This window comes from Rhinopithecus roxellana, chromosome 5 (genome assembly GCF_007565055.1).
Source record: "Rhinopithecus roxellana isolate Shanxi Qingling chromosome 5, ASM756505v1, whole genome shotgun sequence".
Classification (NCBI taxonomy): domain Eukaryota; kingdom Metazoa; phylum Chordata; class Mammalia; order Primates; family Cercopithecidae; genus Rhinopithecus; species Rhinopithecus roxellana.
Window position 1 is genome coordinate 61312654 of NC_044553.1, and position 71909 is coordinate 61384562.

Sequence of the window (71909 nt, forward strand, 5' to 3'; positions counted from 1 at the left end):
TCTTAACATCACAGGGGGTGTACACTCCCTTGGGATATTGTTCATAGCATCAAGACGGGGAAAGGATGATATTCCTAGTTTCACAGGGAGTGTACACCCACCTGTGATATTTTTGCTGTTATCCAGGTGGGAAGAGCATGATATTACCCCCAGTATCTCAGGGGGTGTACACTTTTCTGTTATATTGTTCATAGTAACCAGGTTGAAAGAAAATATTAACCTCATTATTGCAGGGGGTGTACACCCTCCTGTGATATCACTCACAATATCCAGGGAGGGAGAGGATAATATTACTTTCTATATCGTAGCAGCTTTAGAACTTCCTGTGATGTTATTTGTAATATCCAGGCAGGGAGAGGATGATATTACTTCCCATATCGCAAGGGGTTAACACCCTTCTGTGATATTGTTCATAATATTCAGGTGGGGAGAGGGTGATATTACTGTCAATATTGCAGAGGTTGTACACCCTTCTGTGACATAGTTCGTAACATTTGGGGGGTTGAGGATGACATTACTCCCTATATCGCAGGGGTGTACACCTTCCTGTGATATTGTTTGTAATATCCAGAGAGGGAGAGGATGATATCACTCCCAATATCACAGGAGGTGTACACCACTCTGTAATATTGTTTGTAATATCCAGGTGGGGAGAAAATGATATTACAGGAAGTATAGAACCTCCTGTGACATTATTCATAACATCCAAAAGAAAAGCGGATTATATTTCTTCCAATATCGCAAGGGGTATTGTTCTGTGATATTATTCTGTGATATTGTTCGCAATATCCAGGGAATGAGAAGATAATATTACTCCCCATATCACCGGGCGTGTACACCCCCATGTGATATTTTTTATAATATCCAGTGGGAAAGAGGATGATATTACTCCCCATATCGCAGGAGGTGTACACTCCCTTGTAATATTGTTCATAATATTTGGGTGGGGGGCAGATAATATTATACCCCGTATCGCAAAGGGTGTACACCCCCCTGTGATTTGTTCATAATATCCAGGGAAGGAAAGGATGATATTACTCCCAATATCGGAAAACGTGTACACCCACCTGTGATACTCTCCAAAACATTCACTGGGGGAAAGGATAATATTACTCCTCATATCGCAGAGGGTGTACACTTTTCCTGTCATAATGTTGGTAATATCCATGGGGGGAGAGGATAATATTACTCCCCATATCACAGATGTATACACTCCCCTGCGATGTTGTTTGCAATATTTAGGGATTGAGAGAATGACATTATTCCCCATATCACAAGGGGTGCATGCCCCCTGTGATATTGTTCATAGTATCCAGGGAGGGACAAAATGATATTACTTCTTATATCGCAGGAGTTGTACATTCACCTGTGATATATTCGCAAACATTGTACACCTTCCTGTAATATTGCTCATAATATCTGTGGGGGAGAGGATGATATTACTCCCTGTATCACAGGGAGTGCATACCCCCATGTGACATTGTAATATCCAAGAGGGAAGTGGATGATATTACTTCCCTGTGATATTGTTTGTAATATCCAAAAAGGGACAGGGTGATGTTACTCCCAATATCGCAGAGGGTGTACACCTTTCTGTGATATTGTTCATAATATTCAGGGAAGGAGAGGATAAGATAATATTACTCCCAATATTGCAGGGAGTGTACATCACCAGCCAAATGACTCGTAATATCCAAAAAGAAGAACGTGTACTCCCAATATCGCGGGGCATGTACACCCCCATATGATACATTGTTTCTAATATCCAGGAGAAAGAGGATAATATTACTCTCAATATGGCAGGGAGTGTAAACCATCCTGTGATATAGTTCATAATATCTAGGGGGCGAGAGGATGACACTACTCCTTATATTGCAGTGGGTGTACACCCCCCTGTGATATTGTTCGTAATATTTCAGGGACGGTGAAATAGTATTTTTCCTTATATCTCAGAGGGTGTAGACCTTGTAGTATTATTATAGATATTGTTCGTAATATCCAGGAGGGGAGAGGATGATATTACTCCGCATGTCGCAGAAGGTGTACACCCATCTGTGATATTATAGTAATATCCAGGGAGGGAGAAGACAGTATTACTCCCCATATCGCAAAGGGTGTACACCCTCCTGTGATATTGTTCGTAATATCTGGGTTTGGGATAGGATGATATTACTTCATATATCACAGAAAGTGTACACCCCCCTGTGATACTGTTCATAATATCCAGGGCGGGGAAAGTAATTTTCCATATCGCAGGGAGTGTGCTCCCCCTTGTGATGTTGCTCATAATATCCAGGGGTGAAGAAAAAGATATTACTCCCCATATCGCAGGAGGTGTACACCCCCCTGTAATATTGTTTATAATATCCAGTGGGGGAGAGGATGATATTACTCCCCATTGCGCAGGAGGTATACACACACTTGTCATATTGTTCCTAATTTTCTGGGGGCAAGAGGATAATATTAATTCTCACATTGCAGGGTGTGTACATCCCCTGTGATATTGTTCGCAATATTTAGGGGAAGAGAGGATGACATTACTCCCTATATTGCAGGGGGTGGACACTTCCCAGTGATATTGTTCATAATATACAGGGAGGGAGAGGATGATATTAATTCCCATATCATTTGGGGTGTACACTTTCCTGTGATATTGTTTGTAATATCTAGTGGGGGAGACAATGATATTACTCCCTATATGGCACGGGGTGTACACCCCTTTGTGATATTGTTCATAATATCCAGGGAAAGAGAGGATGATATTTCTCCCCGTATCGCAGGGGGTGTGCACACCCTTGTGATATTGTTTGTAATATCCAGAAGGGGAAAGAATGATATTACTCTCCATGTCGTTCGGAGTGTACAATCCCTTGTGATATTGTTCCTAATATCCATCGGGGGAGAGGATGATATCACCTCCCTGTGATGTTGTTCTTAATATCCAGAAGAGGAGAGGATGATATTACTCCCCCTATCGCAGGGGGCGTACACTTTCCTGTGATATTGTTCGTAATATCCGAAAGGGGAGAGGATGATATTACTCCGAATATTTCAGGAGGTGGACACCCTCCTGTGATATTGTTCGCAATATACAGGGGAAGAAAGGATGATATCAATTCCAATATCATAAACACCCTATGTGTACACCCCCCTGTAATATTGTTCGTGACATCCAGGAAGGGAGAGAGTGGTATTAGTTTCAATATCGCAGGGGGTGTTCACAGTCTTGTAATATTGTTGGCAATGTCGAGGGTGGAAGAGTATGATTCAGCTTCCAATGTCGCAGGGAATGTACACCCTCCTGTGATATTGTTCGTAATATCCTGGGGTGGGGACCGTATAATATTATTCCCAATATTGCAGAATGTGTACACTCTCCTGTGATATTGTTCATAATACAAAGGTGGGGAACGATGATATTACTCCCAATATCACCGGGGGGGGGGGGTACACACCCCCTGTGATATAGTTTTTAACATCCAGAAGGGAAAGGATAATAATACTACCAATATCACAGACGGTGTACATATCCGCACCCCTGTGATATTCTTCCTAATATCCAGGGGAAGAAAGGATGATATAACTTTCAATATCGCAGGGGGTGTACATCAATGTGATTTTTTTCATAATATCCAGGAAAAGAGCAGGTGATATTACTCCCAATATCGAATGGGATGTACACCCACCCCGTGGTATTCTTTCTCATACCCAGGGGGGACACGATGATATTACTCCCAATATTGCAAGAGGTATACATTCCCCTGTGATATTCTTCCTAATATCCAGGAGGTGAAAGGATGGTATTAGTTTCAATATCACAGGGGATATATACCTCTCCTGTGATACTGTTTTTAATATACAGGCTGGTAGAGGATATTACTTCCAGTATGGCAGAAGGTGTACACCACCCCCGTAATATAGTTCCTAATATTCAGAGATTGAGAAGATGGCATTACTCCCAATATCGCAGAAGGTGTAAATCCCCCTTGTAATATTGTTCACAATATCCAGGGGAGTAAGAGGATGATATTACTCTCAATATAGCAGGAGTGTACAAAGCCCCTGTGATATTGTCCCTAATATTAAAGGGGGAAAGGACATGATATTACTCCAAATATCACAGGGAGTGTACACCTTTCCTGTGATATTGTTCCTAATATCCGAGTGGGGCAGGATAATATTACTCCCAATATCGCAGGAGGTGTACGTAACACCTCTGATATTGTTCCTAATATTCATTCGGTAGAGGATGACATTACTCCCAATAGCACAGAAGGTGTACACCTACTTTGTGATATTGTTCCTAATATTTAGGGCTGAGAAGATGATACTACTGCCAATATTGCAAAGGGTGTACGCTCTTCTGTGATATTGTTCTTAATATCCAAAGGGGGGAAGATGATATTACTCCCAATATCGCAGGAAGCATACACTCTTCTTGTGGTGGTGTTTTGAATATGTAAGGTGAAAGATAATGTTACTACTGTCAATATTGCAGAGGGTGTACATCTGCCCTGTGATATAGTTCTTAATATCCCGGGGGGAGAGGATGATATTACTCCCAATATTGAAGGGGGAGTACACTTCCCTGGGATATTGTTCCTAATATTTAAGAAGGGAGAGAATAATATTACTCTTAATACTGCAGGGAGTGTACACCTTCCTTGTGATATTGTTGTTAATATCCAGGGAAGGAGAGGACAATCCTAATATTGCAGGTGGTGTACACTCCCCCGTGATACTGTTTTTAATATGGAGAGTGGGTAAAGATGATATTACTTCCAATATCGCAAGGGGTGTACACCCCCTCTGTGATATTTTTTCTAATATCTATGGAGGGAAATAATGATATTACTCTTAATGTCGAAGGGCATGTATAACCTCCTGGTGATATTGTTACTAATATCCAGAGAGGGTTATATTAGGTTATATTAGGGAGACAATATTACTCCCAATATCGCAGGGGGTGTACACACCCCCTGTGATATTGTTTCTAATATCCAGAGAGAGAGGATGATATTACTCGCAATATTGCAGGGGGTGTACATTCTGTTGTGATATTTTTCCTCATATCCGGGAGGTCGGATTGGATAATATTACACTCAATATAGCAGAAAGTGTACAACTCCCTGCCATATTTTTCCTTATATCCATGGGGGAGACTATAATATTACTCCCTATATCCCAGGGGGTGTACACTTCCCTTGTGATGTCCTTAATATTATTCAAGGGGTGGGGAGATGATGATATTACATCCCCTCCCCGTGATATTGTTTCCAATACCCAGGGGGAATTAGGATAACATTACTTTCGATATCATAAGAAGTGTTCACCCCCCTTGTGATATTATTTTTCATATTCAGGTGGGGAGAGGATGATATTACTACCAATATCTCAGGGTAAGGGAACAACCCCTTGTGATAGTGTTTCTAATATCCACAAGGGGAGAGGATGATATTACTCCAAATATCGCAGGGGGTGTACACCCCCCCTGTGATATTTTCCTAATATCCAGCGGAGGAGAGGATACTATTACATTCAAGAGCGCAAGGGGTGTACATGCACCCTGTGATATTGTGCTTAATATCCAGTGGGGTAGCGGATAATATTACTTTCAATATCGCAGAAATTGTACAGACCCCCTTGTGGTACTGTTTTTAATATCCAGAGGTTAGAGGATAATATTACTTCCAATATATTAAGGAAGGAGAGAATGATATTACACTTAATATCGCAGGGGGTGTACACCACCTATTTGATATTGTTCTCAATATTCAGATGGGAAGAGAATAATATTACTCCCAATGTCACAGGGGGTGCACAATCCCCCGTGACATTGTTTTTAATATCCAGGGAAGAGAGGACGATAGATGATATTAATTTCAATATCACAGTGGGTGTACATCCACGCTGTGACATTCTTTTTAATATCCAGAAGGTGAGTTGTTGATATTACGTTCAACGTCGCAGGAGGTGTACACATCTCTTTGATATTGTTTTTAATATCCAGGTTGGGAGAGGATGCTATTACTTCCAGTATTGCAGGGGGTTCACTTCCTTCCTCTGATATCGTTTCTAATAACCAGGTAGAAATAGGATGATAGTATTCCCAATATTGCAGGGGTTGGACACCCCCCTGTAATGTTGTTTCTAATATCTAGGGGACACAGGATGATATTACTCCCAATATTTCAGGAGGCATACATCACCCATGTGATATTGCTCCTAATATGAGAGGGGGATGATATTACTTCCAGTATCGCAGGGGGTGTACACCCCTTCTGTAATACTGTTCTTACCGCCCAGGAGGGGAGAAAATGATATTACTCTCAATATCGCAGGGTGTGTACATCCCTGTGATATTATTCATAATATCCAGTTTGGGGGAAGGTAATATTAAGCCCCATATTGCAAGGGCTGTACACTTTCCCTGGGATATTGTTCTTAGTATTTAGGAGGGGAGAGAATGATATTATGCCCCATATTGCAGGAGTTGTAAACCCCTTCTAAGATATCGTTTTTAATATCCAGGGGGTGAGAGGGTAATATTACTTTCAATAGTGGAGGGGGTGTACATTCCCCTGTGATATTACTCCTAATATTCAGGTGTGTACTCTCGTTGTAATGTTGTTTTTAATATTCAGAGTGGTAGACTGAAATATTACTCCCAACAGCACAGGGGGGTGTACACTCCCCCATGTGATGTTGTTCCCAATGTCCAGTGGGGCAGAGGATGACATTACTTTCAATATTGCAAGGGGTATACAACTCCTGTGATATTGTTCCAAAAATCCAGGGAAGAAGATGATGGTATTACTCCCAATATCACAGGGAGTGTACACCCCCCCTTTGATATTCTTTCTAATATCCACAGAAAAGAGGATGATTTTACTTCCTGTATCGCAGGGATTGTCCACCCTCCTTGTGATAGTGTTAATAATATTTAGAGGGAGGGATGATGATTTTGCTGTCAATATCAGAAGGGGTGTATACCAACTATGTAATAGTGTTCCTAATATCGAGTGGAAGAGAGGATGATATTAATCCCAATATTGAAGAAGGTGTACACCCCTTCTGTGATATTGTTTTTAATATTCAGGGTGGGAGAGGATGCTATTACTCTCAATATAGCGAGGGGTGTACACTCCTGCTGTGATATTGTTTTTAATATCCAGAAATGGAGAGGTTGATATTATTCCCAATATTGTGGAAGGTGTACACACACCCTGTGGTATTGTTCCTAATATCCAGGGGGAGAGACAATTACATTACTCCCAATTTCGTAAGGGGTGTACGCCCCCTTTGTGATATTGTTCCTAATACTTAGTGGAAAGAGAATTACTCCCAATATGGCAGGGGGTGTACACACTTTTTGTGATATTGTCCCTAATATCCAGGGGAAGAGAGGTTGATATTACTCCCCAAATTGCAGGTGTGTACACACCCCATGTGATATTGTTCCTAATATCCTGGAGGGGAGAGGATGATATTACTCCCAATATTGCAATGAATGCACCCTTTGTGTGATATTGTTCCTAATATTTAGGGGGAAGAGATTGAGGTTACTGCCAGTATTGCAGAAGGTGTAACCCCCTCCCTGTGATATTGTTCCTAATATCCAAAAAGAAAGAAGATGATATTACTCTCAGTATCGCAGGAGGTGTACTCTTCCATTGTGATATTGTTCCTAATATCTAAGGGAAGAGACGAAGATACTTCTGTCAATATTGCAGGGCATGTATACCTCCATCCCCGGTGATATTGTTCCTAATATCCAGGTGGGGAGAGAATGATATTACTCCTAATATTACAGGGGGTGTACACCTTCCCTGTGATACTACTTTTACCGTCCAGGGAAGGAAAGGATAATATTACTCTAAATATCATAGGGGGTGTACATCCCCTCTGTTATATGGCCCCCAATATCCAGGATAGGAGAGGGTGATATTACACCCAATACTGCAGAAGGTGTGCGCACCTCTGTGATATTGTTCCTAAATAAATAGAGTGATAGCCCGGCGCGGTGGCTGAAGCCTGTAATCCCAGCACTTTGGGAGGCCGAGATGGGCAGATCACGAGGTCAGGAGATTGAGACCATCCTGGCTAACCCAGTGAAACTCTGTCTCTACTAAAAAAACACAAAAAAACTAGCCGGGCGAGGTGGCGGGCGCCTGCAGTCCCAGCTACTCGGGAGGCTGAGGCAGGAGAATGGCATAAACCCGGGAGGCGGAGCTTACAGTGAGCTGAGATCCGGCCACTGCACTCAAGCCTGGGCGGCAGAGCGAGACTCTGTCTCAAAAAATAAATAAATAAATAAACAAATAAATAAATAAATAAATAGAGTGAAAGACGATGATTATATTCCCAATATCACAGGGTGTGTAAACCCTTCCTTGAGATACTGTTTTTAATACCCAGAGGGAGGAGAGGATGATATTACTCCCAATAGCACAGGGCGTGTACATACCCCATGATATTGTTCCTAATATCTAGCAGGGGAAAGGGTGATATTACTTCCAATACGGCAGAGGGTGTACACTCCCCGTGTGATATTGATTTTAATACCCAAAATGAAAAAGATGATATTATTCCCAGTATTGCAGAGGGAGTATACTTCCCCCCGTAATATTCTTCCCGATATCCAGAAGGGGAGAGGATTGTGTTACCTTCAATATCGCAGAGGGTATACACGTCCCTGTGCTATTATAAAGTATATTTCCTTTATACTTTACATGTACAAAAGTAGACAGATTGGCAGGGTGCAGTGCCTCATGCCTGTAATCCCAGTACTTTGAGAGGATTGCCTGAGGTCGGGAGTTCGATACCAGCCTGGCCAACATGGTGAAACCCTATCTCTACTAAAAATACAAAAATTGGCTGGGCATGCTGGCACATGCCTGTAATCCCAGCTACTCAGGAGGCTGAGGCAAGAGTATTGCTTGAACCTGGGAGGCGGAGGTTGCAGTGAGCCGTGATTGTGTCGCTGCACTGCAGCCTGGGAGACAGACCAAGACTCTGTCTCAAAAAAGAAAAAAAAAAGTAGACATATTTTGTAATAAACCTCCATATATCAATGTAGTAATGACCTAGCTTTGACAATGACCAAGTCATACCTGTTTCACCTAGACCACCACCAACTCCCTTCCCTTCATTATTCTGAAGCAAATCCCAGTCATCATATCCTTTTCTCTGTAAATATTTTAGTATGTATTAAAACAAGAGTAATTTTTAAAGTATAAATTTACTTCTAAAAACTGAAAATGCTTCATTAATTATTAAGAGCTGTTATTTGTATTTTTATTGTTTTAACTATTAACATGATTGGACATCTTTTAATTTATTTATTGGGCCTTTAAATTTGCTTTTTTCTGAAGTGTCTATGCATATCTTTATCTCATTTGTTTATCAGATTGTTTGTCTTTGTAAATTATGGATAATAACCCTTTATTTGTAATATGTATTCTCTACTCCACCCTCTTCCTATATACCATTCAAACCTGTTCATGTAGTTATATTTCCTTGACCCCTGATGAAATCTAGGACAAGTCTAGTGATTTTTCTGGTCACTCCTATATAATTTTAAAAGTCCTCTATTAACTATCAGTCCATAGAATATTGTTATCAAGCTGTCCAATTCTATGTAATTATTAAAATTCTGAACTTCATTTAAAGTTAAAACTTACTCTTTCCTCCACCTAGAGCTTGTTTCAAGCAAGACATCTTCAGAGAGAAATGGTGTGTGTTGTTGGCCTTATCTGTCTTGACTGCAAGCACATCTGCCCCTTCCCTGTGGCTTCTCCCTCCCTCAGGGCTATGTGGATGGGGGAGAGGTGGCAGGTAGGAGATGGAGAACCAAGAGGAAATGGAAGGTTGCACGGACGAAGGTGGTACTGGTGGTAGTGGTGAGAAATAGTAGGGTTCTGTATACACTTTGAAGGTATAACCCACATAGTTTGCTAATGGATTGGTTGTAGGATATTGGAGAAAGAGGGGAGTCAAAGATTACATAGTTTTGGGTTTTTATTGATCTGAGATCTGTATTTTTATTGTGGTAAAAAATACATGACATAAAATGCATTATTTTAAGCATTTTTAACTATTCAGTTAAATGGCACTAAGTAAATTCACATTGTTGGGCAATCATCACCAGTATCTATCTCCAGAACTTTTTTATCATCCCAAACTGAAACTCTGGACATGGGCAAATCACTTGAACACCAGCCTGGCCCTCATGGTGAAACCACATCTCTACTAAAAATACAAAAATTAGCCTGGCATGGTGGTGTGTGCCTATAATTTCAGCTACTCAGGAGGCTGAGGCACAAGAATCACTTGACCCTGGGAAGCAGAGGTTGCAGTGAGCTGAGACCACGCCATGCATTCCAGCCTGGGAGATAGGGTCAGACTTTATCTTAAAAAAAAAAAAAAAAAAAAAATCGAGACCAAACTGAAACTCTATACCCATTAAACAATAAATCCTCCATTCCTCCTTGACCTGGGTCCTGGTAACCACCATTCTACTTTCTGTCTCTGAATTTGACTATTCTACGTACCTCAGATAAGTATAGTTATACAATATTTCTGTGATTGGTTTATTTCACATTGTGTAATGTTTTCTAGGCTCATCTATGATTTAATATTTGTTTATTACAGATAGTATGCATCAGAATTTCATTCCTTTCAAGGCTAAGTAATATTCCACTGTACGTATATGCCACATTTTATTTTTCCATTCATCTGTTGTTGGACATTTTTTTTTTTTTTTTTTTTTTTTTTTGAGACGGAGTCTCGCTCTGTCGCCCAGGCTGGAGTGCAGTGGCCGGATCTCAGCTCACTGCAAGCTCCGCCTCCCGGGTTTACGCCATTCTCCTGCCTCAGCCTCCCGAGTAGCTGGGACTACAGGCGCCCGCCACCTCGCCCGGCTAGTTTTTTTTTGTATTTTTTAGTAGAGACGGGGTTTCACCATGTTAGCCAGGATGGTCTCGATCTCCTGACCTCGTGATCCGCCCGTCTCGGCCTCCCAAAGTGCTGGGATTACAGGCTTGAGCCACCGCGCCCGGCCTGGACATTTTTTAAAACCACTTTTTGGTTATTGTGAATAATGATGCTGTGAACACGGGTGTACAAAGATCTATTCAAGCCCCTGCTTTCAATTCTTTTTTTTTTTTTTTTTTTTTGAGACGGAGTCTCGCTCTGTCGCCCAGGCTGGAGTGCGGTGGCCAGATCTCAGCTCACTGCAAGCTCCGCCTCCCGGGTTTACGCCATTCTCCTGCCTCAGCCTCCCGAGTAGCTGGGACTACAGGCGCCCGCCACCTCGCCCGGCTAGTTTTTTTTTTTTTTTTTTTTTTTTTTTTTTAAAGTAGAGACGGGGTTTCACCGTGTTAGCCAGGATGGTCTCAATCTCCTGACCTCGTGATCCGCCCATCTCGGCCTCCCAAAGTGCTGGGATTACAGGCTTGAGCCACCGCGCCTGGCCCTAATCAAGTTTTCTATTTCTCCTTAGGTCAGTTGAAAATAATTTTTTTCTGGGAAAATTTCGTCTTGGTTTTCAAATTGGTTGTTGAAGAGTTCCATGTGATATTTTCTTACACATTATCAATTTCTACCCTGAATTATATTATTTGCATACTTCATATCGTCTTTGTTAGATTTCATATCCTTCAAAGGTGTAGATTATTGTCTACCAGACCACACATTTACTTGAACATGACTTTTGTGTGATAATTACTTTGGAAGAATTAATGTTAATTGATTTGGTTACTTGTTTACTATTTGTTCATTTGCGGATATGATTTATCTTTGTTTTCAGCAATAGTGAATATCTTGGTAATAAATTGCAATAAGTTAAACACTGTATTTAACTTTAAAATTTAAAGTAACATTTTGAATATAAAATCTTCAAAAATGCTTTTGTTGTTAACTGGTATAAAATAAAATAAAAAAGGGAACGGGAAAGTAGGATTATAATTGGAGGAAAGGAAGGAACATTTATTGAGGACCAGACACTATTTAAGGAATTTTACATAGAATATCTCATTTGACTTTTATTATAATTATTTGAAATGGCCATTGTCATCCTCATTTCATAGATGAGAAAACTTCAGAGAGGTAATATAACTAGTATATGAAAGAGCCTTTATCAATAAGAATGAGGAACTTCTAGGAATTTAAACACTAAAAGAGCATAAATAGCTTATATGCAAAGATATTAGCTTTAGCATTTTTGATGTCTTGCTAATATATTTCCATAACAGGATTATCAGTGTTAAATGAGAACAGTACTAATAGATAACTGTTCTTTCCCCTGAGGATGTTGGAGAAACAGACACAAAGCAATCAATCATCACACAAGTAATTTTTAAGAATCTATATGGTCTGTGACAATGGATTGACACTTGAGGCTTATAGTAAGTTACAGAGCTAGTTTCTGCCTTCAAAGAACTTGTATTTTGTTGGAAGCCAGGCAGATACCGATGGAATGAACAGAAATATTCAAATCCACTAATTAATAGTGCCAGAGAGTCCAAAGAGTTTATGCTGAATGGCATAGTGACTGATCCCACAGAAACACATCATATACAAACATATCATTGGGGCTTTTTCTGAATGGGAAAGGCTCAGTTGTTTCAAGGGGCCTATATTCTCTTAGCTTGTCTGGGGATACTGAGCTTCAGTTTTTTTTTGTTACACAGCTTTATAAGAGGAGCTTGCTCACCTGCTCCCTAAACACCTGCTTCACCTGTTTGTTCCTTAGGGTGTAGATGAAGGGATTGAGCATCCGGGTCACCACGGTGTTAGGCAATGCCACCACCTTGTTCCTGTCTTCCATCTGGTCACTTTTGCCTGACCGGATGTACATGACAATGCAGCTGCCATAGAAGAGAGACATGACAATGATGTGGGAGGAGCAGGTGGAGAAGGCTTTCTGCTTCTCTTTGTTTAAGGGGATGTGTAGAATGGTGTGAAGGATGTGGCCATAGCAAGTAGCCGTCATGGACAGAGTGCCCAGTAAGCTGATGTTGGCTATAACAAAACCCAGGAGCTCTATCAGAGTCGTGTCTGCACAAATGAGTTCCAGGAGGGGAAAGTTGTCACAGAAGAAGTGGTTAATGATGTTGGGGCCACAGAATGGCTGCTGAAGGACAAGGAAACTTGGAACAATGATGAGAAGGAATCCTGTCATCCACGAGCAGAGGACTAGCTGGACACAGACCCTTTGGCTCATGATGGTGGCATAACGCAAAGGGTTACATATGGCCACATACCTGTCAAAGGACATCACTGCCAGGAGGAAGAACTCTGTGGTACCCAAGAAAAAATAGAGGAAACTTTGCAGGAAGCAGCCTGGGAGGGAGATGGTCTTGTATCCTGTGAGGATGTTGGTTAGCACCTTGGGGAAGATGACTGAGGTGAACCAGATCTCCAGGACAGCAAAGTTGTGGAGGAAGTAGTACTTGGGGGTGTGGAGGCACCTGTTCATGAGGGTGATGACCACGACAAGCAGGTTCCCCAGCAGTGTGAGGAGGTAGGTCAGGAGGAGCCCCAGGAAGATGAGCATCTGCAGCTCACAGGCCTCTGAGAGCCCCAGCAAGACAAACTCAGTGACGGTGGTGCGGTTCCCCATGGCTCCTCTGACCTCTGCTGGGGAGGGCCGATCAAAGGTGTTCAGCATCAGGAATCGTTATGTTGGGGACCTGAGGACAACCTGGAACTGAAAGGAGAGGGGGCTGAAAGTATACTTTATTTCTGTGAAGGACGTATCTTCCTACTACTGACTACTCAGGCTTATCTGCAGAGCCTCTGGGGTTACCTGTTTCATGTATGCTTTCTGGTGCATCTGTGTGTTAGACCAGAGAGTGGTGATGTGCAAGGTGGCCCAAGTAAGGTTCAGAACAAAGATGTATCCTTTCTTACTTTTTGTAACCAAAACTTTTATCCTGATTTCTCAATGAATCCCTTTGCCTATACTAATATTACCTGCTTTCAATAACTTTTGTTCTTGTGTTTACACCAATATTGGGTCTTCATCCATAAAGAGTTCATATTCAAGGGTGTTGCTGTTTAAACATTGCCAGAATCTTTGATACCTTTCACTAGTTTTTGGAATAATAAAAAAGAGTAGAGGAAATCTGTGAGAGAAAAGCACAACTCTCACAAATCAAATAAGGAAAAACCCAAGTAGCATCTGCATAAATCAACACTCCTTAGTGGGAGCTTGATATTCAACTTTTTTTTTTTTTTTTTTTTTGAGACAGAGTTTTGTTCTTTTTGCCCAGGCTGGAGTGCAATGGCGCAATCTCAGCTCACTGCAACCTCCGCCTCCTGGGTTCAAGCAATTCTCCTGCTTCAGCCTCTTGAGTAGCTGGGATTACAGGCATGCGCCACCATGCCTGGCTAATTTTTGTATTTTTAGTAGAGATGGGGTTTCTCCATGTTGGTCAGGCTGGTCTTGAACTCCCGACCTCAGGTGATCCACCCACCTTGGCCTCCCAAAATGCTGGGATTACAGGCGTGAGCCAGTGTGCCCGGCCGATATTCAACATTCTTAATGACCTGTTCCCAAGGTTCTTCTTTCATTATATCCTTCCACAAACTCTGAGCTTTGGATATAATAGATTCTTTGCAATATTTTGATTCTTTATCCATTTTCACACAACTGTGTGTTTGCTCATGGCACTGTTTCAGTTTGGAATCATCAGCCTTTCAAGTCCTATTTATCCTTTAAGTCTTTCCTCAATAAATGCTATCTTTTCTATAAAGCCTTCTCTTCCAAATAAATGTCTTTCCTCTGTACCTCTCGTAATTTTATTATATATCACCTTATTTTCATTGTATTATTATAGTTGTTTTTGACTTCTTGCTCACTGAGTCAATAATTTCTTTATTAATCTTTGTATTTTCTACAGTAATTAAAACAAATGTCTTGAAATAATCAGCTTTAACAGACGTTTATTGAATGAGTAAGCTACACCTCAAATGTCTTGACAGATGGATTGGGTGGGTGTTTGACACACAAGTGGTTGAGGACATGTCATTTATGTAGCATTTCCTAAGGGTCAGCAACCTTGCTGGCAGCATGCCAACCTGTCTGAAATTGGTCCATCTGAAGAGAGTTTGCTTTTCCTCACAACAAGGTGGAAGCAGTGTCCCACAATCATTCTCTGGTGGGAGAGTCTACATCTGTGAGATGGTCTGGAGTTTGAGTGAGTGAGACAGAGGTCTGGTTGGGTTTGCTAGAGAGCTTCCAGCAGCAGAAAACCCACAAAACAAAAACCTTAAAAAGGTTTTGCCTTCTTTTGAGCACAGGTTACATTACTCTAAGTCATTCCATAAACTACCGTTATCTCTAACATTTGCTGACAGTTATTAAAGAACACAAAATAGTTGACTAGCTTTTGAGGATATAACTAGGGCTATTTCTCACGGGCTAATTCTAGGCTTCGCATTGTCTAGATCCATAAACAATTGGGAAAAGAAGTTTCTGTAGCCTCATCATTTTGTTCAAAGATGAGCCCAGGTGGCCCATGACAAAAGCAGAATCCAACGTGAACATGATGCCCAGAAACATCATCAGGAACTAATAGGATGAGTATTAGAGTATTATTTAGGCAAGTCCTGGGTGGTGCACATTGGGAGAAATATAGGAATAGAGATTAAGGTGATAAAGAGTCAGATGTGAATGGGACTAGAAGAAAAAGCTCCAAGTTCATGCTGAGTCATGAACTTACCACAGATAAACAAAGGCATTGTGACCAGCCAAGGAATAGCATCTAGCCAGGGACACTGATGAACTTTTTTTTCTTCCCGTTTCAAAGCAAAGGTCACTAGTTCTTGGCTGTCCAGATACAAAGTAAATTAGGCCACTTCCTGAATCCCAGGCATTTCCTCCTTTATCCTGCATGCTTGATGAGTGAAGGGGAGACTCGCTCGGCAGCCTGAGAGCCTGGACGTGGCTGCACCATCTACTTCAGACCATTCATTGTTTTTAGGGTCAGTTGTATAGTCCCCCATGGAAAAGTATGCATGACCTGAAGATGTGACCTGCCACGGTAGGAACTTAGTCTCTCTTTTTTTTTTTGCCCAGGCTGGAGTGCAGTGGCATAATCTCGGCCTACTGCAACATCTGCCTCCTGGGTTCAAGCGATTCTCCTGCCTCAGCCTCCCGAGTAGCTGGGACTACAGATGTGTGCCACCATACCCGGCTAATTTTTGTATTTTTAGTAGAGACAGGGTTTCACTATGTTGGCCAGGCTAGTCTCGAACTCCTGGCCTCAGGTGATCCACGGTCCTCAGCCTCCCAAAGTGCTGGGATTACAGGCATGAGCCACTGCCTGGCCTTCATGCTCTTCTACTACACTTAGAAGGAGGATGAGATCTTCCCCTTCAAAACAAAAGCATTTGGAGTTTCACCCAGACTCCATGTTGTCCAGAGCTTTGTGTCTTCCAAGGGGACAGTTACATAGAGCACAGAGTGGCACAACACTGGGCAGATCAGGCCAGGCAAAGTCCCTCAGTGCAAGTCAGAAACGTAATGGCTCTGACTGAATAAACATTGGCTTACCCACTGCTGTGTTCCAGCATTGACTTGGGTGGTGGGGCTCAAGTTACAAATGACACCCAGTGTCTGTCCTTGATGTGCCAGACCTTCTGACAAAACATAAAAACAAGTGCCAGTAAGAGGAGGGTTTGAGGAAGCAACTGCTGCTCTGCCAGCCCCTGAAGTGCCAAGGTGGAGATTACCTGGCAGGTCCAGGGTCAGGTGTCTACCAGTCCTCTGGGGTAGTCCCAATCAGGCCATTGCAAACACACTGCTCACAAGACTGCAGGAGATAACTGGTTCTCACCGTTATTTCCTGAGGTTGCAATGTTGTTTGTTGGCTCTAAATACTGGTCCTACACTGTTGGTGTGAGATCTGTATCTCTCATGAATTTGATGGCATTTTCTGAGAACACCTGTTTTCTTACAAAGCTTCCTGAATGGGCAGATGCATTCCCTGGTCACTCAGTGTAGAATAGCTTCTTTGGAGCCGTCATTCAACTCAAAGGGTCTGAAAAGTCTAGAGTGTTTCAAAATCTTCATTTTTCAGCAAGCTCCTTCTGAAGTAAACATCTTTTTGTGAAGGTGATATCAGGGCTGGAAGATTTGGGTTGCAGTTTTGTTTTCTTAAGGGATCTATTCATCTCTCTAGTTTAATGGGACTTGGGATCCCCAGAGAGTTAGTCTAATGAGCCCCACTCAGCCTCTTTCCAAGTCTCTTGGCTGTTACTTACTACAACTTTGCAAACAAAACTTTCTGCTGTTTGTTCAGATCGAGAATAACAACTACTTTTAGTTAAAGTAATAAATCCAGGCTGGGCGTGGTGGCTCATGCCTGTAAGCTGGCACTTTGGGAGGCTGAGACGGGGAAGCACTGGAGACCAGGAGTTTGAGAGCACACTGGCAACATAGCGAGACTCTGTCTCTACAAAAATTAAAAAAAAAATCAAATTATGCATCCAAAATAGGGGACTCCTGTGTAACACTAGGCAGTCTTATTGTTCTAGGGATATAAGGAACTATCACAAGTAATGTAGAACTCCAGCCAGTCCTGTCCTGCAGGACCCCTTCCCTCTCAGGGCTGGGACATGGTTGAAGATGCAGTACAAGAGAGGGATAAAATGCAAGAAAATGAAAAAGCTGCAATTAAATGTCTTTTTCCTTTGGTTAAAAATATAAAAGCATTTGGTAAAAAGGATCAGAAACCCACGTTCAAGACATCATTAAGAAAGTGGGAAAAAAGAATGAAACATACGTAGGCTTGATTCTCAAGCAGGCTGTACAATTGGGCTCATCAACATAACCAAGACTTCTTGGTTATTCAATTTTTAATGCTGTTTATGAGAAAGTTAAAGCAGATTTTTAAAAATAGATTTATGTTTCAGATCAGTTTTAGGATCACAGAGAAATTGAACGGAAGTTATAGAGATTTCCCATATATTCCCTGCACCTACACATGCATAAGCATAAATACATATTTTTTACTTTAGAAATTATACTTATGTATTTCTTTATTTTAGAGACAGGGTCTCACTCTGTCACCTAGGCTGGAGTGCAGTGGTGCAATCATAGCTCATTGCAGCTTTGAACTCCAAGGCTCCAGTGATCCTCCTGGCTCAGCCTCCCAAGTAGCTGGGATTACAGGCATAAGCCACCACACTTGGCTAAGCAGATTATTATTATTATTTTTTGAGATGGAGTCTCACTCTGTCACCCAGGCTGGAGTGCAGTGGCACAATCTGTGCTCACTGCAACCTCTGCCTCCTGGGTTCAAGCAATTCTCCTGCCCCAGCCTCCTGAGTACAGGTGTGTGCCACCACACGTGGCTAATTTTTGTATTTTTAGTAAACACGGGGTTTCACCATGTTAGTCAGGCTGGTCTTGAACTCCTAACCTCAAGAAACCTGCCCACCTTGGCCTCCCAAAGTGCTGGGATTACAGGTGTGAGCCACCATACCCGGCCCTTCTAAGCAGATTATTATTATTATTATTATTATTATTATTTATTTATTTATTTTTTGAGACGGAGTCTCGCTGTGTTGCCCAGGCTGGAGTGCAGTGGCGCGATCTCGGCTCACTGCAAGCTCCGCCTCCCAGGTTCACACCATTCTCCTGCCTCAGCCTCCGAGTAGCTGGGACTACAGGCGCCCGCCACCTCACCCGGCTAGTTTTTTGTGTTTTTAGTAGAAACGGGGTTTCACCATGTTAGCCAGGATGGTCTCGATCTCCTGACCTTGTGATCCACCCGCCTCGGCCTCCCAAAGTGCTGGGATTACAGGCTTGAGCCACCGCGCCCGGCCAGCAGATTATTTTTAATGTCATTTTACCACACTATAGAAGCAAGTAATCCTGTAAGATAGAAAGTTTGGAAACTCTAGTAAAATATATACATTTTTAAATCCCTCATTCATGACCCCAACTCAATACCTTTAACACTTTAATTTTCCATCAGATTATTTTTCTGATGCATTTTTTTATATGAGCGTGATTGTATTCTACATGCCTTTACTACTCAAAAAGTGGTATGTAGACCAGCAGCCCTGGCATTATTTATGTTCAAAAAGCAGAGTCCCGGGCATCACTTTAGTCCTCCTGAATCAGAAGCTGTATTTTAACAAGATCCCTGGGTGATTGATTAGTATCACACCATATTTACGTATATATTTTTATTCTGCTTTTTTTTCATTTAAACCAGCAATAGAGGTGTTTTTCATTTAATTGAAGATTTCACATAAATATAATTTTAAATGCTGGATTTATCATTAGTTTACATAACCATTCCCTTTTCACACTTAGGTCGTTTCCAATTTGTCATTATTAAAGTAGGACTTGGATAAATATCTTTGAATATAAAACATTTTCCATATTTGAGATATTTCCTTAAAACAAAGTCTTAGAACTGGAATTACTAGTCCAGAGGAAACTAGTTTTTAAGGCGTTTGATATCTTGCCATATTGACACAAACTGCAGTATTCGAACGGCAGCTTAGTATAGAACAATGGTTTTCAGCCGGGGCTTGTTGCATTAGCTACACGTGTCAAAAGTTTTCAAGTCATCTATATCACTCCGCACCACCACCTTTTTGACACTGAGAATCACTGGTAAGGAAGAAGGAATGTGACTTTGGGGCAGTGGTTTGCTGGCGAATGTTTAACAACAGGCCCTCAGGAAAACAAAAGGTGCCTTGATTTGTAGCATTTGAGATTTCTATGGTGTAAATACTTTCATTCTGGCTAATTTTATTTACTTACTGTTTTCCTGAGACTGAGTTTTACTCTTGTTGCCCAGGCTGGAGTGCAATGGTACGGTCTTAGCTCACTGCAACATCTGCCTCCCGGGTTCAAATGATTCTGCTGCCTCAGTTTCCCAAGTAGCTGGGATTACAGGTGCCCGCCACCACGCCCAGCTAATTTTTGCATTTTTAGTAGAGATGGGGTTTCACCATGTTGGTCAGGCTGGTCTTGAACTCCTGACCTCAGGTGACCTGTCTGCCTTGGCCTCCCAAAATGCTGGGATTACAGGCGTGAGCCACTGCGTCCCACTCTGGCTGATTTTTAGTTACCAGTGTGATGTTACTAAATGCAGACCTGGCAAGAAATGTGCACAATCAGCTCTCAAAAGCTGGTAGAAGCTGACTCCAGCACACAATCAACACACCCTCAATGCATGGCATGGCATGCCATTATGTCTCTTACATATATGTTTGTATGTATGTATTTATTCATTGCCTTCCACCCACATTCCAAGCTCTCATTCTTTTGCCCTATAAGAGGTCACTGTAATTGAATTTGTATGTGTCTATTAAAACATATAAAGTATATTTTTATTGTATGTAAATGTTATTATATAGTTCCTGTTCTTTTTCTTACTCTTTTACTCTGCAGTGTACTATGAAGACTTATTGATATGCATACTTTTAGTTTAATGTTTCTAATTGCAGCATATTATTCCATAGTGTGCATCACCATATTTTATTGATCCATTCTCCCAGTGATGGTCATCTGGATTGCCAACAATGTCCTGCAACAAGCATCTTTATACAAGTACCTTATGGATGTGTGGCAGTTTCCTGGGATATGTACATGTGAGTAGGATAGCTGGGCTATAAGGTGTATGCATTGACTTGACTAAGCACTGCTAGGACGTATTTGTGTCTCTTAGGTGAGCCTACATTCTCCATTGCCTTATTGGTGTAGACAACACTAGAACAGAATTATAGCTATAGCTGTATTCCAACTTATAGCCATCATTAATATTCAGCGGTCAATTGATGACATTAGTGGTATTAGGAAATGCATTTATATAAAGCAATACACAGGTTTTTAAACCTATATTTTATATTTTACCAATATAGGTCTTCAAATTTAGCAGAAAAGCCTAGCAATATCTATATGAGTAATGAAAACATTTTGGTACAAGCAAGTGGAGCAAATTCACAGGGTGTGCCTGAGACTGTCAGGCTTTCAAGGAATGACCTCATATGGACTCTTCTACCCAATTCAAATCAAATAGGCCACGTGTAGTGGCTCACACCTGTAATCCCAGCACTTTGGTAGGCTGAGACAGGCGGATCACCTGAGTTCAGAAGTTCGAGAGCAGTCTGACCAACTTAGCGGAAGTCTGTCTCTACTAAAAACACAAAACTTGGCCAGGCGTGGTGGCAAGTGCCTGTAATCCCAGTTACCTGGGAGACTAAGGCAGGAGAATCACTTGAATCCGGGAAACGAAAGCTCCAGTGAGCTGAGATCATACCACTGCACTCCAGCCTGGGCAACAGAGCAAGACTCAAAAAGTCTCAAGTCTCAAAAACAAAAACAAAAACAAAAACAAAAACAAAAACAAATATATTTGGAATAATGAGTCCTGTGACATTAGGCAACTTCATTATTAATGATAGACCACCCTTTCCATTTCCAGGGAAGCAAAGAGAAGCTATAAGGAAGGGGCATCACAGGGACTGAGTTCATTCACTTCCTGCCATCATTCTTTAGTGGTCTTAGATGCTGAACCTTCAAATACTTTCTTCTTCTTGCTGCTTTTCACATGCACATAAATATGAAAAAGTAGTTTTCCATATTAAGCAATCCTCCTCTTATCCTGAATCTTCTGAAGTTTACCTCCTCTCTCTTCTTTGAGAGCTGGACTTTATTAAATGGTTATTTCGTACTTACTAGGTTTCAGGCACTGGTCTAGGCACCACAAAAACAGTAGTGACTGAACATAGACTTCTCTATGGAGCATATAGTTTACTTCTTGGAAAGAGACTTTTAAATTTATTGTCTTCACCCTTTTACCTTGTATTCATGATTCATCCCTGGTGTCCTACAGAGTTTTGTCCTTAGGTTTCCCATTCTCTCTCGGGGATCTCATCTGTGCTTACATCTTCAACTATTACTTACTCCTGCGTTGGTGATTCAATGTGTATAATGAACACATCTCTTGAGCCCCAGAAACATCTATCCAACTATTAACGAAAGGTATCCACCTGTTTGCATTAAAGCCAATATGTTGAAAGTGCTCTTCCCTTTTGCGACCATCACCGAAGTGGGAAGAGCCAAAGCGAAATTCAATCCCTTTGTGACTTCTGACCAAAGTAAGAACCACAAAAGGCATTTCAATGAACCCTCCCGCGTTTGCAGGAAGATAATGTCTTCCTCTTTTTCCACAGAGCTGAGACAGAAGTACAATGTTTGATCCATGCCCATCTGAAAAGATGATGAAGTTCAGGTTGTACGAGGACACTATAAAGGTCAGCAAATTGGCAAAGTCATCCAGGTTTACAGTAAGAAATACGTCATCTACATTGAATGGGTGCAGCGGGAAAAGGCTAATGGCACAACCATCCATGTAAGAATTCACCCCAGCAAAGTGGTTATCACTAGGCTAAAACTGGACAAAGACCACAAAACGGTCCTTGAATGGAAAGGAACATCACACCAAGTAGGAAAGGAAAAGGGCAAATACAAGGAAGAAACAATAGAGAAGATGCAGGAATGAGGTAATCTTATATACAAACTTTCATTAAAACTTGAAATGAAAAAAAGAAGGCAATATGTTGAAAGTAATTGAAGAATGTACCAGAAACCAATAAAAGTAATACTTGTTGCAGGTGGTAGTTTGGGGTGGATAGAGTCAGGGTAGAAAGCATGATTCCTTAATATGTATCTTTTTATATATTTAAAAAATCTGGGGGCAGGTGTGGTGGGTCACGTCTGTAATCCCAGCACTTTGGGAAGCTGAGGCAGGTGGATCTCAGGTCAGGAGTTTGAAACCAGCCTGGCTAACACGGTGAAACCCCGTCTATACTAAAAATACAAAAATTAGCCGGGTGTGGTGGCGGGCATCTGTAATCCCAGCTACTTGGGAGGCTGAGGCAGAAGAATTTCTTGAACCTGGGAGGCAGAGGTTGCAGTGAGCTGAGATCATGCCACTGCACTCCAGCCTGGGTGACAGAGCATGACTCCATCTCGGAGGAGGAAAAAAAAAAAATCTGGGAAATCCTAGACAGAACAATTAGGCAAGAGAAAGAAACAGACATCCAAACAGGAAAAGAAGTCAAACTATCTTTCCTCAGATTATATTATTCTCTACCTAGAAAACCCTACAGACTCTGCCAAAAGGCTAATGGAACTGATAAATGACTTCAGTAATGTTTCAGGACACAAAATCAATGTATAAAAATCGTTTGCATTTCTATATACCAATAATGTTCAACCTGAGAACCAAATCAGAACACAATCCCATTTACAATAGCCACACAAAAAATAAAATACCTAGGAATACATCTAACCAAGGAGGCAAAAGGTCTCAGGGAGAACTACAAAACACTGCTCAAAGAAATCATAGATGACACAAACAAATGGCAAAACATTCCACACTCATGGACTAAAGAATAAATATCATTAAAATGACCACAGTACTCAAAGCGATCTATAGGTTCAATGCTATTCTGATTAATGTCCTTTCTCACAGAACTAGAAAATCTATTCTAAAATTCATATGGAAGCAAAAAAGGGCCCAAATAGCCAAAGCAATCCTAAGCAAAAGAAACAAAGCTGTCAGCACCACATTACTTGACTTCAAAATATACTGTAAGGCTACAGTAAGCAAAACATGGTACAGTACAAAAACAGACACATATACCAGTGGAGCAGAATAGAAAACCATAAATAAAGCCACACTCCTACATCCATTTGATCTTCAACAAAGTTGACAAAAATAAGCAATGGGGAAAAGACTCCCTATTCAATAAAGGGTGCTGGGATAGCTGGCTAGCTATATGCAGAAGAATGAAACTGGACTCCTACCTTTTACCATGTACAAAAATTAACTCAAGATGGATTATTTATTTAAATATAAAAGTTTAAACTATAACAATTCTAGAAGAAAACCTAGGAAACATCACTCTGGACATCAGCCTTAGGAATGAATTTATTATTAAGTCCTCAAAAGCAATTGCAACAAAAACAAAAATTGATAAGTGGGACCTAATTAAACTAAAGAGCTTCTGCACAGCAAAAGAAACTATCAACAGACTAAACAGACAGCCTACAGAATGGGAGAAAATATTCACAAACTATGCAGCCAACAAAGATCTAATATCCAGAATCTGTAAGAAACTCAATTCAACAAACAAAAAACAAATAACCCAATTAAAAACTGGGCAAAAGACATGAACAGACACTTTTCAAAAGAAGACTTACGCCGGGCGCGGTGGCTCAAGCCTGTAATCCCAGCACTTTGGGAGGCCGAGACGGGCGGATCACGAGGTCAGGAGATCGAGACCATCCTGGCTAATATGGTGAAACCCCGTCTCTACTAAAAAACACAAAAAACTAGCCGGGCGACGAGGTGGGCGCCTGTAGTCCCAGCTACTCGGGAGGCTGAGACAGGAGAATGGCTTGAACCCGGGAGGCGGAGCTTGCAGTGAGCTGAGAGCCGGCCACTGCACTCCAGCCTGGGCGGCAGAGCAAGACTCCGTCTCAAAAAAAAAAAAAAAAAGAAGACTTACAAGCAGCCAACAAACATGGAAAAAATGCTCAACATCACTAATTATCAGAGAAATTCAGATCAAAACCACAAAGAGATACTATCTCATACCAGTCAGAAAGGCTATATTAAAAAGCCAAAAAACAACAGATGCTGGTGAGTCTGCAGAGAAAATGGAACACTTATACAGTGTTGGTAAGAATGTAAATTAGTTCAGTCACTGTGAAAAGTTTTTTGAAGATTTCTCAAAGAACTTAGAACTGACATTCAACCCAGCAATCCCATTACTGGGTATATATCCAAGAGAAAATAAATTGTTTTACCAAAAAGACATGCACTTGCATGTTCATTGCAGCACTACTCACAATAGCAAGGACATGGAGTCAACCTAGGTGCCCACTGACAGTGGATTGGATAAAGAAAATATGGTACCTATACACCAAAGAATGCTGTGCAGCCATTAAAAAGAATGAAATCATGTTTTTCTGCAGCAACATGGATGCAGCTGGAGGGCATTATCCTAAGTGAATTAAAGCAGAAACAGAAAACCAAGACGGGCGGCGGCTCACGCCTGTGATCCCAGCACTTTGGGAGGCCGAGGCGGGTGGATCACGAGGTCAGGAGATCAAGACCATCCTGGCTAACACGGTGAAGCCCTGTCTCCACTAAAAATACAAAAAATTAGCCGGGCGTGGTGGTGGGCGGCTGTAGGAGCTGGGGAGGCTGAGGCAGGAGAATGGAGTGAACCTGGGAGGCGGAGCTTGCAGTGAGCCGAGATGGCGCCACTGCACTCCAGCCTGGACAACGGAGCGAGATTCCGTCTCAAAAACAAACAAACAAACAAAAAAAGAAAACCAAATATCGCATGATCTCACTTATAAACAGGAGCTAAACACTGGACACACATGGACACAAAGTGGAAAAAATAGACACTGGGGACTACAAGATAGGGGAGGTAGGAAGTGGGGGAGAGGGTGGAAAAACTATCAGGTACTATGCTCACTACCTGGGTGCTGGGTTCAGTCACACCCCAAACCTTAGCACCATACAATTCACCCATGTAACAAATCTGCATGTGTTATCTCCTGAATCTAAAATAAAAGTTGAAATTATTTTAAAAATAATAAATAAAAATTCAAAATCTGAACCAAGTGAACGATTAAAAGGAAATGATTGATGAATGAAAAAAATGTGAATGTATCAATCTCCTGCCCACCCGAGCCCTGACCACTTCTGCCCAAACCTGCCCTTCCTCACATGCTCCTTTCTGTGTGAATGGTATCATCATTTCCTTGGGCACTCAACCCAGGATTTTGGGAGTTATCCTAAATTCCTTTTTCTCTTTCACTCTCTTACCCCAAGTTCTATAATTTTGCCTCAAAAATATCTTGTGAATGAACTTCCTCCTTTTTCCCATCCCCACTGTCATTGCCTTAACTTGGGCTCTTTTATTTCTTATCTGGATTTTAATATTCTTCTCACTTCAGTTCTTCACATTCTGCTAGAGTGATCTTTAAAAACACAAAACAGATTATACTATTTTCCAGCCTAAAATTATACGATGCCTGTAAATAATCTTCGGGCTGCAATGTAGCTTTGTAGTATGGTATCCTTTTGATCCTGGCTCACCTACTGCTCCTCTCTGTTCTCGCATCCTCTTCCTTACACAACCTAGTCTCCAACCACACCACTTGAAAGTTTCTCTTGAAAGTTATCACAGTCTCTTGGGCTTCCATGCCTTTGCATATGCTGTTCTTCCCACTTGAAATGCCTTCCCGACCTTGGCCAAAAGCAGGTTGAGTTTTTCACTGGAAAACTTTTCTAAGTACTTCCCCCTTCCCTCCACCCAATCATATTTCTCTTGTCTATAAATAGTTCTAATATTGCACTGAATACTGTATCATCACTGCTGTTTTTTTTTTCTTCGTATCCATCTACTAACAATGTGACCCTGGACACATCCTGACAGCAGGAATTTAATCACATTTTTCTTTGTATTTCTAGCATGTGGCACAAGTACCTATACGGTAGCATCATATAGGTTGAAATGTTAACCATGATTTTTTTTGATAAGCCACTGTGTGGAAAACCATGATTTTTTATGAGTATTTCTTATTCCTCCCAGTTTGGGTAGGTAGACTGGGAAAGAAATGTTGCAGAAGGAAGAGTAAAGCCTTTTCGAAGTTTAAGACTCATGGTGTGGAAAAAACCTGATGGGTCAGAACATGTCTTTTTACTCCCTCAGATTCTGCACACTAGGGAGAAAGAGGAGACTTGAAAGAGAAGAAAGGACAGTTCAGAGCTGGTGGGGCCCCAGAAAGGGGCATAGTACTCTGCCTTTCCCAATTCCTGGCTGAGTCTGAAAGGGGAAATGATAGAACCACACACAGAGTTGTGGGTCTGAGAACAGAAAAAAAACTTGTGATTTGCTTTCTGGAAAGGGCCTTCAGGCAATGATAATGCCACAGAGGAGAAGAGGCCACACAAGGTTTCTAGGCAGGTGGGATTTTCAAGAGCATCAAGGAGTTTTCTGCAGCTCAGAGGTGCAGAAATAGAGTAATGAAGTCTAGAGTGCCTGAGACAGGTAAAGAAGTAGAAGGGAGAGCTGCCCAAGCTTCAAGGACCTCACTGAGAAGAATGAGGAGTGATGCACCAGCTACCTGTGTGGACTGACATCCTGGGGCAGGAATGGGAGAATGCCAGAGGATAGATGGGCAAAGGACTGGCCATTTTCCTAGCCCCTTCCCATCCTCCTTAGAACTTCAGCACAACTCTGAAGGAAAGTGTACTTGTGGGAGAACCCAGAATTACCTGAGATTTAATTTCTGCCATCAGGCTAATGGAGCACCTAGGGACATTAAGCTGAGTTTAAAAAATATCCAAAAAGTTAAATTTGTTGTACATGTGAGTTTCTGAACCCAGATTTATATTTGCTTTACCTGGCATCAAGCAGTGTTACAACTCAATAAATTTATATAAAATGTAAAAAGGGGTATCAAATTTCCATAAACTTTGCAATACAAACATAATTTATGTTATTAATTATTCATCAGTAAAAATGTGGAAAACATTCTGCTGCTCTGAGAGCTGGTGTGTCTTGGTCAATTACTTGATACAGTGGAAAAAGACTTTGACCTTCAAGTCAGATAAATACGGATGTGTATACTGGCTCTGCAATCTGCTGGCTGGGTTGCCCTTTCTCTCAGAACCTCATTTTACTCACAAAATAGGTGATTAATATAGTTAGTTTCCTTCCTTTACCTTCTATTTTGTCCCATGATATCTCTGATAGTCTCACCTGTACATCTGCCATTACTATTAACATCAAATAGAATTTTTATTGATTATATCAATTACATAAATTATTGTTAAATTATTATTATTTTCACCATTTTATTTTAAATTGATTGTTAATTATATGTACTATTCCTTTTTTCTTTTTTTTGAGACAGAGTCTTGCTCTGTCATGCAGGCTGGAGTGCAATGGTGTGATCTCAGCTCATTGCAGCCTCGACCTCGTGGGCTCAAGTGATCCTCCCACCTCAGCCTCCCAAATAGCTGGGATTACAGGTGCATGCACCTACACCCATCTAATTTTTTTTTTTTTTGGTAGAGACAGGGTTTTGTCATGTTGCCCAAACCAGTCTCAAACTCCTGACCTCAAGCAATCTGCTCACCGTGACTTCTCAGAGTACTGGGATTACAGGTGGTTATATCTACTATTCTGAAATAATATGTTTATACTACTGTTTCATGATTTATCTACTTTAAGCAATTTGATTTATCTACTTTCAATAACAGGTGAGGAATTTTGCTCACTTACAGTAATCCTCTCCATAGGGCTGCTTACATACCACATGACATGGCAGCTGGCTTCCTTCAGAGCGAGTGATCTGAGAGACAGCAAGTTGGAAGGTGCAATGACTTTTATGACCTAACTTTGAAATGCACACACCATCATATCCTCAATATCCTGTTGGTTATATGAGTCAGCTCCATTCAGTGTGAAAGGGATTACTCAAGGGCGTGAATACCAGGCAAGATTGTACCAGAGAACTATAAAGCTGTTGGGATGGTCTGAATACATGGTCTGGCTAGTGGTATCTATTTGCTGATCTCTTCCAAAAAACCAGCTCCTGCATTCATTGATTTTTTGAAGGGTTTTTTATGTCTCTATCTCCTTCAGTTTTGCTGTGATCTTAGTTATTTCTTGTCTTCTGCTAGATTTTGAATTTGTTTGCTGTTGCTTCTCTAGTTCTTTTAACTTTGATGTTAGGGTGTCAATTTTAGATCTTTCCTGCTTTCTCTTGTGGTCATTTAGTGCTATAAATTTCCCTCTACACACTGCTTTAAATGTGTCCCAGAGATTCTGGTACATTGTGTCTTTGTTCTCATTGGTTTCAAAGAACATCTTTCTTTCTGCCTTCATTTCGTTATTTACCCAGTAATCATTCAGAAGCAGGTTGTTCAGTTTCCATGTAGTTGTGCAGTTTTGAGTGGAGTGAGGTTCTTAATCCTGAGTTCTGATTTGATTGTCCTATGGTCTGAGAGACAGTTTGTTGTGATTTCTATTCTTTTACATTTGCTGAGGAGTGTTTTACTTCCAATTATGTGGTCAATTTTAGAATAAGTGCAATGAGGTGCTGAGCAGAATGTATATTCTGTTGATTTGTGGTGGAGAGTTCTATAGATGTCTAATAGATCCGCTTGGTCCAGAGTTGAGTTCAAGTCCTGAATATCCTTGTTAATTTTCTGTCTCATTAACCTGTCTAATATTGATAGTGGGGTGTTAAAGTCTCCTGCTATTATTGTGTGGGAGTCTAAGTCTCTTTTCAGGTCTCTAAGGACTTGCTTTATGAATCTGGGTGCTTCTGTGTTGGGTGCATATATATTTAGGATAGTTAGCTCTTCTTGCTGCATTGATCTGTTTACCATTATGTAATGCCCTTCTTTGTCTCTTTTGATCTTTGTTGGTTTAAAGTCTGTTTTATCAGAGATTAGGATTGCAACTCCTGCTTTTTTTTTGCTTTCCATTTGCTTGGTAAATATTCCTCCATCCCTTTATTTTGAGCCTATGTGTATCTTTGCACATGAGATGGGTCTCCTGAATACAGCACACTGATGGGTCTTGGCTGTTTATCCAATTTGCCAGTCTGTGTCTTTTAACTGGGGCATTTAGCCCATTTACATTTAAGGTTAATATTGTTGTGTGTGAATTTGATCCTGTCATTATGAGGCTAACTGGTTGTTTTGCTCATTAGTTGATGCAGTTTCTTCATCGTGCCAATGTTCTTTACAATTTAGTATATTTTTGCAGTGGCTGGTACCAGTTGTTCCTTTCCATGTTGAGTCTTCCTTCAGGAGCTCTTGTAAGGCAGCCCTGGTGGTGACAAAATCTCTCAGCATTTGCTTGTCTGTAAAGGATTTTCTTTCTCTTTCGCTTTTGAAGCTTAGTTTGGCTGGATATGAAATTCTGGGTTGAAAATTCTTTTCTTTAAGTATGTTGAATATTGGCCCCCACTGTCTTCTGACTTGTAGGGTTTCTGCAGAGAGATCTGCTGTTAGTCTGATGGGCTTCCCTTTGTGGGTAACCCGACCTTTCTCTCTGGCTGCCCTTGACATTTTTTCCTTCATTTCAAACTTGGCAAACCTGAGAATTATGTGTCTTGGAGTTGCTCTTCTCAAGGAGTATCTTTGTGGTGTTCTCTGTTTTTCCTGAATTTGAATGTTGGCCTGCCTTGCTAGGTTGGGGAAATTCTCCTGGATAATATCCTGAAGAGTGTTTTCCAACTTGGTTCCATTCTCCTCATCACTTTCAGGACACCAATCAAACATACATTTGGTTTTCACATAGTCCTATATTTCTGGGAGGTTTTGTTCATTCCTTTTTATTCCTTTTTCTCTAATCTTGTCTTCAAGCTTTATTTCATTAGGTTGATCTTCAATCACTGATACCATTTCTTCTGCTTGGTCGATTCAGCTGTTGAAACTTGTGTATGCTTCACAAAGTTCTTGTGCTGTGTTTTTCAGCTCCATCAGGTCATCTATGTTCTTCTCTACACTGGTCATTCTAGTTAGTAATTCGTCTAACCTTTTTTTCAAGGTTCTTAGCTTCCTTGCATTGGGATAGAATATGTTCCTTTTACTCGGAGGAGTTTGTTATTACCCACCTTCTGAAGCCTCCTTCTGTCAATTCATCAAACTCATTCTCTGTCCAGTTTTGTTCACTTGCTGGCGAGGAGTTGTGATCCTTTGGAGGAGAAGAGGCACTCTGGTTTTTGGAATTTTCAGGCTTCTTGCACTGGTTTCTCCCCATCTTTGTGGATTTATCTACCTTTGGTCTTTGATGTTGGTGACCTTCAGATGGGGTCTTTGAGTGGACGTGCTATTCTTTTCTGTTTGTTAGTTTTCCTTCTGACAGGCCCCTTTGCTGCCGGTCTGCTGGAGTTTGCTGGAGGTCCACTCCCGACCCTGTTTGCCTGGGTATCACCAGCGGAGACTGCAGAACAGCAAAGATTGCTGCCTGGTCTTTCCTCTGGAAGCTTCGTCCCAGATGGGCAACTGCTAGATGGCAGCCAGAACTCTCCAGTATGAGGTGTCTCTTGGCCCTTACTGGGAGGTGTCTCCCAGTCAGGATGCATGGGGGTCAGGGACCCACTTGAGGAGGCAGTCTAACCCTTAGCAGAGCTTGAATACCATGCTTGGAGGTCCACTGCTTTCTTCAGAGCTGTCAGGTAGGGACGTTTAAGTCTGCTGAAGCTGTGCTCACAGCTGCCCCTTTTCCCAGGTGCTCTGACCCAGGGAGATGGGGGTTTTATCTATAAGTCCCTGACTGGGGCTGCTACCTTCTTTTTCAGAGATGCCCTACCCAGAGAAGGGAAATCTGCCAGTCTGGCCACAGCAGCCTTGCTGAGCTGCAGTGGGCTCCGCCCAGTTCAAACTTCCCAGTGGCTTTCTTTACACTGTGAATGTAAAACCACCTACTCAAGCCTCAGCAATGGTGGATGCGCCTCCCCTGACCAAGGTCGAGTGTCCCAGGTCATCTCAGACTGCTGCTGTGCTGGCAGTGAGAATTTCAAGCCAGTGGATCTTAGTTTGCTGGGCTCCATGGTGGTGGGACCCACTGAGCTAGACCACTTGGCTCCCTGGCTTCAGCACTCCTTTCCAGGGGAGTAAATGGTTCTGTCTCGCTGGTGTTCCAGGCACCACTGGGGTATGGACAAAAAGATCTCCTGCAGCTAGTTTGGTGTCTGCCCAAATGGCTGCCCAGTTTTGTGCTTGAAACCCAGGGCCCTGGTGGGGTAGGCACCGGAGGGAATCTCCTGGTTTGTGGGTTGCAAAAACCACGGGACAAGCGCAGTGTCTGTACCGGAGTTCCTCAGGCTCAGGGCCTCATGGCTTCCTTTGGGTGGGGGAGAAAATTCCCTGACCCCTTGTGCTTCCCAAGTGAGGTGATGCCCCATCCTGGCTCAGCTCGCCCTTTGTGGGCTGTACCCACTATCCAACCAGTCCCAGTGAGATGAACCGGGTACCTCAGTTGGAAATGCAGAAATCACCCACCTTCTGCGTCGATCTTGCTGGCAGCTGTAGACCGGAGCTATTCCTATTTGGCCATCTTGCCAGTAAATCCCTCTCCTCCCCCCCCAACCCCCGCAAGAAGACGGAATTCTGCATTGATGTGATTAAGTCACACCATAGGGCTCCTTTGGGCCCTTCACAGTAACTGTGCATCCCTTCAGAGTAATGCCAACATTTTCTGGAATGTCGATAGTCTGATTGCTACAATGATCTCCATTCTCTCAGTAGATGGGGCAAAGGAAAAACATCTTCAGTATTATTATGGGGGATAAGGACTTACCCTTGCCATTTTGTTATTTGTTTTCTGGTCTTCTCTTTCTTCTTTCTTTCCTTTCTATCTTCCTTTTAGTGAAGGTGGTTTTCTCTGGTGATATAATTTAGTTTCTTGCTTTTTCTTTTTTGTGTATCTGTTATATAGTTTTTGTTTTGAGATTACCATAAGGCTTGCAAATATTATCTTATAACGCATTATTTTGAGCTGATAACAACTTAACACTGTTTGCATTAACAAATGAGCAAATGAGCAAAAATAAAATTAATAAAGACTCTATGCCTTAACTTTGTCCCCCCATGTTTTAACTTTCTGTTGTTACTATTTATTCATATCTTATTTGTACTGTCTATGTCTTGAAGTTAATATTTTTTGGCCGGGCGCGGCGGCTCAAGCCTGTAATCCCAGCACTTTGGGAGGCCGAGACGGGCGGATCACGAGGTCAGGAGATCGAGACCATCCTGGCTAACACGGTGAAACCCCGTCTCTACTAAAAAAAATACAAAAAAAACCTAGCCGGGCGAGGTGGCGGGTGCCTGTAGTCCCAGCTACTCAGGAGGCTGAGGCAGGAGAATGGCGTAAACCCAGGAGGCGGAGCTTGCAGTGAGCTGAGATCCGGCCACTGCACTCCAGCCTGGGCGACAGAGCAAGACTCCCTCTCAAAAAAAAAAAAAGAAAAAAAAGAAAAAGAAAAAGAAAAAAAGAAAAAAAAAGAAGTTAATATATATATATATATATATATATATATATATATTTTTTTTTTTTTTTTTTTTTTTTTTTTTTTTTTTTTGAGGCGGAGTCTCGCTCTGTCCCCCGGACTGGAGTGCAGTGGCCAGATCTCAGCTCACTGCAAGCTCCGCCTCCCGGGTTTACGCCATTCTCCTGCCTCAGCCTCCCGAGTAGCTGGGACTACAGGCGCCCGCCACCTCGCCCGGCTAGTTTTTGTATTTTTAGTAGAGACGGGGTTTCACCGTGTTAGCCAGGATGGTCTCGATCTCCTGACCTCGTGATCCGCCCGTCTCGGCCTCCCAAAGTGCTGGGATTACAGGCTTGAGCCACCGCGCCCGGCCAGAAGTTAATATTTTTTGTTCGGTTCATCTTTTCACATAAATTACTACTACTACTAAACTATTCACATCTTTCTACTTAAGATGTTAGTAGTTTAAACACCACAGTTACAGAGTTATAATATTCTGTGTACTTACTATTATTAATGAGTTTTGTACCTTAAGATGATTGCTTATTGCTTATTAACATCATTTTCTTTCTGATTGAAATACTCCTTTTAGCATTTCTTGTAAGACAGGTGTGATGTTGATGAAATCCCTCAGCTTTTGTTTGTCTGGGGAAGTCTTTATTTCTTCTTCATATTTGATGGATATTTTTGCCAGATATACTATTCTAGGGTAAAAGTTTTTTTCCTTCTGCACTTTAAATATGTCATGCCACTCTCTCCTGGCCTGTAAAGTTTCCACTGAGAAGTCTGCTGCCAGGTATATTGGAGCTCCATTGTATGTTATTTGTTTCTTTTCTCTTGCTCCTTTTAGGATTCTTTCTTTGTCCTTGACCTTTGGCAATTTGATTATTAAATGCCTGGAGGTAGTCTTCTTTGGGATAAATCTGTTTGGTGTTCTATAACCTTCTTGTACTTGGATATTGATATCTTTCTCTAGGTTTGGGAAGTTCTCTGTTATTATCCCTTTGAATAAACTTTCTACCCCATCTCTTTCTCTACCTCCTCTTCATCTTTTTTTTTTTTTTTTGTTTTCTTTTTGAGATGGAGTTTTGCTCTTGTTGCCCAGGCTGGAGTTCAATGGCTAGATCTTGGCTCACTGCAACCTCTGCCTCCTGGGTTCAAGTGATTCTCTTGCCTTAGCCTCCCAAGTAGCTGATATTACAGGCATGTGCCACCACACCTGGCTAATTTTGTATTTTTAGTAAAGATGGGATTTCTCCGTGTTGGTCAGGCTGGTCTTGAAATCCCAACCTCAGGTGATCTGCCCACCTCAGCCTCCCAAAGTGCTGGGATTACAGGCATGAGCCACCATGCCCAGCCTGCTTCATTGTTTTTTATTCTTTTTTCTTTTGTCTCCTCTGATAATATTTTCAAATATTGTAATTGTAATAGTTTGTCTTCAAGCTCAGTCATTCTGTCTTCTGCTTGATAATTCTGCTATTAAAAGACTCAGAAGCATTCTTCAGTATGCCAATTGCATTTTTCAACTCCAGAATTTCTGCTTGATTCTTTTAAACTATTTCAATCTCTTTGTTAAATTTATCTGATGGAATTCTGAATTATTTCTCCATGTTACCTTGAATTTCTTTGAGTTTCCTCAAAACAGCTATTTTGGATTCTCTCTCTGAAAGGTCACTGATGTGGTTTGGCTCTGTGTCCCTACTCAGATTTCATCTCGAATTGTAATCCCCATGTGTTGAGGGAGGGCCCTGGTGGGAGGTGGTTGGATCATGGGGGCAGTTTCCCCCACGCTGTTCTTGTGATAGTGAATGAGTTCTCATGAGATCTGATGGTTTAAAAGTGTTTTGCAGTTCCCTCAACTCTTGCTGCCATGTAAGACATGCCTTACTTCCCTTTCACCTCCCACAATAATTGTAAGTTTCCTGAGGCCTCTCTAGCCACGTGGAACTGTGCATCAATTAAATCTTTTTTTTTCTTATAACTTACTTAGTTTCAGGTAGTTCTTTATAGCAGTGTGAAAACAAACTATTAATAATACAGAAAATTGGTACTAGGAGTCTGGGGGCACTGCTATAAAGAGACCTGAAAATGTCAAGTGACTTTGGAACTGGGTAATGAGCAGAGATTGGAACAGTTTGGAGGGCTCTGAAGAAGACAGGAAGATATGGGAATGTTTGAAATTTCCTAGAGACTTGTTGAATGGTTGTGACTTAAATGCTGATACTATTGTGGACAATGAAGTCCAGGCTGAGGTGGTCTCAGATGGAGATGAAGAACTTACTGGGAACTGGAGAAAAAGTCACTCTTGCTATGCTTTATCAAAGAAACTAGAAGCATTTTTCCCCTGCCTTAGAGATCTGTGGAACTTTGAACTTGAGAGAGATGATGTAGGGTATCTGTCAGAATAAGTTTCTAAACAGCAAAGCATTCAAGATGTGATCTGGCTTTTTCTGAAAGCATATGATCATAGGCATTCACAAAGAGATGGTCTGAAACTGGAACTTATGTTTAAAAGGGAAGCAGAGCATAAAAGTTTGGAAAATTTGCAGCCTGACCATGTGGTAGAAAAGAAGAGCTGATTTTCTGGGGAGAAATTCATGCTGGCTGCAGAAATTTGCATAAGTAAAGAGAAGCAGAATGTTAATAGCCAAGACAATGGGGGAAAATGTCTCCAGGGTATTAGGTACAGTGAGTTCTTCTTCAAAGAGTCAGATTGTTCAGCTTCCTGGTTCTTTGATCTTGATTTTCCAAGCCTAACTTTCTCAATCTTTGTGCCTCCTTGCCCCTAGTTATGGTAAACAACTTTCCCCACCAGTCCTAATCTAGAACTCACATCTATTCCTTGATTATGAGCTCTGTAATTGACCTTCCCACCGAAACTATCCTTCTTACCTTTACTGCACCCTAAGAGACATCCTCTCCCTTCCTGCATAACTAGCCCTATTCAATTTTAAACAGTAGCCAACTGGGTCAGCTTAGATTGTGCTGTCTGACTCCAGCCAATGGGGAAAGGACACAGCTACAGGAGCCGCTGCATTAGGGATAAAATGACCCCTGCCCCACCCTGCTCGGTGTGCTCTTGTGACCACATCTGGCATGAGTGGCACCTTTTTGCAGAAGTAAATTGCCTTGCTGAGAAAGCTTTTTTTTTTTTTTGCCAGAGTGCTGAATCTTCTTTGCAGCACTGAGCATTTGTTTCTAACAAGGGCATTTCAGACATCCTCATAGCAGCCCCTCCCATCATAGGCCTAGATGCCTAGGAGAGAAAAATGGTTTCATGGGCCAGGCCCAGGGCTCCTCTGCTCTATGCAGCCTTGGGACATGGTACTCTGTGTCCCAGCTGCTCCAGCTCCAGCCATGGCTAAAAGGGGCCAAGGTATAGCTCAGGCTGTTACTTCAGAGGGTGCAAGCCCCAAGCCTTGGTGACTTTCATGTGCCATTAGGCTGGTGAGTGTGCAGAAGACTAGAGTTGAGCTTTGGAAGCCTCCACCTAGATTTCAGAGGATGTATGGAAATGCCTGGTTGTCTAGGCGGAAGTCTATTGCAGGGGTAGAGCCCTCATGAAGAACTTTTATTATGGCAATGCAGATGGGAAATGTGGGGTTGGAGCCCCCATGCAGAGTCCCTACTGGGGCACTGCCGAGTGAAGCTGTGAGCTCTTCTCTGTCCTCCAAACCCCAGAATGGTAGATCCACCCACAGCTTGCACTGTGCACCTGGAAAAGCCACAGACACTCAATGCCAGCTGATGAAAGCACCTGCAGGGGCTGTACCCTGTAGAGCCACACTGATCTGTCCAAGGCCTTGAGAGCCCATCTCTTGCGTCACTGTGTCCTGGATGTGAGATATGGAGTCAAAGGAGATTATTTTGGATCTTTAAGATTTAGTGGCTGTCCTGCTGGGATTCAGACTTGCATGGGTCCTGTGATTCCTTTGTCTTGGCCAAGTTTTTCCATTTAGAATGGGAACACTTATACAATACTCTCAGTGGATCTTGGAAGTAACTAACTTGTTTTTGATTTTACAGGCTTATAGGTGGAAGGAACTTGCCTTGTCTCAGATGAGACTTTGGACTTAGACATTTGAGTTAATGCTGGAATGAATTAAGACTTTAAGGGATTGTTGGGAAGGCATGGTTGGTTTTAAAATGTGAGAAGAATATAAAATTTGAGAGGGGCCAGGACTTAATGATATGGTTTGACTCTGTGTCCGCACCCAAATCTCATCTTAAATTGTAATCCTCCTGTGTCGAGAGAGGTATCTGGTGGAAGGTGATGGGATCATGGGTTGTGATTTCCCCCATGCTGTTCTCATGATAGTGAGTTCTCATGAGATCTGATGGTTTAAATGTGTTTGTCATTACTCCAGCCCCCACTGCCATGTAAGATGTGTTTTGCTTCTCTTTCACCTTCTGCCATGATTTTAAGTTTCCTGAGGCCTCCCCAGCCATGCAAAAGTGGGTCAATTAAGCCTCTGTCTTTATAAATTATCCAGTCTCTGGTAGTTCTTTATAGCAGTGTGGAAATGAACTGATATAGTCACATATCTCTGCTTCTCCAGGATTATCCCTGGTGCATTATTTAGTTCATTTTGTGAGGTCATGTTTTCCTGGATCATCTTGATACTTGTAGATGTTTGTCTATGTATGGGCATTGAAAAGTTAGGTATTTATTGTAGTTGGCACTGTCTGGCCTTATTTGTGCCTGTCCTTCTTGGGAAGGTTTTCCAGATATTCAAAAGAACTTGTGTGTTGTGATCTAGGCTGTATCTGTTTTAGGGGGGACACCAAGCCCAGTAATGCTGTGGTTGTTGCAGACTTGTAGAGGTACCGCTTTGATCATCTTAGACAAGATCCAGAAGAATTCTCTAGATTACCAAGCAGACTCTTGTTGTCTTTCCTTAGTTTCTCCCAAACAGAGATTCTCTCTGTTCTGAGCCACTGGGAGCTGGGGGTGGAATGACACAGTCACTCCTGTGGCCACCACCATTAGAACTGTGCTGGGTCAGACCTGAAGCCAGCACAGCTGGTTCTCACCCAAGGCCTACTATAACTACTCCCTGGCTACCACCTATTTCGCTAAAAACTGTGGGGCTCTACAGTCCACAGGTGGCAAAGCCAGCCAGGCCTATGTCTTTCCCTTCAGGACAGTGATTTCCTCTAGCCCCAGGGTAGGTTCAGAGATGCTGCCTGGGAGACAGTGGCTAGAGTCAAAAACTTTAGAAGTCTACTTTGTGTTCTATTGTACTGTGGTTGAACTGGCACTCAAACCACAAGATGCAGTGTTTCCCACTCATTCCCAAAGGCAGAGGAGCCTTACCCTGTGGCCAATCCCACCTCAGGCTCATGGGGAGTACTGCCAGACTACTGCCAATATTCCCTTAAGATCTGAAGTATCTCTAGTCAGCCTGGCCTAAGACTCACCTTTCAGGGGGAATGGGCTTCCTTCTGGCCCAGGGCAGGTCCAGAAATGCCATCTAAGAGCCAGGTCCGAGAATGGGGGACCCTGAGAACCCACTTGGTTCTCCACCTTCCTCCGGCTGAGCTGGTACCTAAGATGCAAGACAAAGTCATTTTTACTTTTCCCTTCAGTTTTCTCAAGCAAAAGGAGTTTTGCCCCATAGCCACCACACCTGTAATGTGCTGAGTTTCACCTCAAGCCAGTAAGTCTCAGTGTCTCATTCAAGGCCCTTGACATAGCACCCGGGTATTGCTGCTGGTTATTCAGGGCCCAAGGGCTCCTCAGTGAGCAGGTCATGAATCCTACCAGGACTGGGCCCTTCCCTTTAAGGTGGTGGATTCTTTCCCGGCCCAGGGTATATCTAGAAATGTCTGGGATCTAGGGCCTCGAAAGGGGGCCTCGCAACTCTTACTGCTGTCCTACCCTGCTGTGGGTTATCTGGTATCCAAGATGCAAGACAAAGTCCTACCTACCCTTTTTCTCTCCTCTCCTCAAGCTCTTTCAGAGCTGCAAGCTATGCAGCCTGGGTTTAGAGGAGGGACAATGCCAGCACTCCCTTGGCTGCCCTGGCTGCTGTCTCAGTAGGTCGCATGTCCCCCTAGTCCACTATCTCTGGGCCCAGTTCAGCACTAAGATTCCTCTAGCTGTTGCAGTCCTTGTGGCCTAGACTGCCTTTCACATTAGTCTGGGGTGCCAGAGCACTTCAGCTGGCAGTAGTGAGGCTTGCAGAAACTCAAGTTACAACCACTGGAATCGGTGATTCTCTTTGGCAAGGGCTGGTTTAAATACTCCCTCTGTGGGTGGTGTCAGTTGAGTTTCGTTCGGTTTTGCTTTCTGCTATAACAAGGGCAGCACTGAGTTCAATGCCTTTTAAAACTTCACAAAAGCATTTTAAAACTTCAAAGCATTTTAAAACTTCACAAAAACTTTAAGTTTCACTCATTTCTCACTTATGTTTCACATACATTTTATTCTTCAAACCAAGTTCTATAAAATTTGTTTTAAACTTATCTCTAAAATTTCACAGGTTATTAGTCATATAGCTCATGCCTTGAGAACATTCTGAAAGAACTGACCTTTGAAACTTCAACCCAGCCAGCTAGAAGCGATTTTAGAGAAAGAGAGATAACTGTTAAGTCATCTCTTGGGAGTTTCTCTTATTAGGATGCTTGCCTACAGTAGTTTGTAGGCACTTATCCTTGTAATACTGCAAGTAATATTTAAGCAGTTTTACATGTTTTAGTTAATGGATCAATAGGTGGAAACATAGAAAATGGCCTCATCCAAAATGCAAGTAAAATAGATTGCTTCCACTTCAGTGAAGTCCATTTCCTTTGACAGTGTGTTCTGCTGATGGATATGCTGAAATGGACATGAACCTTGAGAAGGATTTCTTCTGCATGGCATAAAATTTGTTAGCACATTTGGAGCAGAATAAAATGATGGTTAAGCTTTGGGAAAGTCACTCATTAAGCCTCAGATTCTTTATTTGCAAAATGGGGTGTTCTTGTTACAGTTGTTGTGTAGCAAATCACCATAAACTTATTGTGTTGATATGGTTTGGATGTTTTTTCTGTTCCAAATCTCATGTTGAAATGTAGTCCCCAGTGTTGGAGGTGGTGCCTAGCAGGAGGTGTTTGGGACATGGGGGCAGATCCGTAATGGATGGCTTGGTGCCGTCCTTGCAGTAATAAATGAGTTCTCACTCTGAGTTTACATGAGATCTGGTTGTTTAAAAGAGTGTGGCACCTCCTCCCTTTCTGTCTCTTGCTCCTGTTCTTGTGGCACATGTATCATGCTGGCCCCCTGTCTCCTGCCACCATGACTGTAAGCTTCCTGAGGCCCTCACCAGGAGCGGATGCTGGCAGCATGCTTCCTGTACAGACTGCACAACTGTGAGCCAATTCAACCTCTTTTCTTTATAAATTATACAGTCTCTGATATTTCCCTATAGAAACACAAGAACGGACTAACACAGAAAATTGGTATTGAGGAGTAAAGCATTGCTACAAAGATACCTGAATATGTGGAAGTGGCTTTGGAACTGGGCAACAGGCAGAGTTTGGATGAGTTTGAAGGGCTCAAAAGAAGACAGAAAGGTGAAAGAAAGTTTGGAACTTCTTAAGACTGGCTGAATGGCTATGACCAAAATGCTGATAGAAATATGAACAGTGTAGACCAGGCTGAGTAAGTCTCAGATGGAAACGATGAAGTTATTAGAAACTGGAGTGAAGGTCACCTGTGTTATGCCCCAGCAAAGAACTTGGCTCCACTGTGTTCATGCCCTAGGGATCTGTGGAAGTTTGAATGTAAGAGTGATGACTGACTGGGCCTAATGGTTCACGTTTGTAATCCTAGCACTTTGGGAGGCCAATGTCAAAGGACTGCTTGATCCCAGGAGTGTGAGACCAGCCTAGGTAACACAGTGAGACCCCAGTACTGCTCCGTGGCCTGTTATAAACTGGGCTGCACAGCAGGAGGTGAGTGGTGAGAAAGCAAGCATTACCACCTGAGCTCCGCCTCCTGGGTGGTATTAGATTCTCACAGGAACATGACCCCTACTGTGACTGCACATGCGAGGGATCTAGGTTGCATACTCCTTATTAGAATCTAATGCTTGATGATCTGAGGTGCAACAGTTTCATCCTGAAACCATCCCCCCTCCCTAATATGTGGAAAAACGGTCTTCCACGAAACTGGTCCCTGTTGCCAAAAAGGTAGGGATTGCTGACCCAGGGTATTTGGTGGGAGAAATGTCTGAGCAGCAAAACCTTCAAGAGGTGGCATATTTCTAAAAATCTATGATCAGATACAGGAGCAAAGAAATGAACTTACATTTAGAAGGGAAGAAGAGCATAAAAATTTGGAAAATGTGCAGCCTATCCTGGTGGTAGAAAAAGCAGGCTGTGGAGCAACAACTTGCTAGAGAGATTAGTGTGACTGAAAGGGAGCCAAGTGCAAATATCCAACACAATGGAAAAAGGTCCTTGAAGGCATTTCGGAGACCTTGGAGACAGTTCCTTCCATCACAGGCCCAGAAGCCTAGGAATAAAAAATAGCTTCAGGGGCCAGGCCCAGGGCTTCATTGCCCTGCTCAACCTCGGGACACTAATCCCTATATCCCAGATGTTCCAGCTACAGCTGTGGCTCAAAGGGCCTCAAGTACAACCTGAGCTACCACTCTGGAGGGCATAAACTGCAAGCTTTGGAAGCTTCCACCTAATGCTAAGTCTACAGGTGCACAGAATGCAAGAGTAAAGGAGGCTTGGCAGCTTCCCTCCTAGGTTCCAGAGGGTGCATCAGAAAACCTGGGTGCCCAGGCAGAAGCCAGCCACAGGGCCAGATCCCTGAAAGAGAGACTCTACAAGGGCAGTGCCAAGGGGAAATGTGAAGTTGCAGCATCCCCACCCCATCATAGTCCCCACTGATGCACTGCCTAGTGGAGCTGTGGGAAGGGGGCCACTGTCTTCCAGACTCCAGAATGGTAGAGCCCTCAGCAGCTTGCACTCTCAGCCTGGAAAAGCCACAGGCACCAGACTTTAACTTGTGAGCAGTCACAGGGGCTGAACCCTGCAAAGCCACAGCATTAAGGCTGCTCAAGGCCTTGGAAGCCCACCACTTGCACCAGTGCGCCTTGGATGCAAGACATGGAGTCAAAAAAGATTATTTTGGAGAGTTAAGATTTAATTACTGCCCTGCTGGGTTTCAGACTTGTGTGGGGGCCTGTAGCCCCTTTCTTTTGTCTGGTTTCTCCCTTTTAACGGTAATGTTTGCCCAATGCCTGTATCATGATTGTATCTTGGAAGTAAATAATTTGTTTTTTATTTTACAGGTTCATAGATGGAAAATCTCAAATGAGATTTTGGACTTTTGACTGAGTTGACTCTAGAATGAGTTAGGACTTTGCAGGACTATTGGGAAGGGATGACTACTTTTGCAATGTGAGAAGAACATGAGAATTTTGTGGGAGGTGGCAAGGGCAGAATGATACGGTTTGGATGTTTGGTCCTCTCCAAATCTCATGTTAAAATGTAATCCCCAGTGTTGGAGGGACTGGAGCTTGGCGGGAAGTGTTTGAGTCAGGGGGGCAGATCCCTCATGAATGTCTTGGTGCCCTCTTCACAGCAATGAGTGAGTTCTCACTCTGAGTTCATGCAAGATATGGCTGTTTAAAAGAGTGTGGCACCTCCTCCCTCTCTCTCTCTTGCTCCCATTCTCATGAGACATGTGTCATGCTGGCTCCCCATTACCTTCCATCATAATTGTAAGCTCCTTGAAGCTTCAGCAGAAGCAGATGCCAGCACTATGCTTCTTGTACAGCCTGCAAAACTGCGAGCCAATCAAACCTCTTTTCTTTTTTTTTTTCTTTGACAGAGTCTCGCTCTGTTGCCCAGGCTGGCATACCGTCACGTGATCTTGGCTCACTGCAACCTCCACCTCCTGGGTTCAAGCGATTATCTTGCTTCAGTTTCCCGAGTAGCTGGGACTACAGGCACCCACCACCATGCCTGGCTTATTTTTGTATTTTTAGTAGGGGCAGGATTTCACCATGTTGGCCAGGTTGGTCTTGAACTCCTGACCTCCAGTGATCCACCCACCTTGGCCTCCCAAAGTGCTGGGATTGCAGGTGTAAGCCACAGTGCCCAGCCACCTCTTTTCTTTACAAATTACCCAGCCCTCAGGTTTTCTTTATAGCAATGTAAGAACGGACTCAAACAAGCATAAAACATGGGTCAGGACTTCAGAGAGGACTCAGGTGGGAAATTCTTGCAACTTGCCCATGCAGTTGCATTCAGATATCGACTGGGATACAGGCATCTGAAGGCTTGACTGGCCTGAGAATCCAAGATGGACGTCCCATGGTTTGCAGTGGAGGCTGGCTGTTGGCTAGTGGCTAGGCTGACACCATTGGTTGGAAACACCTACACGTGGCCTCTCCAGCATGTGGCCTAATGGTAGTAGAACTTCTTTTTGAAAAATTAATTTATTTATTTTAGAGGCAGAGTCTCACTGTGTTGCCCAGGCTAGAGTTCAGTGGCATGATCATAGTTCACTGCAGTCTTGAACTCCTGGCCTCAAGCGATCCTCCTGCCTTGGCTTCCCAAAGTGCTGGGATTACAGGTGTGAGCCACTACATCCTGGTAGTAGAGCTTCTTAAGTGGCGTGGTGTCTGGTTTCTCCCTGAACAAACATCACAAGAGGGTCTGGTAGAAGTTGCATGGCCTTTTCTGAGCTAGCCTTGAAAGTTAATGACCTCATTCTGCTATACTCAAGTGGTTAAAGCCTACTGGGATTCAAAGGGCGGAGACCAAGGGTCCAGCTTGTTGATGGGAGGAGTGGCAAGATCACATTGTGGGAAAGTATTTGGGATGAGAGATACTGTTGTGGCCATATTTAGAAAATATGATCTTCTGCATATAGATAATATTGCTGACTATTTCATAAGGTTTTGTGAGGAACTGTGAAAAGTGTGTGTGAAATACTTAATATAGTGTCTGGCACATTGGAAAAGTTCAATAAATGTTACCATTCTTATTATTTCAACACTTCCTTTTGCAGAATTTTTCAGTTTGGAGTAAACACTATTTTGAGTTTCTAAATTGCTTCCGGTTCTCAGAAATATCTGATTAAGTTTAGGCAGGTCAAGGCTAAAAAATATAAGTGAAATTTGATGGAAGTGTGTTGTGGTTACCTGTAAAGTCTCTTTTTGAATTCTGAAACACACAGCAGCCTTTTGTGTGAAGGCAAAATGTTCTAAATGAGAGGAAAATTCTCTGTGGCCCTCTTGCTACAAGCTTTGGTAATGATAATGAACATGCTTTGGATTGGAACTTCCACTAGAGGGTTAGTACCTATCGTTTGCCTTTGTTTTCTCACCTTTAAATTTGTTGTAATGATGAAGTCGATGCAAGCTTTCTTATCAAGATTTGTAGGACTGTTCTTTATGGTTGTAAAAGTCACAGAATTTCAGATGTTACAAAATTTAGCAGCAGTAACTTTGCCTTCCCAGAGGAATTTGAAATGAGCATCCCAGACAATGAAAATGCCTCTCACAAACTCAGCTTGTGCTTTGTTGTCAAGCTGTGATGATTTAGATCCTCCTCTCCTTGACTTTAGAAATGGATGTCACTGCTGCCTCAGGTAGTTAGCAAATGATGCTCTCTTTATCTGCCTTTTGCTGTGAAATCGTGTTATCACTGTGCGTTGAGGGATGTCTTTGCACCTGACCACTTTGATTTAAGGGTGATGTCAAACAGATTTTCACTCAAATAAGTATTCAGTTGTGACAAGAATGACAAATAGAATCTTTGTGGCTTTGTTTCAATTGGGAGGAATGAGGAATGCATTAGTATGGAAAAACATATTAAAATAACTTGTTTTTCTTTTTGATGCAAAATAATTTAGATTATTCATAGAAAATTTTAGAAAGTCTAGACAAGTGGCCGAGCATGGTGATTCACGCCTGTAACCCCAGCACTTTGGGAGGCTGAGGTAGGCGGATCACCTGAGGTCAAGAGTTTGAGATCAGCCTAGCCAACATGGTGAAACCTCGTCTCTACTAAAAATACAAAAAAAAAAAAAAAAAAAAAAAAAAAAAAAAAATTAGCTGGGCATGGTGGCCTGTAGTCCCAGCTACTCAGCGAGACTGAGGCAGGAGAATTGCTTGAACCCAGGAAGTGGAGGTTGCAGTGAGCCAAGATCGTGCTACTCTACTCCAGCCTGGGTGATAGAGGGAGACTCCACCTCAAAAAAAAAAAAAAAAAAAAAAAAAAAGAAAAGAAAAGAAAAGAAAAGAAAGAAAGTCTAGATAAGTAAAAAGGAAAAAAATAAGGCTGGGCATGGTGGTTCATGCCTGTGATCCCAGCACTTTGGGAGGCCAAGGCAGGAGGATCTCTTGAGATCAGGAGTTTGAGACCAGACTGGGTAACACACCAAGACCCTATCTTTACAAAAAAAGAAAAAGCAAAAATTTAGCCAGGCATCATGGTGGCGAGTGCTAGTAGTCCTAGCTACTCCGGAGGTTGAGGTGGGAGGGTGACTTGAGCCCAGGAGTTTGAGGTAACACTGAACTATGATCATGCCACTGCACTCCAGCCTGGGGACAGAATGAGACCCTGTCTCTAAAAAAACAGAAAGGAAAAAAAAAATCACCCTCATGCTTATCACCTGGATATAATAATTAACATTTTAGAATATGTATTTTTGGCAAATACACATACATACACAACACAGATTTTTAAAGAATGGATCATGCCGAATGCAGTGGCTCACGCCTATAATCCCAACACTTTCGGAGGTTGAGGTGAGAGGGCTGCTTGAGCCCAGGAGTTCGAGACCAGCCTGGGCAACAAAGTGAAACCCTGTCTCTACCAAAAAAAATTATTTATTTATTTATTTTTGAGATGGAGTCTTGCTCATGGCCCAGGCTGGAGTGCAGTGGCGTGATCTCGGCTCACTGCAAGCTCCACCTCTTGAGTTCACGCCATTTTCCTGTCTCAGTCTCCCGAGTAGCTGGGAAGACAGGCCCCCACCACCACACCCGGCTAATTTTTTGTATTTTTAGCAGAGACGGGATTTCACTGTGTTAGCCAGGATGGTCTCGATCTCCTGACCTCATGATCCACCCGCCTCGGCCTCCCAAAGTGCTGGGATTACAGGCGTGAGCCACCGCGGCCGGCCCCCAAAAATTTTTAAAAATTAGCTGGAAGTGGTGGAGGGTACCTGTGATCCCAGCTACATGAGAGGCTAGGGTGGGAAGATTGCTTGAGCTCAGGAGTTGGAGGCTGCAGTGAGCCATGTTCATGCCACTGCACTCCAGCCTGGACAACAGAACAAGACCCTATCTCAGGCTGGGCACTGTGGCTCACGCTTATAATCCCATCGCTATGGGAGGCCAAGGCAAGAGTATCACCTGACGTGAGGAGTCCAAGACCAGCCTAGCCAACATAGTGAAACCCTGTCTCTTTTAAAAACACAAAAATTAGTTGGGTGTGATGGTGCATGCCTGTAATCCTAGCTACTCAGGAGGCTAAGGCAGGAGAATCACTTAAACTCGGCAGGTGGAGGTTGCAGTGAGCCAAGATCGTGCCACTGCACTCCAGCCTGGGCGACAGAGCAAGACTGTGTCTCAAAAACAAAACAAAACAAGGATTAAAAAGAAGAGTCTATCTCAAAAATAAATACATAAATAAATGATCATGATGTCCATGTAATTTAGCATCTGGATTTATTAACATAAAAAAAGATATAGCATGGAGATCTTTTCATATTAGTAAATACATAAAATCAATTTAAGTTATTTTAATCACTCTCTTTATTTATTTCCCCATGGGGATTTAGATTATTTCCAGTTCCCACAATTATAAACAACACTATAAAGAAAAACCTTGTACACATGGTTTTAAAAACTGTTTAAAAATTTTTACAAGTAGCATGTGCACAAATAAAACATTAAAATATTATAGAAAGTTATATAATGAAACATAAATATTTCCTTTCCTTTTTTCTTCCATAGTTTAGTTCAACTCAAGCATCATTGATAATAATACTTTCTAACTGGGTCATTCTCATGATTGTTATTTTATCTTTAAATAATATTTCTGCCCTTAGTAATATTTCTGCCTTTTCCCTTGGTTTATCATCTTTAAACCAATGTCTATGGTGGGATTCCGAAAGATCAGAAATTTACTGCTTTTATAACATCACCCACTTTCCTTGACCCTTCTGTATTAGTTTGTTCTCACACTGCTATGAAGAAATACCTGAGACTGGGTAATTTATTTATTTTATTTTATTTATTTTTTTGAGACAGAGTCTTGCTCTGTTGCCCAGGCTGGAGTGCAATGGCGTGATCTTGGCTCACTGCAACCTCCGCCTCCCAGGTTCAAGCAATTCTCCCTCCTCAGCCTCCCGAGTAGCTGGGATTACAGGCTCGCACCACTATGCCCAGCTAATTTTTATATTTTTAGTAGAGACGAAGTCTCACTATCTTGTCCAGGCCGGTCTCGAACTCCTGACCTCAGGTGATCCGCCCTTTTCAGCCTCCCAAAGTGCTGGGATTACAGGCGTGAGCCACCTCACCCAGCAAGACTGGGTAATTTATAGAAAAGAGAGGTTCAGTTGGCTCATGGTTCTGCAGGCTGTATAGGAAGTACGGCAGCTTCCACTTCTGTGGAGGTCTCAGGAAGCTTCCAATCATGGCTGAAGGTGAAGGGGCAGTAAGGGGGTCTCACATGGCGGGAGTAGGAGCAAGAGAGAGAGGGGAAGATGCTGTACATGTTTAAACAACCAGAGCTAGCAAGAACTGACTCACTATCAGGAGAACAGTACCAAGGAGATGGTGCTAAACTACTCGCGAGAAACCTATCCCCATGACCTAACCACCCCCCGACCTTTAACATCGGAGACTACAGTTTGACATGAGATGTGGTGGGGACACAGATCCAAGCCGTGTCACCCTCTAGCTGCAGACTGTAGTTAAACACATTTTTGTTCATGTAGTTAACAAAAAAAAAACCTCTATTCTTATTGTCAACTTTAGATGGTTTCTCTACACCATCTAAGATTATCAAAGATATCCCTCTTTGATAATACTGATACGTTAATTATTCTCTGTCTCTCTTCCTATGTCATAATTTTTTTAGTTGTATTGTTATTTTATATTGTCAAGATGTGTAACAGTTACATTTTGTTCTATAACTTCAATTAAAGTATTGTATTTTGCCTATAGGTTAATTATTGAAGTAGAAAACTGATAAACATTTATCATATTATTCACTAAATATTATAGTAGTTTGGATCCAAGGAAAGAAATATAATTTATGTCATATAAAACTTCATTGTTTGAAGGAAAATCTTCCAAATGTTAAGGTTCTATCAAAGGTGGATCCAGTTTTTGTGGATCTTGAATCTTGTACAATTTGAGGGGCCCCCTTGAAGAGAAAAAGATACAAAATTACAAATACAACACTGTTATAGAGTTTATCCTTGGCCTTCAAAAAGGCTGGTGAGGGAGGCGCCCTGAAACTTTAGTTTCGTTGGCTTCATTGTAAATCTGTTTCTGGGACTAAGAGGTCCCCCTCAAATTCTTTTCAGCTTCTTTTATTTATAGGTATTTAGCAGTTGCCATGTTTTTTTTAAATGTTGCAGATATATTTTTAAATTTTATTTTAAATGTTGAATGATACATAATAAGTATACATATTTATGGAGTACATGTGATATTTGATACATGTATACAATGTATAGTGATCAAGTCAGAGTAATTGGGTATCTATCACCTCTAACATTTCTTTGTGCTGGGAACATTCAAATTCCTCTCTTCCAGCTATTTTGAAATATATAATAAATTGTTGTTTATTGTATAAACAACAAGTAATATTAATAAGTAGGACTTATTCCTCCTATCTAATTTTGTATTTGTTAACCCTCTCCCTAACCTCTCCTTCCCCTTACATTCCTAGTCCCTGGTTACCATTATTCTACTCTCTATTTCTAAGAAATCACTGTGTGTTTTTTCTGTTTGTTTTTATCTCTCACATATGAACGAGATCATGTGGTACTTGTCTTTCTATGCCTGACTTATTTCGTGCAACATACCGTCCTCCAGGCTCATCCGTGTTTCCACAAATAAGAGGATTTCACTCTTTTTGATGTCTGAGTTATGATCCATTGTATTTATGTATGTATGTGTGTATATATATATATGTGTATGTATATATATACACCACATTTTCTTTATTCCTTCATCCATTGATGGACACTTTGGTTGATTCCATATTTTGTTGCTATGTTTTTTGTATTCTGTACGTCCTTTTTTTTTTTTTTGGTTTCCTTTTCATTTTGCTGGAAATCCTTCTCTAGCATTTTATTTCACAAAGACTAGATTGGCACTCTATACTCTGAGCACTTGTGTATCACCGTGTTAGTCCATTTTGTGTTGCTATAAAAAAAAACCTGAGACTGGGCAATTTATAAAGAAAAGAGGTTTATTTGGCTCATGGTTCTACAGACTGTACAAGCATGGCACCAGCATCTGCTTAGCTTCTGGTGAGGCCTCAGGAAGTTTCCTGTCATGGTAACAGGCAAAGGGGGAGCAGCTGTGTCACATGGCAGGAGCGGGAGCAAGAAAGCAAGAAAAAGTTTCCAGACTCTTTTAAACAACCAGCTCTCTGGTAAATTAATAGAGTGTGAACTCACTCATTACCCTGAGAACAACAAGAAGGCATTCATGAGGGATGAATGCCCCCTCCATGACCCAAACACCTCCCAAAAAGGCCACCTCCAACATTAGAAGTCACATTTCCCTGTAAGATTTGGAGGGGACACACATCCAAACCATATCAATCACATATGCATTTATTTTCCCCAAACTTGATTGGTTGTTTGGCTTGGTTTAGAAATCTAAGTTAAAAACGTTTTCCCAGCTGGAAGAATAAACACAAAAGTAATAAAAATGGTTATTACTTTTGGAGGCAGGTGAATGGAGAATGTGGCAAACAGGAGAGAGTGGGAGTAAGACTTTATGAACACTTTTTAATGTAGTTTTATACTTTTACCAAGTGAAAATATTATTTGAAAAACAATAAATAAAAATACAAAAATACACAAATCTTTTCTCACCTTTAAAACTTTGAACGTTGTTCCATTATCTTTGAGCATTGAACGTTATTGATGAGAAGTTTGGTATCATTTCTTAACCTTGTTTCTTTTGGTAACCTGTTTTCCTGCACCCTCTATGGAAGCTCTCAGAATTTTATCTCTACCTTTAGAGTTCTGAAATTTTATTGGGTTGGATCTAGGAGTGAATCTTTTTAAAATTAATTTTGTTTGGCTCTTCATAGACCATTTCAAAATGAAGACTCGTGATGTCTGGGGGAATATTCTTTAGCTACTTCTTTGAATATTTCTTCCCTTCCGTAGTGTCACAGTTCTCTTCATTTAAAACTTCTTTTAGGCAGATGTTTGACTCCTGGATTCATCTTCCATGTGTCTTAAATTTATTTTTATTTTTATATTTTAGCTATCTGCTGCAAGAAAAATTAAATTTATTTTATTCATAGTCTTTAAAAATGTTTTATTTTTTATTGAGACAGGGTCTCACTATGTTGTCCAGGCTGGTCTTGAATTCCTGAGCTTAAGTGATCCTCCTGCCTTGGCCTCCCAAAATGCTGGGATTATAGGCATGAGCCACCATGCCCAGCCAAAATTTATTTTTATGTTTTTGAATTATTTACTTTCTAGTCTCCATTATGGAAAGTTAAATTTAATTCCAATTTCTGATTAAGTCTTCATATCCATTTTATTATTCAGACAGTCTAATGCAATTTTTGGCAATTGTATTTTCAATGTCCAAAACATTTTTGTTCTCTGATACATGTTTGTTCTCTCTTTTTCCTCACAGACTGTATGCTTTTTTTTTTTGAGCCGGCGTCTCGCTCTGTCGCCGGGGCTGGGGTGCAGTGGCCGGATCTCAGCTCACTGCAAGCTCCGCCTCCCGGGTTTACGCCATTCTCCTGCCTCAGCCTCCCGAGTAGCTGGGACTACAGGCGCTCGCCACCTCGCCCGGCTAGATTTTTGTATTTTTTTTAGTAGAGACGGGGTTTCACCGTGTTAGCCAGGATGGTCTCGATCTCCTGACCTCGTGATCCGCCCGTCTCGGCCTCCCAAAGTGCTGGGATTACAGGCTTGAGCCACCGCGCCCGGCCATGTATGCTTTTATGGATAGCCCATTCGAATCACTTTAAGATTATTGCATACATTTAAAAAAGCATTTTTAGTTTTCTGAATCATGTTGAGTTTCTCCAATATTAGTTGTCTATTTGTTCATCTCTGAACTCTCTTTTCATGCTATTTATTTTTATTCAAATACCTGGTGTTACTTGGGTGTCAAGTTATCTTCATATATAAAGGCTTTGTTAAATAATAATGGTAGCTGGTGTGGGTTTTTCTCCCTGGTTGGATAAGTCAACTTCCATAAAATGTCCTTCCTTTGAATCAGAGGCTTGACCTTTGGCTCTGTAAGTTGGCAGGGTTTGTCAACAGACAGATTTTTCTCCAGGATGGGAAGGTATGATTTAGGCAAGTTAGTGATCCAAGTACTTAAATCCAAGTACTTGGGAAGGTAATTTATACCCTCCCGTTCTACAGAAATAAATAATTATTAAACCTGTGGTGATAGTCTTTGGTGCATTTCACCCTCTGGATAGAACTCTGTGTTTTAACATTTTTCTGTCTGTTTTGAAACTCAATATTTTTCTCTCAGGTCTCAATATTCCCCCGAGAAGCCCTTTTTGAGTAGATTATCCATTCTTTGTTATTTATTTATTTTTTGATATTAGATTACTCATTCTTTTAAAAAATTTTTTTTATTGTTTTAGAAACAGGGTTTTGCTATTTTGCCCAGTCTGGCCTCAAACTCCCGGGCTCATATGAGCCTCTTGCCTCAGTCTCCTGAGTAGCTGCGTCTACAGGGCATGCCGTGACAGGCAGATTATCCATTCTTTGGAGAAGAAGTCTCCAGCTTTAACCTAAGGGCACCAGCCCCAACTATTGCCCATTCCATTCATTGGGAAAGTGAAGGGAGGAACTCAACTTCTCCAACTAGTCTCAGTGCCATTTGCTTACATGTCCATCTCGATTTCAGGAAGCTGTGGGCAGATAGCTTCTCTTACAACATGGTATGTCTGGCCAACATTGATTAACGTTTATAGTACAGCCAGTGAGATTAAATATTTTTAATTTGTTTAGTGACCATTTGCATTTCTTTTCTCTGTAAATTTCTCATGCTTGGCTATTGCCTATTTTCAGTGTAGTCTTCACCTTGTTGAAAAATATTTTGTTTTAATTTATAAGAACTCTTTATATAAGACTAGGAATAAAAAATGAGACATAACTACAGATTCAAGAAAAATTAAAAGAATTATAAGAGTTTACATGAATGCTATGGCAAAAAGAAAATCCTTCTTTAAAAGGGGATATTTTCCTTTCAAAATATAAATGATAACCAATGGATATCAAGATGTTGTGGGCTGAATAGACCAACAAAATGATAAAGACTGAAAAGGCGATTAAAGATTTAACAATGGAAGGGGCCACAACCAGATAGATTCAGTTATATTATGTCTAATCTTTCAAGGCCAGATAATTTTGATGTTGTTGAAACTATTTTGGCTCATAGAAAAAAACCAGAAATCTCTGTGATTCATTTTGTGAAGCCAATATGATTTTAATCTAAACCTATGACTAAAAGGAAGGGGCATATACCAGGCTTGCCTTAGAATATGAGAAAAAATTATAAAATACTAGTAAATAAAATATAATATTTATCAAAAGAATAATAAGTGATGATCTAAAAAGTTTATTTCAGGAATTCAGCTGTGTTCAGTATCAGGAAATCTAGCCATATAATCCATGACAACAACAGGTTAAATAAAAAATAATATAATCATATCAATAGATGCTAAAAAGTATTTGATAATATTTGGCAGCCATTCTTAATTTAAAATAGAGATAGATTTTTAAAATTAATTGTTTTTAAACTAATTTTAATTAATTTTTAAACTAATTTTAATTTTTTAACTAATTACCAAATATACTAATAAAACTAACTGAAGTATGGTTTAATTAAAATTAGGAACCAGATAAGGATGCTTGCTATCAACACTGTTGTTTGACATTGTCTTCTAGACTTTCAAGCAAATTATAACATCACAAAATTAAATAGGTGGTTGAGTCATTGAAAAAGAAGATAAACATATTCCTTCAAGCTGGCAATATAATTGTATAAAATTTGAGAGCTTTGGTAAGATACCTCTAGAATTAATAAGGAAATAAGCAAATGGGGAAAATAATGTATTCACAATGGAATGATAGCAGTAAGAACTGTAAAATGCTTATGTATAAGTTTAACAAGAAAGATAACATCTTTACAAACAGCAGATTTATTTATTTATTTATTTATTTGAGACAAGGTCTTGCTCTGTCACCCAGGCTGGAGTGCAGTGGCACAGTTATGGCTCAGAACAGCTTCAACCTCCTAGGCTCAGTTGATACTCCCACCTCAGCTTCCCAAAGTGCTGGGATTATAGGCATGAGCCACCATGCCCAGCCTAAGAACAGAATTTGACACAAAAACTGAACAAAAAAGACATACCTCTTCTTGGTAAAGTCTTAGTATTAAAAAGATGGTTCTTTCAAAAGTAAATCCAATGCAATTACAATTAGAATAGTAACCTATGTGTGTGTATGTGTATGTGTGTGTATGTATAGAACAAAATAAAGTTTAAATAAAAGATAAGTGTTTCAAAGTGGTCAAGGATTGTGTGTGTGTGTGTGTGTGTAAAAATTAACAAATAGCAATGATGTGCTTGCCACATATCAAAAACTACATAGCAAATCAGGATGGTATTGACACAAAAATAGCAAGTAAATTGGTAGAGTGGAAAGGAGGATCCACAGTGGATCCCATTATGGGCCATGTGCGGTGGCTCACATCTGTAATCTCAGCATTTTGGGGGACCGAGGCGGGTGGATCACATGAGGTCAGGAGTTCGAGATCAGCCTAGCCAACATGATGAAACCTCGTCTCTACTAAAAATACAAAAATTAGCCAGACGTGGTGGTGGGCACCTGTAATCCCAGCTATTCAGGAGGCTGAGGCAGGAGAATCGCTTGAACCTGGGAGGTGGAGGTTGTAGTGAGCCGAGATCACGTCACTGCACTCCAGCCTGGGCGACAAGAGCGAGATTCCATCTCAAAAAAAAAAAAAAAAAAAAAAAAAAAAAAAAAAAAAAAAAAAAAAAAATTAAACAATATGCCTTGAAAGAAAGGGGATTGACATAGATGCTTTTAGAAAAGAAAGTCCTAAACCAATCATTTCATATTATTAGGTAGATAAGGACAGTCAGCAAAAACATTTACATATCAGTTACTCAAAAATTTAAATCTATGTTTTACTTTGCATGTCGTGCTTAAAGAATTGAGCATTTGTCTAAATCAGCCAACTAAAAGGTCAAAGAGCTTTCCTACAATATTAAAAGTTTTTTTAATAGTCCCAAGGATAGTTGTAACCCTGTGCTATGGTTTGAATATTGGTGTCCCGTCCAAAATTCAAGTTGAAACTTAATCCCCAGTGCAACAGTATTAAGAAGTAGGGCCTTTAGGAAGTGATTAAATAATGAGAACAGAGCCCTCATGAATGGAATTAGCAACCTTATAAAACGGCTGGAGGGAACAAGCTAGTCCCTTTTTGCTTTCATCCCTTCTGCCATGTGAGAACATAGCTTTTTAAGGTGCCATCTTGGAAGCAGAGACTGGGCCCTCACCAGGCACGAACGCTGCTTGCACCTTGATCTTGGACTTCCCAGCCTAATAAACTAATATTGAATCTCATACATAATGTGATCAATTTTTTGTTTTTGTTTTTTGAGACAGAGACTTGCTCTTGTCATCCAGGCTGGAGCACAGTGGCCCAATCTCAGCTCACTACAACCTCCACCTCCCGGGTTCAAGCCATTCTCCTGCTTCAGCCTCCCCTGTAGCTGGGAATTACAGGCACCTGCCACCATACCTGGCTAATTTTGGTATTTTTAGTAGAGACGGGGGTTTCACCATGTTGGCTAGGCTGGTCTCGAACTCCTGACCTTAGGTGATCCACCCACCTCAGCCTCCCAAAGTGCTGGGATTACAGATGTGAGCCACTGCACCGGCTGAATGTTGTTTCATTGTTAACTAAGGCTTATAGCTTTTCTCTTCAGTTACAGTTTCTTACCAAGATGAAATGAACAAATATGGAGCTTATATTTTTCTGATTTTGTAGTTAGAATTATTTTAATATTTCAACATTGAGTATAATTATTAATTAGGTTTCTTATGAATGTTTGAAATTTCTTCCTATCCTTAGCTTACTAACAGTTTTATTTATTTATTTTTGAGACAGAGTCTTTGTTGCCCAGGCTGGAATGCAGTGGCAGGATCATGGCTCACTGCAGCCTTGATCTCCCTGGCTCAAGCAGATTCTCCCACCCCTACCTCAGCCTCCTAAGTAGCTGGGCTATAGGTATGGGACACCACTCCCCACCTCAGCCTCCTGAGCAGCTGGAACTCTAGGCATGAGCTAATTTTTGTATTTTTTTTTAGAGACAGGGTCTCATTATGCTGTCCAGACTGGTCTTGAACTCCTAGGCTTGAGAGATCCTCCTGCTTCAGCCTCCCAAAATACAGGGACTACAGGTGTGAGCCGCCATGCCCCATCCTTAGCTTACTTAAAGTTTTAAAATGGAATTAGGTCATGGGTCTTGGTTGTTCATTGTACTATTTTTAAAGATTTTCTGTACATCTGAATATTTTGCAATTCAAAGCTGGAAAAAATTAGATCATTTATATAATTACAAAGGACATCAAGAAATGCTACAAAAATGCAATTTGATTTTTTGGTGCTGTCAGGAGTCTAGAGCCCCACAATTTGTTTTGGTTACAGTTTGTCACTGTAGGATAAATGATCCATTTAACTATTAAAAAAAGAAAAAGAAATGTTACAGAAATGTTAAGAGAAGGCAGGGGGTCTGCCATGCCTATTTGGGTTATAAGCAGTCATTGCCCTCTGTTGCTTTTCCTTAGGGAGAGCAGAGATGCTGGAGGGGTTGGAAGTGGCAGGAAACACTTAGCTTAGATATAATAAGGAATGTCCTTCTGTAGGAGACCATGCAGCTTCTTGTCCTTGATTGTACTTAAGAGCTCCATAGGTGCTCTCTGTCTAGGACGGTGGAGGCCACCTATGGAGGGTGGCTATTCCTTTGATTGGAGAGAGGAGGCAGCAGAATGTTTCCTCAGATAGACCCAGGGCAGCTGCAACTCACAACACCCTACAGAGTTAGCTGGACAGTGTCCAGCTGCCCTGAAAACAGCAGACAGTGTAGAGGACCTGTTGGCCTCCACAGGTTCTCTCTGTGGATTAGTCTTTGCCTTACATCTCACCCAGAGCCATTCCATCAGTACTCTGAGCACAAGGCAGGGAGGGACTCAGTTTACAGAGCCCAGCTCTTTATTCTGGGAACGAAGAGTTCATACCAATCTGGCACTTATAAAAGCATGGGCTTGGCCGTGCGCGGTGGCTCACGCCTGTAATCCCAGCACTTTGGGAGACCGAGGTGGGCAGATCACCTGAGGTCGGGAGTTGGAGACCAGTCTGACCAACATGGAGAAACCTCGTCTCTACTAAAAATACAGAAAATTAGCCGTGGTGGCGCATGACTGTAATCCCAGCTAGTCAGGAGGCTGAGGCGGGAGAATCGCTTGAACCCAGGAGGTGGAGGTTGCAGTGAGCCGAGATTGTGTCATTGACCTCCAGCCTGGGCAACAAAAACAAAACTCCATCTCAAAAAAAAAAAAAAGAAAAGAAAAAAAAGCATGGGCTTTTCCAAGAGAAACAGTCTTCAAGACATTGGGCAGGTACATTTTCATGACACTGAAAAATAATTTGTGCAAAAGATTACTTGTTGCTGACTATATCCAGGATATTTAGGCCATGGGATAGTTTCCAGAGTGCCACATGCACTGCACCTATGGATACCACCTCTGGATTCTGATCTTAATTTAAATCCTGACTCTCCTATTCATTAGTGTATAAATTTGGAAGCAAGTGCCTTCATGTCTCTGTGCCTCAGCTTCCTTCTTGGTGGACTGGGTATTATAATAGCACTCCTAGCTCATAGAGTTTACTTGGAGGTTGAAATAACATATGTAAAATGCTTGGCATGGTACACAGTACGTGTTCAGTAAATGTTGACTATTATTATTTTTCTTTTTGGTTTTTGTTTTTATTTTTAGAGATGGAGTCTTTCTATGTTGCCCAGGCTGGCCTTAAACTCCTGGGCTCAAGTGATCTGCCTGCCTCAGCCTCCTGAGTAGCTGGGATTACAGGTGTGAGCCACCATGCCAGGGTATTATTATTTATTAGCATGATTATATTGTATCCTCTTTGATATGCCCCACATGCTCCTTATTTTCCAACAGCTCAGCTATCTTAAACAGGCCCCAACTTAACCTTGGGGCTGAGAAGCAGTTATTTACTCTTGGATTTTCCTGGTCGCCCAGCTGGAGGGGTTTTCCAGGCTCCCAGGAGCTTCGTGCTTCTCTAGCCCCACCGAAATATTACATTCTTAGATGGGAGGACTCTGACCCTTGCTTTTGGGTTGTGTTGGTGAGGTAGCAGCTTGTGAATCATCCCATGGTTGTGGCCTTGGAGTCTCTCTTCCTGTCCTTTCCTCTTGAGATAAGGGTGTAACTGTGGATAATGAGATTCATCGGGTGCAGCCACAGGCAGTCCCAGGGGCCTACTGGATTATTAGAGCAACACCCCTAACAAAACCTTGGTACAAGCCATTCTGGAGAGGCTGTGACTCTATGTGCTTCTAGTGCAGGCCTGGTGTATTTGGACTGCTTCCCAGTTTCTACGGAATTTTGAAACTTGGAGTCCCAAGTGTGGATCTGCTGAGGGAAGCTTCCCCTCTCCGGAGTAAAGTTGTGGGGATTCTCACAAAGCCCATTACAACCTTAAAGTAACAAGGCCCCAGCCACTTCCAAATGCCTTGACTGTTGATTGCTCTAACTTTAGGACCGGAAGTTTGCCCTTTTCCCCCAGCTGCAGAGCACAGTAACTTTGGATAAAGTTTAATGAGTCTCATTGAGGGCCTGCGGAAAATATGGCAGGCAAGGGCTGGGGCCACTGGGGTTATGGCCATGGACAGGAGATGTGTGCACTGTGTGGCCATGCTGGGCCAGGAGCTGCAGGGTAATTCCTCCTCTGCTCCTCCACCTCTTTATCCCCTGTGCTCATTGAGCTTGCTCCAGCCATAGAGGCCTTCTTGTTCTTCAAGCACATCCACGAGTGCCCGTCTCAGAGCCTGGGCCCCCACCCCTGTGGCCTCTGCTCAGTGTCACCTCCATAGATGAGCTTTTCCTGTCTTCTGTAAAAAAGACCCCTCTTCTTGTTACTCTCTGTCCCCTTACTTTGCTCTACTTTTATTCATAGAGCTATTTGATGTTTTATTACATATTTATATTTGTCTTCCCTACTAGAAAGAAAATTCCGTGAGGGCAGAGACTTTGACCTATTTATTGCTATGCCCTTGTGCCTAGAAGAGTGCTTGACATAAAGTAGGTGCTGAATGAATATTTTTTGATCAGTGTGAGAAAGCAACATGCCTCTTGCCCAGTGGGGTCTTCGTCACAAATCAAGTAGCCTGTGGGATAGGGCTGATGGAGAGACATGGGCACTTTTTGCAGCACTTTGCAGAGGGTTGGGGATTCTAAACAGGAGAGCCTTCTGAGAAGGGAGGCATGAGAAAACCAAGGGTGAATTCTAGGCCAATTCCTGTCCTTTTGGGATGACTGGCCTCTCTCTGAGTACTAGCACCGGCTAACTTAAGATGTTGTCAACAACTTTGATTGTTCCATGAAGACTAGCTTAATATGTTCCCATCCCTGGGCCTCAAGAATGGGCTCTAAATGCCCGGCGTGGTGGCTCATGCCTGTAATCCCAGCACTTCGGGAGGCCAAGGTGGGTAGATCACCTGATGTCAGGAGTTTGAAACCAGCTTGGCCAACATGGCCACTGGTCTTTACTAAAAATACAAAAATTAGCCAGGCATGGTGGTGGGCACCTGTAATCCCAGCTACTCGGGAGCCTGAGACGGGAGAAACACTTGAACCGGGGAGGCAGAGGTTGCAGTGAGCCAAGATCATGCCATTGCACTCTAGCCTGAGTGATAAGAGTGAGACTCTGTCTCAAAAAAAAAAAAAAGAAAAAGAAAAAGAAAAAAGAAAAAGAATGGGCCAGGTGCAGTGGCTCGCTCCTATAATCCTAGCACTTTGCAAGGCCGAGGCGGGTGGATTACCTGAGGTCAGGAGTTCAAGACCAGCCTGGCCAACATGGTGAAACCCTGTCTCTACTAAAAATACAAAAATTAGCCATGCATGATGGCAGGTGCCTGTAATCCCACCTACTCAGGAGACTGAGATGGGAGAATAGCTTGAACATGGGAGACAGTGATTGCAGTGAACCGAGATCTCACAAATGCACTCCAGCCTGGGTGGCTGAAAGAGACTCTGTCTCAAATAAAAGAAAAAATAAAAAAAAGATAAAAGAATGGGTTCTAAAGTGAGATTGTTACTGGAAAGGGGTCCAGATCCAGACCCCAAAAGAGGGTTTTTGGGTCTCACGCAAGAAAGAATTCAGGGCAAGTCCATAGAGTAAAGTGAAAGCAAGTTTATTAGGAAAGTAAAGGAATAACAGAATGGCTACTCCATAGACAGAGCAGCCCAAGGGGCTACTGGTTGCCCATTTTTATGGTTATTTCTTGACTATATGCTAAACAAGGAGAGGATCTCATGCCTCCCCTTTTTAGGCCAATTAGGGTAACTTCCTGATGTTGCCATCTCATTTGTAAACTGTCATGGCACTGGTAGGAGTGTAGTAGAGGATGATCAGAGGTCACTCTCGTTGCCGTCTTAGTTTTGGTGGGGTTTGGCCGGCGTCTTTACTGCAACCTATTTTATTAGCAATGTCTTTGTGACTGGTATCTTGTGCCGACGTCCTCTCATCCTGTGACTAAGAATGCCTTAACCTCCTGGGAATGCAGCCCAGCAGATCTCAGCCTTATTTTATCCAGCCCCTACTCAAGGTGGAGTGGCTCTGGTTCAAATGCCTCTGACAAGATGAAGTAGGAAAGATGGATGCTCAAGAATATAGACTTAACTTCAGTCAGACAGGGGCATTCCCTGCCTAAAGCACAGCTTCTACTTGGGCATCTTCATGTAGCTCTTCCCATTTCTCCTAAAAGGAGTCCTCTTGTCCTCCTCCCCCTTTCTAAGATCCCCCTTTTCAAGATCTAGTTCAAATTCTTCTTTTGTGAAGCCTTCCCAGCCATCGTGGGGAAGAACTCCCTCAAGTCTCCCTCCTCCTTCTAAACTCCTTTGCATCTTACTATTCACAACATTTACAACATTTGGCCATGAATTGTTTTGATACAATTTAAGAAAGTAACTCCAAAGTCTGATTTCTTTGGTCTACAAAAGCCACCCTTTCCTTTAGTGCTTACAGTTACTAGAGTCTAAGCCCCATCGTGATCAGCCACTGCAACTTTAGCAGTTTTCTGGATCCCCTCACATGTAACCCTCAGAGAATGCTTACATTTCCTGCAGATCCCTGCTGCTTCTGGGGTTCTCCTGGTCACTTCTGGCCATCTTGTGATGAGCTTCTCCAACTGCTCCTGATTTCCCCGCCCCTCCTCATACCAAGTGCAGACCTACCAAAACCAAGATGGCAATGAGAGTGACCTCTGATCATCCTCACTACTACACTCTTACCAGTGCCATGACATTATCTGCCGGGTATGTCAGGCCAGCTGTAACGCCTGTTTCATTGAAAGTTCTGGAACACCAGGAGGGGATTGTGTAGGAAAGAGGGAAAAAAATCCATTGAATGAGATATAGGAGATTATTGTTCTTAAAGTCCACCAGCCATTCACCTGGACAAGGTATTTTGTTTTTTCTCCCCCACTGCTCATTCCTCCTTCTGCTGCCACCTTATCATGAGACTTATCTTCTGCCATGGAGGTCTTTGCTCATGTCTGTCACTGGTCCATTTGCTACGACCCCCCTGCCAGGTGCTGGACCCTGATCAGGAGGCCCAGTGAGAAGGGAAAACCTCATGGCGGCCCCAGACTCACTTCTCAAGACACATTCTAACGTGTAGAGATGGATCTCTTCTCACAGTTCAGGCCATCTCAACGTCATGAAGGTGAGCTGTGTAGCTCGGCGTGGTCTTAAGCTACTGAGAATATGATTTTGGCTTTACTGCCATAAAGTCATTGAAGTGTTTCTTAAAAACAAACAAACAAACAAACAAAAAAGTCTCCTCCAGAAGTGGAATCAGAAAATTGCTGGTAATCTAAGAAACAACTTTCGCTGGCTTCTTGATGTTACATTTTCAAAAATATAGATGCTCAATCTCATTAAAACAGTCTAGTACATATTTTTCTCCCTTAAATATGTTTTATTACATCTTACAAAAATTAGCAGTCTCGTAAAACATCAAGGAGGAGAACGGTAGTGCCATCCAAGGGATGGCCGGGGCCCTGCCTCTGTCTTTGAAGGCTCCCAGTCTGGGACTGAGTGGGTTGTGTTGAGGAGTCAATAACAAAAATGTTCTCAAGAGTGACATATTATTAATTGGGAAGAGAAATAAGACTGTTAGACCAAAATACTCTTCCCAGTATATTCACAACTCAGCCCTCTTTCTGTTAGTCTGAACCTTGCTGAGATCCCTTTGACCCTTTGGAAAAGAGAACTGTCATATTTCATCTCAGTCAGTGGATGTTTAGTCTGGAGAAGTCTCGGGAAGCAAGCAGTACTTTGGCGGGGAAAAACTGTCCCCCAGTCAGTCTGCCCGTCAGGGAATAGGCAGTGGTTTACGCTGGATGAGCCCAAAGTGATCCAAAAAAGCAGGGACAGCCACTCCTGGATAAATACCTTCCTGGAATGGAGCTACCCGGGAACTAGGAGGCAATGTTAACAATGAAGTGTGCTTCCCTCCTCTTCCACCAGGAGTCTGCCAGGAGCTGGTGAGGAAGGCACTGTGAACACTGCAAAAGGTTAGAGATGCCCAAGAGGTGCTGTCAGTAAGTGCTGGGGTACTTGCTAAGAATTTAGAAATGAGGGATATGGATGGTTCCAACTAAGAGGCTCTTAACCTTTTCTGGGTCACAAAGCTATTTGAGAATTTGACTCTTCCCACCTCCCTTTCAATCTATGTAGACACACAATTTTTTTTTCTTTTTTTTTGAGACAGAGTTTTTCTCTTGTTGCCCAGGCTAGAGGGCAATGGCGTGATCTCGGCTCACCGCAACCTCCACCTCCAGGGTTCAAGCGATTCTCCTGCCTCAGCCTCCTGAATAGCTGGGATTACAGGCATGCGCCACCATGCCCGGCTAATTTTGTATTTTTAGTAGAGACGGGGTTTCTCTATGTTGGTCAGACTGGTCTCAAACTTGACCTCAGGTGGTCTGCCTGCCTTGGCCTCCCAAAGTGCTGGGATTACAGGCATGAGCCACCATGCCCGGCCTTTTTGTATAATTGAAGAAAAATTCTGAAACTAGAACACTCTGAAGCTTCTGCTCTAGACTATAAATGCTTGGAGGGCAAGGACTGGATTTGTTCTCTAATGTGTTCCAGCATCTACCAAAAGTGCCTAAGATACAGGAGGTGTCAGTGAATGTTTATTAAGTGATAAGATGCAGATGTGCCTGTCAGCCTCTGCAGAGGCCAGGCTGAGGTGTGCAAATGCCAGTGGCATCAGTGCCTTGAGGTGCTTTGAGGCTGGCAGTGCTTGTATCCCTGGCACTATTCTTCTTTTTCTTTTTAATTTCTTTTTTTTTTTTTTTTTTTTTTAGATGAAGTTTCGCTCTCGTTGCTCAGGCTGGAGAGCAATGGTGCAATATCAGCTCACTGCAACCTCTGCCTCCCGAATTCAGCAATTCTCCTGCATCAGCCTCCTGAGTAGCTGGGATTACAGGCACACACCACCACGCCTGGCTAATTTTTGTATTTTTAGTAGAGATGGAGTTTCACCATGTTGGCCAGGCTGGTCTTGAACTTCTGACCTCAAGTGATCCACCCTTCTAGGCCTCCCAAAGTGCTGGGATTACAGGCATGAACCACTGCACCCAGCCCAGCACTATTCTTCTTGACATTTAAGGCCAGGGATGATGGAATGTGAAACCTTAACCCACTGGTCCTGACCTAATCTAGTGAACTGAGGTCCAGGACACAGATGTCGACCTAAAGGACAAAAACTGAGACAAATAGATAGGAAACCTAATATTCTGGAGAAGTCTATGTAGAAAAGGAAAAAAAGGGCTGGGTGCCGTTGTTCATGCCTGTAATCCGAGCTACTGAGGAGACTGCGCCCAGAGGATTACTCACCCACTCCTTATTCACTTTTTTATTGAGTTTCTCTCACGTCTCTGTTATGATATTGGGCGTAGGGAATACCAAGATGAATAAAACCTAGTCAGGGAGTCATATAAACAGATAAGGCATAGTCTGACCCAGTAGCTGGCTATTTCAACTCGTAGTCTAGTACTCATTGCCCTCTCTCGAAAGGCTAAGGCTTGATTTTAATCTCCCATCTTCCATGAATCCTGTGCCTGGTTTAAGCTTTCATTGATTTTCTTCTCTATACTGCTCTGGTCAAGAGAGCTGGAGTTTTTACCTTCAAAGTTTTGTTACCTTGGGTGATTCATTTGACCTGTGTTAGACTTAACATCCTACTGTGACATGAGGGGGTTATAGCACTAGGGTTCTTCCATCTTCAAAATTCTATTTCTATGATCATAAACAATTGTGGGGAGGGGGAGATGGCTAATATAAAACATCAATTATATAGTGGAACCAGTACTAAAAAAAAAAAACCAACTTATGAGTGACATCCTCATGAGAGTTGCTAGTACATGATAAAATTGTTGGTTGGGCTTAAAAAAGATTCATTCTTGTCACCTATTATAATTAACCAGTTGCCAGACCCATTACTGTGCTCAAGTAAGGGAAAGCAGGCATGGGAGTGGCTGGAGTTAAAACAGAATAAGGTCGGCAGCCTTAAACTTTCTGGAAGTATTGTCCTTGTATAGAAATTGTCCTAAGGTCATTGACCTTTGTAGTGAATTTGTGCCTTAATCTATAAATTTATAAATATCATTTATGTTAAATAAATTTCTGTAGAGCAAAAGTTTGTTTGGATCTTAAAAATAACTTTCTGATTAGAAATGTGATGTATAAACACTATTTTCTTACTCATTGATACTTTGAATTTAAAAAACAGAGGCTTACTCAAGCTAGTTGACTAAAGTGGTGTATGTGAGTGTGTGCGTGTGTATGTGTATGTGTATGTGTGTGTGTGTATGTGTAAGATTGTAGAAAGAATACAAAGATTGTAGAAAGAATAGAAAGAATCAGGCAGTCTCTCATGGTTATCCAAGAACAGAAACAAGGCACACAGGGATTGGAACAAGAAAGTCAGCAGCTCAGGCTGCCACCACCCTTTCTGGTGGGCCTATGTTCCCTCAGTTATTACTTGTCTCTGAGTGTAAGCTACTCTTACACTTCTCTTGGAAACAAGGTCTCTCTTATCACTGATGGTTTATTTGCTCCCCTGTGACTTCAGCTTAGGAATCGCTTTGGTTTGCTATGGCATCTACTCCAGGCCCAACTCTACACAACTTTTCAGAAAAGAACACCAGCATCTTACTAATTAGTCTCTGTGTTCGTTAGAGTTCTTATGATTGCAGAAGACCATAATTCAAATGAACTTAAGAAAAACAGAGAATTTTTTGGCTTGGCTTGTACAATCAGAAAGGATATTGTTGGCAGGCCTCAGGCATGACTGATCCAGTCATACACAACACTGTCCAAATTCTATCTCTGTCTGTTAGCTGCATTTCCATAGATATGTTGTCCTCATGAATCCAGACAGCAGAAAGGCTCTCTCCGTGCAGCAGTGGAAGGGTGAGGCTGGGTATGGCTACTGGCAGCTCAGGGTTACATCCTCACAGTTTTTGAGCCCAGAGGAGAGAGCTTTTCCTAACTCTGCTCCAGCATACGGATTCTAAAGGAGGGATTCCTGGCCTGCCTTGGGTTGGATGGTCACTCTTTGGATCAGTCACTGTGGCTGGGTGATGGATATTATAATAGATCATGTTCCCTTTCCTGAACTTTGGCTTTATATTGTGATATTATATAGTCTCATTAGAATCACATGATTTGTGTAATGGGGAAGGAGCTGCTTCCCAAAAGGGAGTAAGGTAGTGGTTAGTAGAAGAAAATAAGAAAGAATGTTTAAAACAACAGGTATCTACCATAGTTTCTGTACCTCTTAGTTCAATTTCTTGAGGAAATCTGCCACATTTATCCTGGCCTTTGGCTGAGTTTCTCCTGGGCTGTTTGCTTACCTGTGACCCAATCAGATAGGTGGCCAACTCATATGTAGGAACGCTGCAGTTAGGGCTCTGGATGGGGAACACAATGATTGACCTATCTACCACAATAATATGAAAATAAGAAAGAATAGATCCCAGTACGCAGAAATAACCACAATTAATATTTTAGTTAATATACTTGTATTCTTTTATCTATGCGTTAATATGTGTCTTTAAAAAATGGGATCTGCCGGGTGTGGTGGCTCACACCTGTAATCCTAGCACTTTGGGAGGCAGAGGCAGGTGGATTACTTGAGGTCAGGAGTTTGAGACCAGCCTGGCCAACATGGCTAAACCTCCTCTCTACTAAAAATACAAAAATTAACCGGGCATGGTGGTCCATGCCTGTGCTCCCAGCAACTCAAGAGGCTGAGGCATGAGAATCACTTGACCCTAGGAGGCAGAGGTTGTAGTGAGCTGAGATGGTGCCACTGCACTCCAGCCTGGGCGACAGAGCGACACTTAGTCTCAAAAAAAAGAGAGGCTGGGTGCGGTGGCTCATACCTGTAATACCAGCACTTTGGGAGGCCGAGGTGGGCAGGTCACCTGAGGTTGGGAGTTCAAGATCAGTTCTCCAGAGATGGAGAAACCCCGTTTCTACTAAAAATACAAAATTAGTCAGGTGTGGTGGCACATGCCTGTAATCCCAGCTACTCAGGAGGCAGAAGCAGGAGAATTGCCTGAACCCAGGAGGCGGAGGTTGCAGTGAGCCGCAATCATGCCATTGCACTCCAGCCTGGGCAACAAGAGCGAAACTCCGTCTCAAAAAACAAAACAAAACAAAAAGAAAAGGATAATACCATGTATACTATTTTGCAACACTCTCTTTTTACTTCAATATCTGTTTTTCTACAATGTTTGTGACTTGAACTAGGGTGATGGGGATGGTGATAAGTGGTTGGATTTGACATATGTGTAAAGGTGGAGCCAATGGGATTTGCTAATGAATTGGGTATGAGATGTGAGAAAAAGAAATGTCGACATTGTTAGATAGTATTGCTTATTCATGGGGGTATATGATGTGAGATTGAAATTAGAAACTTTTTGGACTAAAATTCATATATACTGAGCAACTTTTGCTTTTCCAGTTTAGGCATTATGGGGATTCCAAAATAATTTTATGGAAAAAATCCCTGTTCCCAAGGATCTTAAAAATCTGCCCAGAGGCTAAATAACCACAAATGAAATGATGAAATACATGGCAATAAAAATGAGTCACACACCACAGCATGATTGAATTTCAAAACTATAAGCTTGAGCAAAATATGTCAGACACAAAACAAGACCTATTAGATGATTTCATTTATATGAATTGCCAAAACAGGCAAAAACTAATCCATGGTGTTAGAAATTAGGATAATGGTTACCACTGGAATGTGGCGAGGGAGGTTGAGAAGGATTTCTGGGGTGCTAGTACCATTCTCTTTCTTCACCAGGGTGATGGTTACATGAGTGTGTTCACTTTATTGAGAATTCATTGAGCTTATGATTTGTATACTTTTCTATACATGTGTTATCTTTAAATTAAAAAAGGTTAAAACCACTCCAGTTCTACACTGTGGATTCCTGATTCCAAGTGCAAGAAAAGGATATCTAAAGAGGGAGAACCCAGCTTAGACTTGAGGAAAAGGGACAAGAGTAGGGCCTAGAGACTAGGTGGTGGAGAAGATGGTTTCAATCGTAAGACACTTGGGGCCTGAGTGTGAAGTAAGAAAGTGAGGGCCAGCGTGGGGCACAGTGAATAGAGGGGCTCAACTGAAGTAAAAGATGCGCAGGTGCTGTGTAAGATGGGAGCTGAGGCTGGGAGGTAATTCAGGGGAAACGGGTTAGAAGGTCTTGAGTGCCAGGCTATGCAGTGTGGGGCCTTTTCTTTTACATAGTGCAAGGTTACTGAAGCTGTGGCATATTGATCACAGTGTATTAGGATGTTGAAGAGGAGGGTCCTGGGTAAATGGAGTGGTAGGGGTGGATGGAACTGTCACAGCGGGGCTGGAGAGCGGGTGGGTGGAGGACTGTACACTGTGAGGCTGAGATAGGCCTGGGGCGTTGATCAGGGCTAGTGTTCTGCTCTCAGTTCTTGTTAGTGTAGATGTTTGGGTTTGCATCCTTTCCTAAGTGGGCCTCAGGGGCATCAGACTCAGGCCTGGTGTGCAGGGACAGCTTTGTAACATGCCCCCGAGGATTGTCCCATGTTTGGATCCTTCTCAGAAAGTGCGTGCTCTCACCTGAGCCAATCCCACCCCATCCCGCCCAAGTGGGGTCCAAACATGGGACCCTTCTAGAGTACGCCCCTTTCAGCCCTGACAGTGCAGAGTCTGTTTGCAGCAACGCAAGCCTCAGCACCCAGCACGGAAGCCCAGGGCAGCTATGTGGGCAGGATATGCTGGGGGCCAGCCCCCTCTACCTTATTTAGGCAAATGTGAGTATTTCTCAATCCTCCTGCTGACCCTTCCAGCTTACTGACTCCTCTGTAGAGTGCAGATGGTAGAGGATAGGAAGTAGTTTCTTCATTTCCAGGAATCCTGGGCAACCGAAATTCCCGTGTAGAGAAGCATCTTCCGTTTGTCTTCACACTTTGTAGCCAACCAGATATGCTGTCCAAGGAGAGAGTAGTTGATTAAGGCAGAAGCATGGGCCTGATGAGATGTGTTCCAGAGCCAGAAGGGACAGTATTCTTCCCTCTAGGGTGGGATGATCAATATCTCAGTAGGGACAGGGAAGATAAGGTTTGTTCTTTTCCACTATTGCAGAATAGGAGAGGTTCTAGAAAATAACAGCAATACCTGATATGGTGTTTTATGATTTCACACATCATATGAATTATACATTGGTTCTTCACGATCCTTGGCAATGATCCATCATATGAATTATCTTACTTTCCATTTTGTGTGTCTCAACCAGGTTGTGAGAAAGATGAGGAAAAGAGCATTACCACTGCTTGTCACATGAGGATTCATGTGCAGATAATATGAAAAGGGAGGCAATTTTTCCAGTCTCAAGAATGGTAAAAGGCACAGGTGGGACTTGAACCCAGACTCTTGGCTTCAAGTCCAGAGTTTTCTCTATGCACCAACTACCCCTCAGCAGGATGTGACTATCCTGCAGTAACCCTAGGGAAGTTTAGTCCTTGGGACGCTTGGCCTGCCAGTGTCTGAAAAAAATATGATGGGGATGGTGGTAGTTGTAGTGCATGTTGGGTTGAGGGGACAGAGGAAGAAGCAGGTTGATGGTTTTTGTCCATCAGGTAACACAGTGTTTCTTTTTCCATTTTCTCTAGAATCAAGAAGCAACCAGAAGATTGGACTGAACAGAAGACTGGAGAGGGTGCAGGAAAGATGGTAGCAGGAGAGGGAACCAAGCACCATCCAGGAGCTTAGTGGAGAGTGCTTCTTTTCTCTCCCCAACTGGATCAGATTGTGTAGACAGTCTGGGAGGTGCAGCTGGTCAATGCTTAACCCAAGGTGACTTCCTCACACACTCAGGATTAGGGCCAGAGGATTTGTAGACCTCTCCATGCTGGAATGGATGCCATACCTTGTAACTTCCTCAGCAGTGTAAAACATCCAACAGGTACCTTCCAACTGTCTGCAACACGAGTGCATGCTCGTCAGGCAAGAGGTCACAGCTAGGGCAACAATCCACATGAGTTGGGAAAGGCTCATTTCACCTGTCAAACACTGCTGCTTTCATGTGGAATGCACTGTGGCTTTTTGGTGAAGATAATTACTGTGGAAGATCCTAGGTGGCAGCAAAGCCAGGGTGAACAGACTGAGCCGTGGAGGTGGTACAAGGCGACCCCAGCCGAGGTGAGTGCAGACCAACCATTTGGCATTTGGGGGCTGGCTGGGAGCAGCAGTTCTTGTTACAATCTAAGGTGTGTATCTTTGCCTTCAGTAAGCTTCTTGATATTTCTGATGTGAAGAAATGATTTTCCAGTGGGTGCAGTGGCACCTTATGCAAAGATGTATTTTGAGAGTTAAATGAATTAAGTCTTGATCCCTTATCTTACCATTTCCACATTTGGTGACCAAGTGTGTGTGTGTGTGTGTGTGTGTGTGTGTGTGTGTGTGTGTCTGCCGTGCCAGCCAGGGGTCAGGGCTTCTTCTTGGGGCTGTGGCCTTTCCTCCTGTTACACTGATTCTTTAAGATCCTTGGCAATGATCCATGCTACAACGTAGATGAACCTTAAAAAATATTACAGTAAGTGGCTCATACCTGTAATCTCAGCACTGTGAGATGCTGAGACAGGAAGATAGCTTGAGCCCAGGAGTTTGAGACCAGCCTGGGCAACTTGGCAAAACCCCTATCACTATAAAAAATACAAAAATTGTCTGGGCATGGTGATGTGTGCCTGTAGTCCCAGGTACTTGGGAGCCTGAGATAGGAGGATCACTTGAGCCTGGGAGGCCGAGGTTGTAGTGAGTTATGATTGCACCACTGCACTCTAGCCTGGGTGACAGAGTGAAACCTTGTCTCAAAAAATAAAAAAAGTAAAATTATTTTCTAATTTAAAAAAAAAGTTAGACCTGGCGTGGTGGCTCACACCTGTAATCCCAGCACTTTGCGAGGCCGAGGTAGATGGATCACCTGAGGTCAGGAGTTCGAGACCAACATGGTGAAACCCTGTCTCTACTGAAAATACAAAAATTTGCTGGGTGTGGTGGCAGATGCCTGTAATCCTAGTTACTTGGGAGGCCAAGGCTGGAGAATTGCTTGAATTCGGGAGGCAGAGGTGGCAGTGACCAGAGATTGCGTCATTGCACTCCAGCCTGGGTGACAAGAGTGAAACTACATCTCAAAAAAAAAAAAAAAAAAAAAAAAAAATTAGCCAGGTGTGGTGGTGTGCACCTGTAGTCCTAGCTACTTGGGGGCTAAGGCAGGAGGATCGCTTGAGCCCAGGAGTTTGGGGCTACAGTGAGTTGTCATCATGCCACTGCACTCCAGCCTCGCGGACAGAGCAGGACACTATATCTAAAAAAAACTTCAAAATAAAAATAAAGAAAATATTACAGTAAGTGAAAGAAGCTAGACACACATATGGTATGATTCATTTATAGGAAATGTCCAGAATGGGCAAGTCCATAGTCAGAAAGTAGAAAAACAGTTTCCAGGGAATGGAGGAGGGATCATTAAAATATCCTTAAATCTGCTGGGTGTGGTGGCTCATGCCTGTAATCCCAGCACTTTGGGAGATCAAGGTGGGCAGATCATGAGGTCAGCCTGACTAATATGGTGAAACCCTGTCTCTACTAAAAATATAAAAATTAGCAGGGTGTGGTGGCAGGCACCTGTAATCCAAGCTACTCAGGAGGCTGAGGCAGGAGAATCGCTTGAACCCGGCTGGTGGAGGTTGCAGTGAACTGAGATCATGCCACTGCACTCCAGCCTGGGTGACAGAGTGAGACTCTATCTCAAAAAAATAAATATATATATTCTTTTTTTTTTTTTTTTTTTTTTTTTTTTTTTTTTTGAGACGGAGTCTCGCTCTGTCGCCCAGGCTGGAGTGCAGTGGCCGGATCTCAGCTCACTGCAAGCTCCGCCTCCCGGGTTTACGCCATTCTCCCGCCTCAGCCTCCCAAGTAGCTGGGACTACAGGCGCCCACCACCTCGCCCGGCTAGTTTTTTGTATTTTTTAGTAGAGACGAGGTTTCACCATGTTCGCCAGGATGGTCTCGATCTCCTGACCTCGTGATCCGCCCGTCTCGGCCTCCCAAAGTGCTGGGATTACAGGCTTGAGCCACCGCGCCCGGCCAAATATATATATTCTTAAGTTGATTGTGGTGTTGGACACACGGGTTTGTGAATACACTAAAATCTATTGAATTGTATACTTTAAATGGGTGGAATATATGGTACTTGAATTATATCTCAGTAAAGCTGTTAAAAAAGAAAAGATCCTTGGCAATGCAAATGTGGTGAGTTGTGTGGAGAGACTGTCCGTGTGCTAAGGCTACAGGAAGGTAGGGCAGCTCATGAGGACAGGTTCTATGCAGGAGTGGCTGATATTCTGACTCAGCTTAGATAGGCAGAGGTCAACTCAGTCCTCAGGATTTCTGCAGTCCTCTTCCTTTACTAGATTATTCTTGTTTTTCCAAGTCCAATCCATATTCTTCTTAGTCACTGGTAATTACGTGGCCTCTACTATCCAGAGTCCCTCCTAGATATCGAAGCCCTATTTGACCTTGTCCCTGGAATCTATCAGTTTTCCTGGTAGTTGGTTTGCTTTCCAGACTAATGGCCCAGGACAAATAGCCATGAAAAAACTTTGCCATGCCTTAATTTTTCCTCTGTTTCTGTGATTTCCCTGAAATCAGGTTTCTTCACATCTCTTTTAGACTGAAGGCTG

At 42.3% G+C, this 71909-nt stretch overlaps 1 protein-coding gene and 1 pseudogene across 1 annotated transcript; one reads left to right on the forward strand and one right to left on the reverse strand.

Annotated features, from left to right (window-relative positions):
* Positions 1-12694: 12694 nt before the first annotated feature.
* LOC104674164 (olfactory receptor 49-like) lies at positions 12695-13680 on the reverse strand. The gene has a single exon (XM_010378419.2). The coding sequence runs from the start codon at positions 13670-13672 to the stop codon at positions 12695-12697; it is 978 nt and encodes a 325-aa protein (XP_010376721.2). The 5' UTR covers positions 13673-13680.
* An 8363-nt stretch (positions 13681-22043) lies between these two features.
* Positions 22044-22535, forward strand: LOC104674163 (annotated as a pseudogene).
* The last annotated feature ends 49374 nt before the right edge of the window (positions 22536-71909 follow it).

Bases quoted from the DNA above. Each gene is read 5' to 3' on its own strand.
- LOC104674164 (XM_010378419.2), bottom strand. From the start codon at position 13,672: ATGCTGAACACCTTTGATCGGCCCTCCCCAGCAGAGGTCAGAGGAGCC.